This window comes from Nyctibius grandis, chromosome 2 (assembly GCF_013368605.1).
Source record: "Nyctibius grandis isolate bNycGra1 chromosome 2, bNycGra1.pri, whole genome shotgun sequence".
NCBI lineage: Eukaryota > Metazoa > Chordata > Aves > Nyctibiiformes > Nyctibiidae > Nyctibius > Nyctibius grandis.
In genome coordinates, this window is record NC_090659.1 from 30027416 (window position 1) to 30099504 (window position 72089).

Sequence of the window (72089 nt, forward strand, 5' to 3'; positions counted from 1 at the left end):
CCAGTGCACAGGAAACAGTTCCCAGTCCAATTATCTGGGACACTGAGATCTTTAAAAAATGCATAAGGAGCTCAAGGGCCCCTCCCAGGGACACACAACATGTGGCACTGCAGAGAGGCTCAAGCCAAAACTAACAGGCCTGCAAGTTTAATGTGTGAAAAAACAAGTAGAATTGAAGTGAAAATATAAAATTCTGTTTTCAGTGTTTTGATTAGGAAATTAAGAATTTGTCTAAAATGGAACTTAATTACACAAATTTAAGAAGAGTAGGAAACATTACATAAACCTCATGACATTAATTACAAGGCAGTGGTATCATTAACAATTATTTAATTCTTGTATACTGCTAATCAGTAGCTCATAACTTAGCAGTTACTCTGCTTTGCCACATTCTAGGTGCTGACCACCAGACAAGGCCCACCCATGTGCTGATAGATCCTTCCTGTAGGGGTAAAGTGTGGGTGACACATCTCTGGATGCTCACACTGCTGCTCTTCGTAACACCACCAGGATCCACAGAGTGTCCCAGTGGGGTTAACTGCTTTCATTACCACTGTGTTATATATGCCTCCATAGTCTCAAATGTTAGCAAGCAGGCTGCATGCTAGATTCCTGACAGGTTTTATAAGGAAGAGTCAAACAGAGCAATTCTGGTTTGTACATCTCAGGAGATGTTCTTTCTATATTTAGCCAAAGCACTTTTCTCAGCCATGACAATGGGACATAAAAAGAAAGATCCCAAATGGTGAGGAAGAGTCTAAGAACCCCATGTGGCAAGTCCTTAACATTGATGTTGCCTTAGCACTGTTCTACATCTTCCTCCACTTTTAAAATGTTATTAGAATAAGTGCACAGTATCACATACTGGTTTAATTTTTGGTTTAAAGGATGAATATATACCTATCAGCACATACCAAAGGCTTTTTCTGGCTAAAGAACACTATTCTTCTATTCTGGTGTCTATTGACTTCTCTTTTTTGCCCGTTTGAAGTATGTGAGTCTCTCTGAGGCTGTTAAGGTTAGGACTTCTGGACTGTTTCTTTTTCCTTTTCTTTTTCCTGCACTTCATATGTACATCTCATTGTCTTCTGACCGGAGAGACTCCGGTCCCATTCTAGCTGGTAAATCAGAGTAGAAGATTTATTTCTGTCATCATCCAAGGAAAGTTCGGTAGCCTTTCCCCCACAGCTTTTCTTTTGAACTATATGAACTTTGTGTTATAAAATATATATTGTATTTATAGCATTTTATTTCATGCCTCTAGCTTATTTCAAATGCAGTTTTGCTTTTTTTTAATCCTTTCACAGATGAGAAAATACTTTAAGTGGGTATGTTTACAGTACTTCACAGTACTGAGGTCAAAAGACCAGCAACTGTGCTCTGCCTTAGGAAGGGAAAAGAAAAAAAGAATCTATTCCAGAGCAATATTGAATGCTTCGGTTTACCATGTATGTTTTAATAATATTACTAGAAATTAGTAAATATACTGATGCCTCTGAGTAGTGAAGTTAGGAAAACGGAACCCAAACAACATTGTAGTCAACAAGAAGAATCCCATTGCCTCCCAAGGGACTTAAATTTCATCCACTATGAAATTTCATCCGCACCTGCTTTTCAGCAGTTTTAGCAAAACAGCCTAGATGGGGCTTGTGGGGGAAATGACATTTTCTTGAATCAATCTATAAGATAGTCTTTTGGACTGCCACACTTGAATAAAGTGGTGTCATGGTTTAACCCCAGCCAGTAACTGAGCACCACACAGCTGCTCACCCACTGCCCACAGTGGGATGGGGGAGAGAACTGGAAGAGTAAAAGTGATAAAACTCATGGGTTGAGATAAAGACAGTTTAATAAGTAAAACAAAAGCTGCACCAGCAAGCAAAGCAAAACAAGCAATTCGTTCACTACTTCCCATGGGCGGGCAGGCAAGTGTTCAGCCATCTCCAGGAAATCAGGGCTCCATTACACATAATGGTTACTTGGAAAGACAAACGCCATCACTCTGAACATCCCCCCGTTCCTTCTTCTCCCCCCAGCTTTATATCCTGATCATGACGTCATATGGTATGGGATATCCCTTTGGTCAGTTGGGGTCAGCTGTCCCGGCTGTGTCCCCTCCCAACTTCTTGTGCACCCCCAGCCTAATCACTGGCGGGGTGGTGTGAGAAGCAGAAAAGGTCTTGACTCTGTGTCAGCACTGCTCAGCAGTAACAAAAACATCCCTGTTTTATCAACACTGTTTTCAGCACAAATCAAAAACACAGCCCCATACTAGCTACTGTGAAGAAAATTAACTCTATGCCTGCCAAAACCAGCACAAGTGGTAACTCTTGCTATAACACAACATGTCTTTGTTTTATATGTTTGTCTACTTTTCAATTCATGTAATGGTTCGACCATGTCCATGTATTCTTGTTTAGGAATAATTCGTACAGAAAAGACTGAAATGATTTGACCTACAATTCAACAAAAGAGTTGGGCTATTGGATTTTTTTCCCAGAAAAATCTGAGAAAATATAAAAATACAAATATATGTAATATGAAAAATGTTACATAAAAATAATAATTTAAAAAATTATTCAAGATGGTTTCTGTACTATAAAGTGTAATATTTTCCTGTAACAGTGTGAGGCAGTTAGCTTATAGCTGTTACTTGGTCAATAAACCACTTTTTGGAAACAACTTTTTTTCAGTAAATTAGTGAACCATTCTAAAATATTCTGAAATCTGCTGCAAATTCGAAGCTAAGACTTCATGCATTTTAGGTCACATACAACCATGAGAAATTTTTTTCCTTGAGGGAAAAATGTAATTTTTATATGTGAGCAAGTGTTATGCACAGCCAGCAACTTTACTACGCTTCTTGTCTTTCAGACGGGATTTTCAAAGAAAGCTCAGAAATGGGCTTTAGAGTCATTCTGAGAAAAAGAATGCAGGAACTGTTCTTATTCTGCTCCTGCTCAGTGACAATTGTTTTCCATTAATACGCAGTTCAGACTAAATTTGCCGCAGCTCTTAAAGGAAGGGCTGAATTTTCACCAGTTCAGATAGTAAAGAGGAAAAAGACTCCAAGATATCTGTCTGTGATCAATTCTCCCCTTCATGTATGAAAAAAAGGTTTAAAGTCAATATGGTAGCAAAGAGCTCCAAAATGAGAAGCCTCTTCCTAATGTATCCACAATTTATCACCTGTTTGTCTTTTATTTTCTCTCCCTCTTAAGTAGGATTTAGGTAGCTGCATAGCAAACTCTGTTTAAGCCCAGCATTCAGCAGCATGCTCTGCCACATGCAAGGCCACGCAGTGACATTTTTGACATTTGCTAAGGGAAAAAAAAAGGAAAAGAATTATAGTGGGCAGGGGATATTTTTCTTTTTGCAGTCAAGAACTATATAGTAAAAACATGTCTTTCAATTATTTTGAGAGCAAGGTGTATTTAGGAACATCCACTGATGCTGATTTGTGTATCAGCTCCCAGCAGCCTTAGTGCAAATAGGACATGTCGATCAGTCATGTACAGAACATCTTTCAGAATTGTCTTTTAGAATTAAAGGTAAACAAATTATAAGGAGCTAAAGACTTCCTCCTCATGTACAGCCCTTCTCACTACTTCAGAATGTTCAAACAGTTGGAAAACCAGTCTCATTACACTGAAATCCCTCACAGCTTAGGAAATTCCACATTTCTCCTGTCCTAAACCTGACATTTCATTAAATGAAGATAAACTACATGCACATTAGCAGCTTGTATGTATATTACTTTACCAGCCTATTTCAATTAAAATAAAGATTAGACACAAGACATTTCAGAGAGTTTTTGTGTAGCACACTATGATTCTCAGATTGCAGCCAAAAATACCATACTTGATATATTTTTACAGAAAAATAAATTATCATCTGTATGCATGCAAAAATGTCAAGAATTTAGTAAAGGGGAGATATAGTCCACTCTAATGAATTAGGCTTCTAAATTTCTTACATAACCTTTCATCATGCATTTTTGCCCATTTTCTTCAGCAATGTAGAACAGGAAGGTGATTTCACTAGAACTGACTTCTTATTTGTCCTATGACATAGCCACATACAGGTAAGTGCAAATTTTTGTGGTTTAAAATAATTTATAATTACACTTCTCTGTATTTTTAGTTTATGTGTTTCAAGGGCAATTTAAGAGGAAAGAAATAATTTTTAATTTGGAAAACTGTTTTCTAATTTTTAATTTTGAAAATTGTTAATTTGGAAAATATATTTGTGTGTAAGTATGTTTATATTATTTTCTTCATACATATGCACAGACTGTAATGTGTATTTTGAGAGAGAGAGTGTGTATGTGTGCATCTGTGAGTGACAGTGTGCCCATATGTACAAGAACTGTATTTTGTACAAATTTGTACAAACAAATTTTGACTGCTCTAGTTTGTCTTTCAATTTGTCTTTTGAAACAACAACAAAAGATTTTTAATGCTTCTCTTTACTAAGTTCACACATCAGTAAGTAAATTTATGTTTTGGATTTGAATCTAGAAAATGAAATGGAAATGGAACGCATTGTGGAAAATGTCCTTACAACCTGTGTTTTATGTTGCATTACAAGCTCTCTGTTTTAGTTTGATGACTATTTGCGTAATGAAATTCTGATATTCCTTTCCCCAAATAGGGTGTTTTCTCTACTTGGGTGGTTTTAAGATTGTGGTGTCTCTCTTGATTAGAAGTTAATGTCTTGTTTGTGAAATGCATCCTTGAACACTGAATTTCTTTGCTCCGTAACATTTATTTTTAAATCCAGACTTCTTCAGGAGCACTGCAGTCGCAGTTGCACTCAATATACACCTAAGCAAGGCTGCAGATAGTATTGATTAGTTTTCCAGTTCATCAGCTAGAACAGAACACTGTGGAGAAAAAAAAAAGTCTTCAGACTAAACCATTTTTTCATTCTTTTATTTTGATGATGAAACTTTTAATGTAAAATGAAATATGTTATTTTGAGGCATGCTTGAAAAACAGTAGAAGTCAAGTACTGCCAATAATAGATATACCATGTTCCCATATCAAGTGGCTCAAGAATGAGGAGACCATCACTATGGCAGCTGACTTTCCCTCTTCACCTAACATACGGGCTACATGCTGTCCCACACTACTGTCCATCTGCCTAAAGCAGGTGATTGTAGTCATTTGGCAACCTCTTGAAAGAGTTTGAAAGAAGGGGAAGGGTAAAAAAAAAACACTTAAGAGGGGAATATATGACTTCAGTCTTCAATATGACTGCTGAGAGCTGGAAACCAAGAGATATTTAGGGCAAAAGTCATCATATTTTGTGGGTAAGAGTGTACTAAAAAATCCACAACTACTCAATTCAATGTAAAAAACAGTGTAGACACAGCTAAAACAATAGTTTTCGCAAATTTACGTATATGAAAACAATATATTATCACATAATTGTATAGCATATATATAATGCATATTATATAATATAATAATGATATATTATTGTATAATAATTGATATATATTACAATTACACAACATATTTATATAATATAATGTATAGAATATTTTATGATCGTATAATTATATATTATTTTACATACGTGAAGAAAAAACAAAGCAAATATAGTCCTTTTTTGTATGTTTGAATTGCCCTGAAACCAGCTGGAGAATAATTCAGCTTTTACAAATCCCTTCAGATGAAGGAGTATGGAAGAAGTAACAGTGCCGAATCAGTTGTATTTCTGCTTTCTGGAAGTTTTGTCTCAGTCAATCTCCACACTTAGACCTGTTATTTTAATCCTGAAGTATAATTTCTCTCAGCTTTCCTTAGTCTTCAGAATGAGGATATCCCTTTTGAGGGGCATCAAGTCTTGTAAAAATCCTAATAATTAGGGGACAAAAACTCTCTTCCCAATAGTCTGTGGCAAAAGAAAGTTGGTGAACATCCATCTAAGGAACCTGTGAGGGGCAAAGGTATCCTCTAAACCTTCTTCGTTATTTTCACCTTCTGTTGCCAGTTGCTGCCTCCCTGCACCTCTCAAAGAGCCCCTGGGAATGCAGAGAATGTATTGTACAAAACATGTTTCAAACCCAGCAGATCAAGTTATACCATTTATCTATGATACACTGAAAGTACAGCTTTCAAAAATAAGAAAACAGCTCTCTCAGTGTCATGGACTTTCCGATGCCAATTTTCTTACCAATGCTACTTGACCCTGAAAAGTTTCTTCAAACTCGCAGCAGCTTGTACTGCTCACAGCTAATTTCCTACACGTGAAACCCCTGCTAGTTCAGCAAGACTTAATGGATTCCACAGGACATAGCTGAAAGTCAGTATCTTTTTCTGGAGATGCATAGAAACCTAGGAGCCAAGTTAATTCTGTTTCAAAAGATATTTGAGAGGGCAGAGGGGAGGAGAGCACTCTCTACACACTACAGAAAGTATTCACTGCTCACTTTACGCAGGTTTCTATTTCCCTGCTTACAAGAAGTGGAAGTGAGATAAATTAAGACAGCTCATAAACTCATTCTGGCCTTAAGTCAACAGGGAAAGGATTGGCCTTTGAATGCCTGGTCTAAACTTCAGTGATTTTTTTTTTCTCAGGTGAATGCAATCTGATCTTAACACACCCTTCTTCATTATACTGTCAGGTGGTGCTTAGCAGATGAAACCAGATTACCCATGTCACCCTTCCTTTTTAGCCTGGCATGTATATATTGAACACCAGTTCTTGATAATGCTTAGCTGCTGGATTAAAGATGCCTTTGACATTTACTTTCTCTCAGGAGCCTGAAGAGCCAGCATAATCATGCCAGACAAATAACTGACAGTTGTTCACCATATCATCAGCTGAACCATTTTGTGCCATGACTCCATCTGACCTCATAAGGTAAGTGAAGCTGGTATTTGTATTACTTGAAGACAAACTTCTAGGGAACACCTTGAACACTCCCAGAGTGACACAATTTAGTATGTCACTGTTGTTATCAGCCCACTGCATAACTGTTCTTTGGAGATCAATGTTCCTGTGTTACCCAGGAGATATAAAACCAAGTTTATATGGAGCTAGTCTGCAGCTAGCCACAAGTAAGAAATAATATCTTTAGGAGTAGGTCAAATTTTTTAGAGGGTGTAGAGGTTTAAACACAGTCAGGATCCCAAGGGAATGAAAGGATCTATAAAATATCAGATTCTTAAAGAGACTTGTCCGCTGCCTTGTACAGTAAAATAGAACACATACTCTGTTGCCGCTTGTCTGCGGCAAGCTCCGTTTGGTTGCTGGCTGGCCTGAGGCTATCCGCACCCCAGGGCCATAGAGCACTGACACCAATGTGAGGATGCAACAAATGGCGTTTATTTAACTGCGCAACAGCCTTATATAGTCGTCTTGTCCCGTACGAACTCGCATGATACTTGCACATCCTGCTCCTTTCGCCACGCCTACCTTCCGTTACAGCCCGAGATTTTCCGGTCGCCGTACCCTAATCTACCTACAATACTCAACTTGCATCACTTCCTTTCCTGTTGAAAAAAAAAAAACCAACTAATTTTCAATCCTTTCTTGGAGGACCAAGGTCCCTCTTGCCCTGGTATTGCCACACTTCTCTATCTGCATCAGCAAACTGTGCAACCCCATTAGACTGGATTTATAGAGCCAAACAGCGCTGAGGCCCTAGCAGGTTTACTTTCAGAGTGAGTGGGTTTAGTTTCAGAGTGAGGGGTTTACTTCAGAGTCGCTCTGGTGTCCTCCCAGGGGCTGAAACTATATTACCAGTTGGACCACATTAAGTACACCCTCGAGACACGATTTCTGGATTAGTTTCACCCAAAAAGAGCCCCGACAGTGGGCTCTGACACCCCGACCACTGAGAACAAACCTGCCGTAGGTGGGGATCACAGAATCACAGAATCAACCAGGTTGGAAGAGATCTCAGGGATCATCGAGTCCAACCGCTGCCCCTACACCACCCTGTCAACTAGACCATGGCACTAAGTGCCATGTCCAGTCTTTTCTTAAACACATCCAGAGATGGTGACTCCACCACCTCCCTGGGCAGCATATGTGCAGGGGATGATGCACTTTAAAAGTCCTCTCCTGATCGAAAAAAGGCAACACAGATATCAACGCTGAGAAGGACCACAGCAGAGTCACCTTTTTGGTTGTGCACAGACTCAGTTATGCAGGGTTAGTGGTGGTGCTGTTCGCTCCTTGCTCTCCCTAGGGTGTGGGAGCAAACGGTCACCCCCAGGGTCTCACAGGCAGGGCAGGTGGGACAGCTTCCCTGCCACAGGCAGGGTGGTATCTTTTGCAGTCTGTCTACCCCAAGGCACACATTTGATCTCTCGTCTGATTGCTTTGAAAGGATCCCAAGGCACTTAACAATGAAAGGCTGTAAGTCGTTGATGTTTTTGTCCAGTAGAGATGAGTATACTCTGTCTGAGTAATTTTACCCTAAAGTTTTCAGTGGAGTACAGTGTTCTTGCATTCTTACCTTTGATTGCTGAATGTAAACACTTGTAAACATTTTTTACCAAGCACAAGCCAATTTTAACTAATACTGCTTTTAAACGTGGAAAGTACTTCAGAGACTTTCAGGGGAAACACAGCTGGGCCAAGCTATGATGCCTTAGTAGAGCAATGCATGACTTGAGTGATGAATCGAGATCTTTTGCTATTTCTATGTTTTCTATGGAGACTAGTTTTTGTTACACATGTTCCATGCCACGCTGTTGCATTCTGAAATAATTATTTAGTAGAAAGTTAAAAATATACCTGCAGAGTATAATGATATACATGGGGTTAAACACTGTAAATCTTCCTACGGAAGCTTCTGGGGAAACCCAAAGATTACCTTTGAGTCCATGTTTCCTTCCAGATTTCAAACCTGTCCTAGACCTGACTAGTGCTTCCGGTCCCCACCTTCAGATGTATCTGAAGTTGGGGAGCAAAGTAAGAGCAATTAAAGCAAATGTTTTCTCTCAAAACATATGCTAATGCACGATTACTCAGGAAATTGGATGATTTTAGCAGAGGAACTTTATATAAAATTGTTTTGGACAAAGCAGTGCGAAATGCCTGTGGCTGAGAAAAGCTTGAGGAAAACTGGCGTGTGGCCCTGAAAGAAGTCTGAAGAAGGGGCTTTGGGGTCACAACATTGACTAAGAGAGAGAGCTGGGTGAATCACCTAAACTGTCACAAGGTGCTTAGTTTAAAAGGGCCAATCTACTGTCACTGTAATGGCAAATTACAACGTGAGTTAATATTATCTGTTATCTGTCAGCATTATAAAATTCCTCTAAAAAGTCAAAGTCTGTTTTTTAATCTAGGAGTGATTTTTCTCTTGTAATATATTGCACTGCTTCCTACTACAGATAGCAAATCATTTTTATGAATGGCATTTTTTGGAAAAAAAAAAAAAAAATTTTTCCAATTTTCATTCCCAGATTTTTGTGGGTAAACCTGTAACCCATACCTGTTGACAAAAAATCCCTATGATTTACACATGATTCATTTCTTATTTTGACTGAGGTGAAGCTGTTTTATCATTTTCATTTGGAATTTTAATCTGACTGCATTTGAAAAAAAATATAAGCTACCACACTAAAGATTTTAATGCAAAATATACCTGCATGTATATCTGCTTATATACTAGAAATTAAGTTATGTAATTTGCAATCTATTAGGCAATCCAGTGTTATCAATATGTTCATATGTAAATATATATATCCACATATATATAGGAGTAATTACTAAAAAAAATAATATATTTTTTGAATATATTATCAGAACAAGTTTATGGAAAGTAACTTAGAGTTACATTGAAGGAACATTTAGTTGTTACCTTCCTCGACGGTTGATAACATTATAACATGAAAGGGAACCTATGATGTCTTTCAAAGTAACACTGTTAGCAATAACACTACATGACAATGCTGGTTGTATTAGCAATAAGTACGTGTGAAAACACAGGTTACAACTTTTTCCTGCCCTGTTACAGATGCCTTACCTAAGCTCTTCTCCAACAATCCCTGATAAACCAACAAATTATACCACTACTTTATCACATAAATTCTTATTCTCTACTCATCTACAGAATACTTTATATTGCATTGTACTTGCCCATAGTGCATGAAGTAATGTGTTTACAGGTTTCCCACACACTGCTCACATTTTCATCATCCTATTTCTCATGTCCCCTTGGAGTACACAAAGAATGCCTTTTTTTGTTAAGTAGGTACTTTTCAGTGTATTTGATACTCTCTATATATGTTGAGCAATATCACAAACCTTTGCTCGGTACTGCTTTGATTTTACAGTTCCCGCAGGAATTGGTTCGGCAGTTTCAGGCTCTTCTGCCTACCTTAAGATCAACTCAATTTAAAAATAAAAGGTTGAGCTGTGTTAGTATAAGGTTATTAAAGGGGTTATTCAATCTGGAACTTCAGGTGTATCCTAGCCCCCTGTATATTTAAAGACTGGCTAGTGTTAGTTAATGGGAAGATAATTAGTACAGGATTTATATATACATATTCATGCAATTTCCTAATGCACTCATGGTCAAGTTTATCATTGAAAAGTGATAACAAAATGCATGAATAAAGACAGTTGTGTTTGTTAGGTGCTTTGTAACCACACCAGCATCTGGTATTAGTGAGAATCTTATACAATTTTTCTAACTGCAGAAAAAAATGACCAAATGTGGCATGCATTTTCAAAAAAGAAATACTGAAACTGTACTATGGCTTCTTTAAAATGTTTCCCTTGAGCTAGCAATCTTTTTCCTTGTGTCCAGCCTCAGCAACCTGGTTTTCATGCATTAACTAATCATGTAAAGAAACAGGTCTTCTTGGTACCAGTGGGATGATTTTACATGGTGATGCATCAGCAGAGCTGTATAATATCCAGTAGATGTTTACTTTAATCTTTTTTTTTTCTGACTAAGCTCACACTGTGGCATCAGTTCTTTCCCTCTCCAGGGGAACTACTTTTATACTTTATAGAGTAAGGCTAGCACTGAAGGTACGGCTGGCTGTGACTGTTTTGTATGTTCCTGAAAAAATATTCTGATACATTGTGCCTGGATTTTTTTCTCTGTGTCAGATAACACTGAGCGACCCTGAAAAAGTGCTTTAAAATGCTGCAGAAATGTCCAACTGTATAAAAAATATCCACTGCTATTCATAAATAGGAAGAAATTATCTACATTATTACTTTTACTTTCCAAAGCTAAGACTGAACGCAAATTGTTTTCAGCCTAGAAGAACCAGATTAACTTAAATTTGATCTTGTGAATATGTTCATCAGTACTATTTTACCTATATGTTGTAGTTGGATATTGTTGTTGGCTAGAACTGACATAACCCAGGTAATCTGAACAAGTATTGCTGCATATGTGAAGGACTAGCGGGTAGGACTTTCTCTGTGTGAATTTGTAGTGCTCATGGGTCTTTTTCCCAATCCAGAGAACCAGACTGTGTGCTTTAATCTTTTCCTTTTGAAATGGACAGGAAGTTTTGATACCTGAGCTCTGGGAGGGCAGATGAGCTATTAATGAGTGGCTCTGGGTGAGATGTGTGCCTGCTCTTTGGTATGGACCATACCGTGGGTGTGGGGGAGTGTGTTTCACTCTTCTTCTACCTAGTTTTCGCTCTCTACCATATTGATTTCTCTTTATTTTTCCATCTCGTACTGAAAGCCAAGGAGGTTCATGTGGGTAATGAGGAGGAAGAAGCTGTTGGTAGGATAGTTGGTCAGGCTGTTCAAAGGTAGGCATCAGTAATAATGGCTCATTTTAGGAATGCTAAATGCTTTATTTCAGCCTTTTGTAAAAACACTTTACTTTTGGTTTTGAGTAGCATATTCTATTTACCTTTTAAGAGTTAACTTCAAAAGGTTTACAACTAAAAAAAAAATTTTCTTTAGTTTCTAGATTATTGAACTATTTTGATGAGTAAATATTCTTTGAAGATTTTAAGCATTCTTCTTAATTTGGAAAAAAAAAAAATTGAAAAAATGTGTTATGACTGGCCTTGAATTAGCTTTTAAACTATTTACATTGTGGTTTCATTTCCCTATTTGCTTAGCTTATTTTTTAAAAAAATCAAGTGAAATGACTGATTTTTAGTATACAAGAATTGAATCTGAAGCTAATCATTTGACCTTTTAAGTGGGAATTATAATTCAATTATTCTTTTTTTTTTTTTAAAAAATTTATCACCTGTATTTACACGGTAGGTTTTTACAGATGTTATAGCCTTGAGTTAGAATAACTAAAGCTGCCTCTCCTGACCTGCCAGCCTGGGTGAGAATAAGAATGCTCTAGTTTGCTAAATGCATTTTCATCTCATCCATTCATGCATATTCTAGAATCTATCATAAAGCTACACTCATTTAAATTCCTTACAATGCAAAAAATGTATTTCCTCCTCTTTCAGAGTTATGAAGAGAGGTGTAATCTATAAATCAACTTTGGGGTTTTTTTTATACTGAGGATTTTCTGGTCTCTCCCTCTGAGGATTAAAAATCATGTCTCAAGACAAGCCATTAAGTATCATCTATCTATCTGAGAGATTTGTAGGTGCAAGAAAAATGGTGGTTAGACTTGAATCAAGGAAAGAAATACAGAAAGAAGAAACTCAAATTCTGTATTAGTTCTGCTCTGTTGGAAGTTAGGCACTGCTGTAGGTTTCATTTAAACTTAAACACATTGCATTTCACTATAGGAATCATAACAACTAGTATATTTTTTATGATAAATTAGGAATGAGAGAAGAGCATGGCATTGTGCTTTCACAACTTGCAAATTATTTCTCTCTCTTTTTTGAGTGGCTTAAAGTAGAAGATGGGAAGTGGGGCTTCTTTAGGTTAGCAGGGTTTTGTATATCCAATATAATTTTGAATTTGTAATTCAACATAATAGAATTGAAGTTGTCAAAACTAGCATTTCTAGTTCTTAAGATGAAGTACTTGATGTTAACACTATTAGTACCTAAGCAAACACCTTCTAAACTTTAGTAGGGATGAATAGGAAATGATAAATGCAGCTGAAAATAACAAGATAGGAAGACAAATTAGGATTTGATTTTTGTCAATAAAATCTCAGTTGTCTATCAGAATTATTAAATATTTATTTCCACTCTTTGTTATATATCTGAGAATAAAAGACAACAATGGGGCTTCTATCTTCTACTGTACAATCTTTGGAAGCAGGGATGATGAAAAGCAAAAGACTGCGTCCAGAATCTATGCAGTCAAAGTGACAATTCAGAGTCACAGCTGGGTCAGAAATGCAAGTAGGTTTTTAAAATTATTTTTATTTAACATACTAAAGGCAGACACAGTACATGAAACAAGTAGTATACATAGTGAATTATTATTTTACAAACTTCTGCTTTATTAAGGTACATGTACAATTATTATGTCTCCATATTAAAATGAATTCTCACAGCATTGCTAAATATCAACAGTACTATCGAGCATTGTGTTTGTGTACCAAGTATCATTATGAACTCAATATTCACTCTCTTCCTGATACCTAAAATAGCTGATAGCTTCTGACATTTTAGTCTCGGCAGAATAACAAATATGGGGTTTTCCATATACAAGGTTCTCAGTACTGTCTCAATTGCCTTTTAGCCATATTAACATAAAAGGTATGATTTCATTGTGAGTTTGCTGTGCAGCTTTTTAGAGTCATGGGGAATGAGCTGAAAAATGAGCCTTTGGACACAAAGTGAGGCTTAGTGGTCTGTTTGACATGAGAATTTGGAGAAGCTGTCAGAATACTGCTGAGTTATTGGTACTAACCAGTCCTGCCCTACGTTTCTTCCTGAGGATGGCAGAATGAAAGTTCAGCAGGACTTGGTGAGAGTAAAGAAGATGTTATGATGCTCTCTATTTTCTGCTCAACTAGCAAGCCCTTGGGATCACAACTTTCTTCCAAGAACACCACTGACTGCATTGCAGCTGCACCCTGATGTCTGCAGTGACCATCCAAAGATCAGGACGCTGCAGAGGTGGTGGCAGTTTGACCTTTGGTCTTACCTGGCAAGCCTGTTTCTATACAGGGCACCATGCAGAGCAGGCTGTGGCTCTGAGGCCTGCAACACCTCCCCAGGCTTCAGTTGTGTGGGCATCCCCAGAACATGGGAGGAAGAGAGAAGCTAGCGTGGGGACATCTGGATATGGGGACTGGATATGTCTTAAACGTAGGCTGTGTGACTCTTTCCACTTTTATGTTAGCTTTCAGCAGCTCCAAACCTGTGCTGGCCCACAAGCAACCAGAGTGACAACAGAGTGTGCTTTGGACAATAGTGTGATAATTTACCTTTCTTGGAAGGTAGTAGATCACCAAGCACCTTTCAAGGGACATGCAATTGGTGAGCTGTCAACTGGCTGAGGACCACTGCTGCAGAAAAGGAAACATTACAAGGAAGTGTGCTTTCTAGTGTTATATTAATAAAAAAATTGAGAGCTATTTTAGTTTCAAGGAAACTGTCTCCTTAAGAAATGAAATTTGGATTTCCCTTTAGCACAGAGATAGAAAAAGAATTTGCCTATTGGATAATTACCTCTTAGTCTAGTGCCAGGTGGTCCCTCATGGCTTCTTTCAGAAACAATAGTCAGCAAGATCAGGTTTTGGGTGGAAAAGAAATACAGGTCTTCCTGGAAGACATAGTAAAAAATGATGAAGTAGGCACATGGCATATGGAACTGACTTTTTCTTTCTTTTTCTTTCTTTCACAGATGTACAGTGGAGTATGGAAAGCAAAAAAATAATTATATTGCATTGCTTCTGTGAATTTCTGCCTGTTAGTACGTCTGTTTGTTGGCCGAGTTCATTAAAATTCAAGCTTAATACCATCTAGATTAGAATCAGAAGTAGACATTACACCTCTTAAAGTTAACAAAAAGTTTCATTTCCGTTCTTGTTACATGATTCACAATCAGTGGTAGTTATCTACTAACACATACTTTGTCCTGACATATGTCAGCTTGGATGTTTTTAATTATGTTTATTTTGCTGTGATTATTTTTGAAATATATTAGATTGCAGACTTATTACATTGACTAATAACTTGTTGAATATATTCATTTAATACTGCTCCAATTCTGCTTTGCTGATCTTTCTTAATAATAGAGGAAATTCATTATAATGAAGAACTTTAATGTTTATGTCAGTCCCTGATGATCACTGATTTATTCAAACTTTTGATAGGCCATCTAAGAGTTTGATGGTTAGAATGTAGAGGAAGAAGAGGTTTCTAGTCCAGAGTCATTGGAAATAAATAAGATTGCTGAGACCACAGTTTCTTATGTTGATTAATATATGTTGACTTGTAGACTTACTCTGCCTTAATCCATCTGTTATCTTTTGCAATCTCTTGGGGAAAAAGGCTGTCTTTTTGTTCTATGACTGTATGGTGGTTTAATGCAATGAGGTCCCGATCTATGAAAAAGTCTGCTAGGTACTTAGCAACACAGACGATTAAAAGCACTGCTAGCACCTGCTCATCACTGAATACAGAGAGTAGACTTATATCTCATACTGCTTGCTTTTGTCTCCTTGGACAAAAAAAAAGGGCTCCAAGTGTGCTGTGCACATGGTACCTGCTGTGAATGGCCACTTGTTCTGCACAAAACCTTCAGTTTCCCTCTCGTCCTCGCACCAAGGAGCAACAACAGGCAGAGATACAGTTCTTCAGCCTACGAATTGCATATGAAAGACAGGGAAAGATTGCATGAGGGACCAACCATGAGAAACACTTTGTCCTCTAAGGAGTTGCTCTAGAAGTATCTAGTCAATCCTTTCTGCTTCCTTCTGCCACTGTACAATCTGCCTTTCCTTCCCTGTTTCTGAAAAGCACAATTTCAGTCTCACCTTCAGTCTTGCACTTGTGCTTAGCCTCGAATGTCCCTCTGCTGAGATGGATAGAGCATGCAAACAAGCCATTTGTGCTTGCAGACAGGCCCAGAAGCAGTGCTACCTGTGAGTCACATTTATGAGTCTGTCAGAGTCTCACTGTTAGAGAAATCTTTTTCTCAGCTTGGCCTTCATTTTATATGAATTTAAATGAAAGCAGAGAAGTTGCTAGGATGCAAACTCTTCTGTTATACTGTGCTGTAGGAGTATCATGTAATGCAAGGCATTAGTCAGATTTTCCTTTATTAAATATGACTGACCATACCCATTAATACTTAATGGGAATCAGACTGTTGGATAGTCCTATCCAGGATGTGCAATGGTTCTCCAGAGCATTATAAATTGCCTTAAATCCTGGATTCTTCCAAGTTCAGCAGTCTTTCTGCAGGACACCATAATGATTGAAATCAACAGAGGCACTCACCCTAATGGCTTCCTAATGAAATTGGAAAAGACTGTTTTCAAGGATGGAAGATCATCTCTGAAACTTGCTTCCTTCCTTTTGGACTATCACTGTCAAAAATAGTTGGCCTTCTGGTTGCTCAGCAAATTTCATTTGTTGTCCCAAATTTCTTTAATGGCAATGGACATGGTGAATTGATTGGAGTGAAAATCTTATGATTAGTGTACTCGGAAGCTTTAATATTAGAGAGAGAGAGAGAGATATATATTTATGTATGTGTGTGTGTTCATTTAGGGGATGTGTGTGTATTTTGTCCTCTGCTTAGTGGGTTTTATAAAAATGTATACCTTGATTTTACATCTTGGGTTAGATGTATCTTTACCTCACTTTTAATTAAGAAAAATCAATATCTCTTCTGGATAAACTGTAGTTCTGAAGCTGAGATTATATTGCTACTTGAAAAATGTTATTTTTCATAGAAGAAAACCTGGAGAGGTTTATTAGAACTTGAAGTCAGTTGATAAAAGACAGAAAATGTTACACTTGTCTTCCTGTTTTGATTGCTTTCTCAAACCAGTGAGTCTGCTTCTTCTCAGCATTGCAGTAATGCCCTTCAGCTAGTCCCATCACAGTCATTAGGTAGTTTCTTGACTGTCCTGTGCTTCTGTCTCTCTCTTGAACACCTGTGCTGTGGGACCAAAGGAATTATCACAGGCCTGGGGAGAAACACATATAGCACTGCTGGCGTGGCACTCTGGATAGTCTTCCTAAGCCTATTGTTGCTTTATGACAGGAAAGCAGAAGCAAAGTGATGGCATCCAGCCACTGCAGCCAGCATGGCTGGGCAGTTAGATATAATATGACCTTGTGTGCCTGACTCACCAGTGATGACCAATGAAGATCAATAAAGAGGTAAACTACTCTAGAGTCTGAGGTAGCTGAACCTGGTTGACTGTGGGACCCAGGAGATCCCCTCTTCCTGTGCCAGACCCAAGGTTGCTCATTTCATCCCAGATCGCAGCTCCAGCCATTCCTGAGCCTGATGCTCACCCTCAGTGAAGAGAAAAAATTCTTTCATAGCTCTTCGCTTTCCTTCTCACCTGCTACTCCAACCTGAAGTTTGCTAGTTCTTCACACACATGCATGTACTGTGGGTCATTGCAACAGCTGGCCTGTGCCCCCACCCCAAGCATATCCTCTCTGAGGTGGGGGCACCGCTGCTTGTGTTCCACCACTGGCCTGCCCTACTTTAAGGTCCCAAGCAGTCTGCACCTGCACCGGCTCTGAAGGGGGGGCACACTCACCAAACAGTGAGTTAGAAGTAGGATTTAATAAGAAAATAGAACAGACTGTAGCCATCAAGCATACTACTCTAAAAAATTATTTGATTGGCTGCCTGCTCACATGTGACTGCACCCTTTTATCCTCTCTCCTCTTTCCTGAGCTTGTTCCTCCCTGATCTGCCTTGATCCCTTCCTTTATCATCCTGCCTTCCCTCCCCCAAACTTCCAATAGGTCTTGTATGATCCTAAAAGTCTCATCTGCTCCATCCCAAAATTCTTTCCCCTACATCCCACCATTGATCCTATACCCCTTTAAAAGGAACCGCCTTAGTCTATCAGGCAGAGAGTTTCTTTGGTGGGTTTCACACCAGGGACAATGGCCTAATCATTCCTTATTGTGTGAAAACTTGGTGTTTTCTGTTCTTCACTGGTCTGATCATTTGTGTTCCTCCATCTGTCAATGATCCTCTGCCCACTGCTGATTAGCAATTTGACTAGCCTTTAATCAGATAAACCAACAGAGTTAGCCTCCAGCCATGGAGGATTTTCTCTATCTATGGCTATTCCCTGGAATAATTTGTTCAAGAGGCTAGGAAAACAACGGAATTGAAAGAAAAAGCCCTGGGTAAGGCACAAGGTCTAGACACACTTAAAGAAAGAATTGGCAGACTTTGTGTTTGTGTGTAAAGGAACACATGTGGATGGAGGACTACCTACTCCAAAGAAAATACTTTCACTTCAGGGAATTAGACTTGCTATTTGGTAAGGACTGTGTCTTGTCCTTACATAGTGCTGTGCAATTAGCAAGTGAAAACTCATTCTCAGACACCCATGAAAGGCTTGATATAGCTCTTTCCGTCATCCTTGACATTGAATTAAGGAAGCACAGGCATCTTACTGACCTCAAAAAAGAGCAAAACTTTAGGTCTGAGCAAAGATTGTACTTGGAGGTCGGTAAACTGCCAAAAGACTACAGTCGCAAATGTTGATCTTAAAAGAGAAAGAACCTGCACTTCAGAAAGATGGGAATGCACCCTGTTGATGTTTGGAAAGAAAAATATGTAGGTTCCCAAACCACAACCATTTGCAATATGTTCTTTTCTCAGCATTATTTATAATATCATTTTCAAATATGATTTTGGGTAGCATGAAGAGGAAAGATAGATATGAAGCTAGGAAGACAGTGGCTAGGCAAAAAGGCTGTGCATATGCAATAGTCTGGGAAGTATACATGTTTTCTTGGCTGTCCGTTTTTTAACGGATTGGTGGTTTGCTCTTGGCTTTTATTTTTTTACTGCACCATAAATCTGCTAAACTCCTATGTGTTGCAGAAGTTTAAGCACCTACGAATTTGCACAATTTGGAATGGAATTTGCAATGCATGGGGGTGTTGCTTATATAAAAGGCAGAAATTTATTTATGGAGACCCATAATAATGCACTGTAGGTTACTGAAGTATGTAGGATGAATAACCGTAACAATAATGACATCATAAATTTCTAAATTGCTGTTAGGGAGTAAGGCTTGGGGAGGCTGGTAGCAAAGGTACAAGCATTTACCTGTAATTGCTCTATAGTCATGTAAGTCAGACTCTTTTCTTCTTTTTTTCCTTTTGTTTTCTTTTGGGGTTTTTTTTGTCCTCAGTGAGTAATACCAGTACACGCAAACCGGCTATTCTTGTAGGTAACGTTGCTGTTGCTTGTGTAACAAATATGAAAAATTTTTTGTGCGCATATGTGTACACATACATATACACATATGCATAGTTTTATCTGCTATTATCTGGAAAAGCCTAAAAAGCCTTTTTTTTGAGAAAATTGAACAAGAACCTTGAAATAACGTGCAGCTTGTACTGTCGCTACATAGACTTCCCTGTTTAGAAAAGGGGATTGTCAGAGCTCAGGAAAGACTTGTGCTTCTACTTGATGCTGTGAATCAAGCAAATTGAATTGAGGAAATGCTGAATTTCAAGTCTCTTGTGAATAAAAATTACTGGGAATAAAAAGCTCAGCATTTTGTAAGCCTCTCACCCGTGCACCTACCTTCCTCGTACACCTTGAACATTCACCTCATGGCTCCTTCATTTCTCTTTCTTTTTCTCGTCTTTCCCTTGATCACTTTCTTTTGCCTCTTTTGTGTACAGTCAACATTATTCTCTCTTCCAGTCTGCACTCTGTGCCAGCTCTGTCTTCCCAGAAGGAAGGGAGACTCAGAGGGTGACTGCCTGATCTGCTAACAACAGTGTTTGTTGAGGTGGATGGTGATGTGGATGAACTTATCATTCTGCACCTGGAAAATATATGCAAGGCCACGATCAGTCCACACATCCCTTTCCACGAGTCAGCACCAGAAATGGCTGTATGAATCACATATTACTCAATAGCCTTTTAAGCATTAAAGAAGGCACAATCTCCTACCAGTTTCCAGGGAACTGTACTGAAGAACATTTCGTTGTACCCTGAAGGGTCATCTGAGAAACAGTTCATAAAATTATGTAGCATGGCAGGCCTTTAAGCTCTGTGCAGCTGACCTGTATGTTCGCATACTGGTATTCAATTTATTCTTGTCAAATGCCTGGTGCTAAGACTAATTTCCCGGATCACCATTTCTTCAAATTTAGTAACTTTTTTGGTACTAAATATTTTAAATATCCAGAGCTTAGCACAATGCCAACTTTTCCTTTCCATACTTAGTGCGTCTTGAAGCATTACCTGACTTCTGAGATGTCCAAAACCGATAGAGTTTAAATGCAAGGAAAATCCAGTAAAAACTACTGAAAATAATTTTTATGGGCACATATATAATTCAGGGGGCTTCTGGCTTCTGTAATATATTTTTTCAATCAAAACCACAGCTTTTCTATATGTGGTAAACCACTGTGTAGTGTGGATAACCTTGACAGAGTATTGGAATATTAAGTTCTAAAGAGTTTGCATTCCTGAATTATTCAGAGACTGTAAAAATGTGCAGTGAAATATTTTGTGCTTCAATAAAAATGTCACAATTCTATTGCTTTTTTTTTTTTTCAGTGGGTGTATTTTCTACTATTGCCATTTCTTGTGTCTTAAAACTGTGTTCTCAGGTGATTCTCTAGTTTTACAGAACAAAGGCTTAGTCTCATTGCCTGTCACTGCACAGTCTCCTAGGGACTGGAGGTCAGATTTGGTAGATGTCCCTGGCGTATCACTTCAGAGAAACTCTCAGGTCACATCTGGGTGTGAGGCTGGTGTGCCTGCAAGCACAGCTTGTGCTTTGGAGCACTGGGTGCTGGGGCACACAGCCAGCATGGGTGCACCTCCTTCAAGCCCTGGGCTCTGCTTCCAGGTATCCCTGCCAGCCTGTGGGGCCAGCCTAGACCATTGCCACTTCCAACATATGCCACAGTCAAGATATCTTATGTGCCCCTGAAGGAGCAGGACCAAGAGGCACTCAGCTCTATACTGGTGGCCATACAGTCAAGCCATAGGTCTATCAGCCTGGCACTGGTCATGCTGAGCGGTCTCACTGTAAGTATGCAGGATGAACCACTGTAATAGTAATGACATAATACATTTCTAAATTGCTGTTAGGGAGTAAGGCTTGTGGAGCCTGTTAGCAAAGCTGTGTGTGCATAGCCCCTGAGCAGCGCTCCTGTTCTCACTTTCAGCCTTCCACCTCCTTGCTGCTGCAGCTGATCCGTGCCCCACACATAGTGAGACCTGTGCAGATGGACTAGTAGTCCACGTCAGACAACACTGGTGCTGCTGCTGTGGGGAGATCATGGAGTGCAAACAAGCACCACTGTTAGATGAAGCTCCAACGGTGCTACTCAGGCTAGTGTCAAACCCTAGCAGAGATGTTAGGAAACAGAACAGAGGTCTAGAAACCATTTTCAATAATGTCTGAAAAGTATCTGTGATATAGTGATTGTCATGACAAATCAGTGTGTTTATGTTGTTGTCTTCATGAGAACTAGGATATGACCCACAGAAGAGATGATAAATTTTTAGAATACTAAATTTCTAGAGGCTTGTTACAAACTATGGTAAAGCAAGAACTGTGAATATCCCTGTTCCTTCTTTGAAGGCAGCTTCATTAGCAACTAGAAGGCCAGCAAGCCTGATGAGTTAAGATGAATAAAGAAAGAATGTTAATGGAACAGCAAATTGTTTTAAAGCACAAAATGGCTTCATATAGCAATACAAAGGATAAAATGTACCTTTGCTGTAGATAAATATGCAAAAACCTTAATGAAATCTGCCATTTATAGTCTCCATTATTCTACTTTTAGTTGTGCATAGGCACAAGTAATATCTAGTTAACTGAATTAGAACTTCTGAAAATTGAGTTTATCTCATTGGCATCAAAAATCTGCAGCATATGCTATTATTACTCCTGACACCATAAGCCCTGATCTCAGCCCTGTATAATACCGAGAACTAGAGGACATGATAGTTCAAGTTCCCAAAAGCTTACGCTCTAAGGATAGTAAGATCTGTAATGCGCATGCAAGGTGTTACTGTGCAACTGCCAGTTTGAATTCTATATTTTTAATTGAGATGGGAAGAAGGAAAAAATGTGATTTAGCTGTAAAGAAAAGAAACAAAGAAGGAAAGAGAGGGGATACAGGTGAAAAGAATATGAAGAGACTGGTGAAAAGAATATGAAGAGATTGATGGAGAAAATGTGTTAGGGTTGACACGAGAAAACAGAATGAATGGCTGGAGCTAGCAGCTAAGTAGAAAAACAAACAGCATTCAGAGTAAATACTACAGAAAACAGCTTTGTATCATCACAAGTGTTGAAGGTCAAAGCCTCAAATATTTCTGCAGCTGTTCTTGCCAATATGAGTCTCTGGCTGCCTCTATACAAAATAAATCCTAGATTCTATTTAAGTGATAGCTGACATATACATTTCAGAATTTGAGGAATGCTAAGCTTTCTTTGGACATCACCTGCCAAAGTGACTTATCATGGACATGAGCTTTCAGTGACTCATCTAGTGGGAATATAATCTTATTTTTCTGTACTAGTAATGGCAGAATGATTAAAACACAACTAGCTTAAAGTAATGCTTATATTTCCTTGTTACATCTTCTACGTGTATTTTTATTATTTCTATTATGTTGTGGTGCTCTCCAAACAGGTAAAATAGTTACAAATATTCCAAAGACTCATTTTTTGAAGAGAGTGGGCAGTAAGGGAGCCTCTGCCCAACAAGCCTTCAGCTGGGGGTCTGACACACATATGGCAGCAAATTGCATTTCTTAAAGTAAATCTAATTTAGCAAATGTCTACACTGTAGTCACTTCTCCTCTGCTCTCAGTGCCTGTGCTAGATAATTTAAAGTAAAATCATATGTGCATAAATGAGTTGTCATCTCCGTAATGCCTGTAAGACAGACGGTCGCTACAGACTGAGATAGTCAAATCAAATGGCTGAAGAATCCCTCGGCTGACAGGCGGGAAGAAGCACTGATCATGCCTTGACATTCAGACAATGTGCCTTGGCCAGCTTCACGGTCTGCAGTAATTCATTGTCAAGCTTTGCAATGGAATTGGTGCGTTGGAGTCATTGCACAGTACCATTGGTTTGTTGTGCCATGATCCTGTGGCTCAGTGATGATCTCCAAGACTTTCCTTTCCTCTATCCTGCCTACAGAAAAGCTCAGAAATGGAAAAGAAAGAATCTCATTTGCTTTATATTTTTCTTTCTCATACTGTGGAAATCAGGACCGTCTCTTCTGTTCCTACTGGACTCTGGAAAACCTCCATGAACGCACCTGTGTGTTCAGCCCTTTCCCTACAGCCTTAGGAAAGCCCAGCCGCACAAAATACATTACTTTGCCAGTACTTTCAGCATCTCCCGGCAGCTCTTAGATGTCACCAGAAAATCTCAACTGGGAGCCAGACTGCCCAAAGGCAGCAGGCGGGCCCTGCAGGACCACTGGGATTGGTAAAACTGCAGCAGGAGTGCCCATGATTTAGAGCTGCGACTTGAGGAAACCTATGGGTGTACCTACTGCATGCAGCTGAGAACATCTCTCAAGTCTTCTGAATGCAAGGAGGGAAGCTATCTCATGCAGAGACTATTTCAACAAAGCCATTTTTATAACGTCGTCGTGTTTGCTATCTCACTGGAATTAAAAAATTTCCGCAATACAAGAAACCTGGGAGCCCTGCTGATGGGCTTTTCTTTGCTGACTGATACATAGGAAAAACTTATTTAGTCTGCTTTACTCTGTTGTTCTCCCTTTTTTCCAAACAACTGTGAAAACTTTGCAGCTTCCAGCCTTTCAGAGGGATTTTTTGTGTGTAACTTTTGCTTCATTGATGGGCAAAAGTAAGCAGGAAAAATAAAAGTCTTTCTAACAGTCATAAACAGCTTTTCTAACAAAGCCATTCTCACAAGCCTGTGAGTTGGCAAGGTCTTATTTTTTCCTACCTTAAGACAGGAGATGCATACTGTTCAATTTAAAACAGGAGAAAAGCGTTCATCCACTCCTATAAATTCCTGTAAATAACTAAACAATTTCACAAACTTAATCTCAAAAAGTCAAATTCTTATAGCTTTGTCCTCCTTCAGTTTTGCTCCATTACTAACCTTTACAGAGCAAAGTAAACAACTGGACCCACTGACCATGGCTCACTAGTTTCAAGGAAGGTCTAGTATGGCTATGATTTATGTTCTGGACCTAGAGGTCATAGCGCTTCATGTTCACCCTCCTATGGATTTATTCTTGGCTGCTGAGGCCATGTCCTAATGACCCCTGCTGTAGAAACACTTTCTCAGCTATCTGTTGTCGTTTGGTCTGTTTTCTTTTAAAATGATGTGTAGCTTCACTTGGTCTAAAGATGAAAAAATTCAGTTTATCTCCTCCAATGCCATATGCTCTTGTTTCACATATAAGAATAAATACAAAATGGCTGCCCTAACAGAAAAGTGACATAGAGTACCTTAATTACAGCAAAACTTGCAAGAAGATGCAGAAAGCTTTTTCATTTTTTTGTTTGTAGGCAGATGCAGAATTTGCAAAACCATTCTGTTCCAGCAGGGTGAAAGACAGCCCCTTTTTTTTTTTTCTTTTTATTTTTTTTTTAAATTTCACTGAATGATAGATAAAATATTCTAGGTCTTTCTTATGAACCGTCTGCTTTGACTGTGATTTTCTCTCAAGTGCAGGACTTAGAAAAGCCCAGAGACCCCTGCAACCTTTTAAAAAGACATTGATTTTCTCTGACTACAAATATTATTCTTTTGCCTCATTGCTCTTTGCTAAAGTGTGTGTATTCATATTCAATTTACAGCAGTCACTTTGATATCATAATAATGATATTGCTACCTGTCAAAATATAAGGATTTGTAAAGTATAAATTAGAATCAGGCACATAACTTTTTGCTTATGTGTTGTATAAAATCTCTGACCATGTCATTTAAGAGGAGCAGAGAAAATTATTTCCTTAAAAGCCCTGAAAAAAAAAGCAAACTAGAAAACCTGAAGCTCTCCTTAGAAGACTCGTCTAGAAAATGAGCTATCAGTTTGCTTGCAGGTGATCCTGACAGTGGATCTGACAATATGTTTATTTGGCTGCTGTGATATATATTAAGCTTCACTGCATGCCCCTAAAGGTTTGGAACATGGATGACTTCTGAATAAGGGAGGTATGTTACTCTTTGACTACTTACCCATGCATCCTGAAGCCTGAAAAGGCAAAGATGCAGAAGAAAGACAGAACTTTGAGAAGGAACTACCTGGTGAGGAGGGAGACTTTAATCTGGAGTGGTTATTATTCAACTATGGTTTTCTAATCAATAACTATGGCACTTTTTCTTGACATAATTACGTGACTAGGTTACTGTCATTTAAAAAATAAATAAATAGATAAAATCTTTTGTATGTGAAAGGTCGTCTAAAAATACATATCTAATACTCTTAAATAATTCTTAAAAATGTGTAGTACACTTTTACAGGATATATTTCATAGGGGTTTGTAAGAATATTTTTTCAGCTCTTTCTCTGAAGTGGATGAACCTTGAAGTTGAATCATATTTTTTCCTCTCCCTATACTGAGGAAAGTAAAACATTTTTCCCTCCCACTGTATGAATCTAACTCAGGAATCTTTTTACTGTTCCTGCCAATGACTAGTATTAACTAGCACTTACATAGTGCTCAAAACAAAGAGAGGCAAAGAAATTATTTTGCCAAAGCTACTGAGTAAGATCAGGAAGAGAATTTAGGTTTCCAGACTCATAGTGTCATGCTGTTTACATTAAATCCTCCTACTTCTTGATAGCCTGTCACCTTTGCATTTGTTGTACAAAATGTTGAGAGCTGATAAAATAACTGACTACCATCTCATATTACATTTAGAAAACACTCATAAACCTTTTCTCTGTTTTTTGAGACAGAAGCCTTAAAAAGAAGTACAGACATTAATCTGACTAACCCAGATCTGATTATGCCCATGGAAAGGATGTTTCTTTATCTTTTTGCAATGCGCCTCAATTTGGCTCTAAACATCTCTCAACATACCTGTGTAGTCTCCTCACTCACATGCTTTGTAGGTTTCAGCAATTTGTAAGCCATCCCCAAAATTGCTTCCAAATTCTTAAAACTTTGAGATATATGTTTTCTGCTCAATAACAACTGAAACAGTATTGGGTATTTCTGTAATTTGTGTAATTTCTTATGACTTTGGTCCTTAGGATAATTTTTTTTTAAAGAAACAAGTCCTCTATAAAGCATAGTGGGCAGCTGACCAAAAATAACCATAAACGCTTTCTCAGCAGTGTGAAACATCTGAAATGAAAGACAGATGTGGTACAGTACCCAGGAAAGGAAAGGAGGCTTGACATGATGGCTCCTGCAGAAATACAGCAGACTGATATAAATCAATGCAGTAATGCAATGCATAGCTATAAAGTTTACAGGAAGGCAGATTAAGCCACAGAGATACAGGGCTATCTTAGAAACCTTCATGAAGACTGCTGGCTGAGGCTGAGGTGGACACATCTCAGGTGGAAAGGACTACGAAGTAAAATCTGCATCGGTACAACTTGAGCTGCAAAAGTATTTGTGGTGTTATACTGCTGGCCTGGGATCTGGAAAAGGGGCTGAGTGCAAAATGTTGATGGAGAGTAGAAGCTAACAAAAGGAAAACACGAGTTGTATTGATGTGGCCAAGATTTAGAGAATAGTTTAATTGAAAGTTTAAAGCATTACTGCTGAATCACTGGTTTCAATGAGATGGAAAAACTCTTATTTGTTAAAGAATGAAAAATTGTCAACTCTTGCTTTTGGTTAATAGCATACTCATCAACTAACCAGGGGTGCTAGATTACAGTCTATATAAATTATTTGTGAACAGAAGCAGGTAATATATTCTTACACCTAAGCTAGTCACTATTACCATCTGAGAAATTTAGTACCCCAGTTCATATAATCTCACCAAGTTAAACAAGAAGTGAAATTAGAAATAAAAAGACAGGCTTTTATCATTCAGGCATTTGTCTTTTGAAAACGTACACAATAATGCTGTTAATGGGGGTTGCAGTGCTTTAGTGTTTAAAAGCCTCGTGTACCGACACAAGAAATGTTCTGTACATAAAAGGAACACCCAGAAAAATTTAATTTACTGCCTCAAGACATCTCAATTTTTCTCTTATTTTGTATTACCAATTGGCTCATGCAGAAAAGGTTCTTGGTTCACTGTTTCATTGAAAAGTTTCTGTGCTCAGTTTTGTCATTCTCATTTAAGCTTGCAATATGGGAACAATAGCAAAATTCATATTAATACTTTCCCAAAACCACTCCCCGACCCTTTCTTTTGGTAATAAAACACTTCATTGAATTTATATTTCTGGGTCTGGATAACCTATGCTTTCTCACCTCAGTAGATCAGTGGAAAGGAAAAACAGTATTTTTTTTTACATTGACTTTACATAACTGACAAAAAAAATGAGTCAAAAAATGGATGAAAACTAATGAGGTTTATAGCTTAGAATAATCCTGGCTGAGAAAAGACTTCTTCATTAATTATATCTGGTCTCGCTTCCATGAAGTTTTAGTGGAAAAGGTGGCTAAAACTATGAAGGCTTTTGTTTAATTCTGAATTTCTGTCATTTTCATTCTATTTATGCTTCTGGCCTTAATAGGGAAGACACTGATGATCTGAAAGCAAATATATGGCTATGCCTACATTAGCAAGCAGGTTAGCTTGGTAGGAGCATAGCATTAGATCAAAGCAGTTGATGCTGGAGCCCAAATATTATAAGCAATTTGCACATTTTAATTTAGGCTCCATTTAGCCTGGTCTGCAGAATTGAATGTCCTCACCATGCATGTGGTTTGAGACTGTCCTGAGCCTGTATCATTGGTTAAAGCCCATTAAGATTTGTAGTGTGTTAGATCTGCACTTGAATTGAGGATCCCTGTTTAATTTCATCTGAAAGAAATCCAGTTCTCATATGCCAAAATTGCCCTGCAAAATGGTCCAAAGTGCTAATACAGACACAGCCTGTGCCAGCCAACAACACATATGCTTTTTTCTTATCTTTCTGCAAGTATCATGTTAAGTGGAAAACTTCACAAGCTTCTCATTTAAATTTACAAAATCAAAGATATTTCAAATTATGTTCTTTTCTGGATACACTTTGAACTAGCAGTATTATGCATAGATATTCTATGCATTAATTGTAGACCAAAATCATATTGACTCAATATCATAACTGAACAGTGGATTCATTTAGTATATAACACATAGTCAAGGGCTGGTACTAACAATCAGTGCAACAGAGCTCCAGAAATTCATTTTAAATGCACGTAGAGCAAGTTATTTATGGAGTGGCTGAGTGACTTTTGAATGCAGTGTGAGACTGCATATTGTCATTTTCCGTAGAAGTTATTTGGTTCTGATATTATAGCAATCTAAATATTTTCATTATTGTGCTGACATTTTTTGTTCAGATAGTGGATTTTCTCTTACGTCTCTAAAACATTTAGCAGACTATATTAAGTGGTGACCACTTCTATTTGTATGCGTACATCTATTAATACATTCCTAAATTCTCCAGGTCTGAAAAAATCAATATCAACCTTTTAAACCTATGTATGTCATGTATGTTTGTGCCTTTAAACATATCTTCCTTTGTTGAAGGCTGAGATACATATTTTTTCAAAACCAGTACAGATATATTCTATGTAACTAAAGAGCCATTTTCTATTTTATGTGAAAAAGACTTAGATACACTGCAAGGTCTTGCATCGCATCAGTTGTCATTTAAATAGACAGGAGTTACAGGCATTCAGCATTTTGCAGACTCAAGGCAACCCTTTTAGAATGTGCTTCCCTTAATGTTTTATGTAGTTCCTATTTTCACACTATGGTGTCTATTTTTTTTGGCATATTTAAGCCAAACACAAGTATCTGCAGGTGTTATTCTATCCCTTATTTTTTAAGACGAGCTCTTTCTGTACATCCTGAGGGATACCATGAAGCCTGCTGTTTCATCTTAGTTTTGCATTTCCTTTTTAAGTGCTTATTTAAAAAAACCCACGCTAATCTAATGACCAGATAAATAGCCCCAGTGATAAGAACTGTTTACAAAATTAAAACATAGTTCACTTCTGTTAGGATGCTCTACATTCCAAAAAATTAGTGTTCATTTAAGAAACACCAGCACAGTTTATGGTATAGGAGACATCCATGTTGCCTGTAAGACATAGCCATTGAACTAGGACACAAAGTGCATGTGCACAGCAGGGGTTATTTTTAACAGATAAAGCCTGTCTTTTCAAATCAGTAGTCACTTCTGCAGGCTTTCATTCTAGGTTATAGCTTTTTCCATATGCTGTCAACTGCAACCAATAAATCTAAACATATATTTACTCTATATGCTCTACCACTGTGTTTTCAGAAGAACTCATGAGTTCTAACAACTGTGCGAATAGGCAATAAACCAGGACCCTTTTGGAAACAAATCATTTTCCCTTTTCTTAAAAAATACTACATACTGCCAAGTTAGATGAAGAAATAGGCATTCAATATAAGGTATTAATCTCATCAGAATTACAATTATACTCAGTCCTTTAAGCACATGCCTAGAGCTAGTGAATTATTGTATTTGAAGTCAAACTGCAGATTAAAGTTGCAGAATGCAGAGGGACGCAGCCAAAGAGAGGGAGAGAAATGAATCTGTATAAGGGGGAGGGGAGTGACATTTTGATTTGACACATTAATGTCTTTATATTACTGTTCTGCCAGTAAAGAACCTCTCTGGAGGTGTATGAAAGATTTTGCACTTAAAACAACTGGCAAAATAATCTTTACTGTGTAGATTAATGTTAGTAAATTCTCCTTTTCCTGTCTAGGGCAGTTCTGATTCTCTCTGCATACATTTAAAAAATCTTTTTATTTTTCCCATCTTCCCCAGGTTTAGGTTCCTAAAACGTGCTAGTCACTATGGGAAAGAGAAAAACAGTCACAGCTTTGTACCTCATTTTTTCTCTAATTGAAGTACCTTCCACACTTGTCACAACCTCAGAACAGAAGGCACAGGGAGGTAGAGGAGCCTTCAGGTGGCAAGCAGGCACAAGAAAATGAAATAAATCAAGGTTCCAAAGACACAAGTGAGAATGAACTATTATTTAAAAGACTTGTTTTCTCATGGCTGTATTTCTATCCAACCCCAGACTCACCAGCTGCTCCCAATCTGTACATCTGCTTATCATTATCTCGGCAACATTTTCATTATACATTATTCCAGGTCTTGTGTCCTTCCCTGTCATAATTTGCTCTTTGCCCCTCAAATCCCATGCCTAAACATCCCTGCTTTCACTGGGCACTGATTCCTGCCTTAGAATATTTTATGATTATCCATTGAACTCTAGATCCAGATCCCTGTGGTGATACTCCTATTTCTTCAGTGATCGAATTTAAAATTAATCTTCCTTCCACTCCCTACTTGCTCAGTTAACCAGTTGTGGTTGCAATTGTGATGGCAAGTGCTGATTGTCCTTCAGTCACAGTGAAAAGGGCAAAAAAAGGAAGATCTATCTTAACTTTCTGAACTCTTTTGACTTTGCTACTCTCTCCTCTACAATTTGAACATATGAATCTGAGGAACCAGAAAAGAAGCTGAAAAAAAAAATCAGATTACAGAAAGTATTTCCTGGATCAAGAAACCAGTCTCTTTGCACAGCTAGTTATTGCTGTGAAGAATATGACCTAACTACAGGCAGATTTACTACTTTAAAGACAAGCACAAGACAACACAAGGTTAAATCTCTTTCATCTCTTTACTTCCCTTTTCTTAGAATTAGCCACTATAATTCTGTATAAGGGTTATTTTCTTAATTTGTTTTTGTAAAATGCAAGTTAGATCCTCTTCAATATTGATAAATTCTCAGCCTTGATGACTTGCAGCAGCAATGAGTTCCATAGTTTACTGAAAAATACTCTGAGCAGATATTTCCACTTATCAATTTATAATCTGCCATCTCTCATTTTCCTTGCATTTGCATCCTTCCTCCTCGAAGCCAGAGGAAAGTTAATTTAAAATTGTTTAAAGTATACGAGGAATTGAAATTTTTTTCCTCAGTGTATATTTTCTGTGCTTCAGCAATATTGAACCTAATGATGGCCTCTGGGGTTCAGTGTCTGGTCTCCCTGAAGTTCCTCACAGTCCTCTCTGCTCTTCTGTAACCTAGGTAACTTCTGCAACCTACTTACTTTGCTACTCCAAACCACAACTATGCCAGAAAACATTGATCTCAGGATGAGATTTTGAGGCATTCTGTCTTTTCCTACAGCTGAAACTGAGAGTTTAATTCTAGTCTTTCTCTTCTGTCTTTTAGACAGTTTTGATCCCCAGTAATGCTTTAGTTCACAGATATTTACTTTCCTTACTGATTTCCTGTGCAGGACCTTGTCAAAGGACTGAACAAACTGCCTGCTTTCTATCACTTTGGTGACACTCACTGAATTTTAGCACATCAGTGAGACTCTTCAGGATAGTCTGCAGGCCTTTTTCACATCCTGGTCTTTCAAGTGTTTATTGTTTTACTTTCCTGATAAAGATGCAATGTTTATTCATCTGTAAATTCTTGGATGACTTCTGAAGCCTTTTTAATTACAGAGACAAAATTTGCCACACTCTAAGCTACTGTTATAGTAGACATTTTTAATTAAAGCCTGTGCACTTTGTTAGCTGCTCTGTCCCCTCAAACTTAAGCTGCTTCTGAATTCTATGGTGTCTATCCTTCAGGCCTGCTGACTTGAAGCTTTTCAATTCTCAGTTTCTTTCAATATCTTTTCTTATGATAACTCAATCATTAATTGCTCCTCATTATTATTGACAGGCAAAGCAAACCTGACACAGAAAATGCCACTCATTCCCTACAGCAGAGACTGATGTAAAGAAATAACTATGTTAGAACTATCTGCACCTTCTTTAATTGCTCTTTTTACCTCCAAGGACCCATGCCCAACTGAACCAGCAACTGTGAATTTGCGGTTTCACACACATTCATATACTGAAATCAGGCCTATAATGTCCATTCACGGTGGCTCTTTTCTCTAGTGATACCCATGCAAAGTGGGCATTGGTTAGCATAGTCCCCTCTTAACCTCTTGAGTCTGTAAGATTTTAACCTCAGTACAAGGACTTCTCCCGTGGTTTTCCTTGTTCCTGGCAGCTGAACTACAAAATTAGCAGTGATGTATGAATTGCCACACTCTCTGATGCACTCTTTGAGAAAAACTATACATATTTAACTAAACTGTGATTGTTCTCATATGTTATGTTATAGACATAATAGAAAAATACAGCACAAATATAAAATTTGTTTTAAACGTATTTCAGTGAAAGAGAAAGTATATTGGTAACACTATGAATAATAAAAATTGTTAATCTTTATTGAATTAGAATTCTGCCACTCATAAATAAATACTTAAGTAATTTTTTTTCATGAAAGAAAGACAGAATTTTCTAGTCTCATTAATGTAACTTAATAGCTGGCTAAAAGGGAAATGAGCTCTCAAAAAAAAAATCAAAACCCACTGCCAGAGTTTGAAATTCCAGACCCTAAATACAGAGTCTGATTTCTAATTTTAAGACCAAGAGCTTCCACTAAACTCTTCCCAGAATAAAAGAAGGATTGGCCTACTGTTAATATTTACAGGAAAGGAAAAGACCTATTAGTACATTGTCTAGTAATGTGCAGCAGAAACTCTTGATGGAATATCACCGTCTGTGTCTAAAATGGAGCTTACTTTTGAAGATGTAATTTAAATTATTCTTTTACCAATTAAAGTACCAGAGTGCCAAAGTGATGACAAGCTTTTCCCTGTCATCTTCTTAAAATTATGACAGTCTTTTTCATTTTTTTCCTATCCTCTCTCTAGAAGTTCATAGTAAGTAAATTTTCAAAGTAGTGACATTAATGAGACTCATGCAGTTAAATCCCTGTCCATCACTTTGAAAATTTACTTGCTAGTGTACTAATGAAAATTTAGGTCCTTGAATATTTACGATTCTCTATGGGATATCATAAATGTAGCTCTTATTTAAATAAACAGGTGGAAAATCTGCCATATATACATAGTTTGCTGACATTCAGGTAATTGCAATCAAACTGTATTGTCCAATAATATCAGATGAATTTCTATTGTTCCATTCATTTGCTGTTTGACCCCCCTCCCTCCTTGATAATTGCAGATTTTCAGCTGGATTTCACTGCCAGGGTTTAATCTCCCACTTAGAAGGACTGTGAGATAAAGACTAAGAGCATGGGGAAGGAAAGCATTTTACTTGGAAAAGTGTATTTGAAATGTTGAAAGCTGTTAGTTTTCCTGGGAGCTGCATAGCTACTATCTTCTTTGATTGGCTTTGAAAATTTCCATTAGCTACTTGCTGGCAGGGGACCTCTTGGATGGGTGCTGAGGGTGGGAAGGGAGGGAAGGGAGGGGTGGTGTCAGATTCTGTGATGGAAGATTGTTTTAACTCTAAAATACAGCACAGACAGTTACAAAGCTCTGATTCTGGACCTACCTAACATTCAAAGTTCTTGATAGGCCCTAACACATACTCAGAAACAGATTCTCCAGCAGGCCTATTACAGTGTCTTCCTGCTGCTGAGTATTAATCAAACACTACTAGAAAAGAAAATTCAGATTCACTCTGACATGAATTATCCACTCTGTCCTGTGCTGCCCCTTATATATTCCACATCTTTGCAAAAAGACTCTGGCTCTTGCCTTGTGCTACTTGTCTGCTGGGACAGGGGCCCTGCCCCATCTGTACATGAGAGAGGAAGGTGCTCAAAGGGATGGTTTCCAGGATTATATCCCCAACACTCCTCCACAGGAGATTGTTAGTTTGTGTCTCAGTTGCCTGCTCTTTCTTCCGTGCACTTCTCAAAGCACAATAATAAGTTTGTCTTTTTTGCTAAACCAACTCCTGCTGTCCTAGAAATCACAAGTCAGGGTATTTCTACATCAATGTCATCATGTAGGCAGTTAAAAGTTGCTGTGTCTTCTTGTTGACCTAATTAATTATTTATTGCTTTTGTGTCTGAAAGACTTTTAGAGCAATGTAGTCCTTGGAGAATGAAATGTTTTTATAAAATGATGCCAGCTGAACAGTGACACCAAAATAAAGTAATGACAGAGCATTTGTTCATCTAAGGATTCAGTGGAGGAGGGACCATGAGCATAGCAAACTATGACAGCTTGAATTGTGATGGTAACGGAGTTTAAGTCTTCATTGTCTTTATCCTTTGAGAACATAATTAGATCTACCTATTAAAATGATATCTAATAAAATCGAGGTTTTCACACTAATTATATAAAAGAATGAAGACTTTAGCATGTGACTAAGCAACATTGATTTCTGTCTTGTTACTGAATGACACATCTCCCTGGAAAATGGCAGTTTAAACAATGCTTAAAATCATTGTTACTAATATAGAAATGACTTAAGAGGGAAAAGAGTAAGTTTAAAAAAGGAAGGAGGGGAGGAAAGAAACAGAATCTGGGGAGCACAGTTGGTAACTTCTCACTTAAAATATTAAGGTAAGAGCTGCCTATTTTAAAAATTACCAGAGTACTATTTCTCTAAAAAAAAACAAGTCAAAAGCGCAACCCTTGATCCATTCCATTGATGTTTGTCCAATTTATACAACTCTAGCGTAGAGAGTTCTTGTTCTTTTAAAGACTACATATCTCTTTCTCAAGATATGCATGTTTGCATGTATATTTGATTTTGTCAAAAGTTTGTTTTCACAGAATCACAGAATCACAGAATCACAGAATCACAGAATGTTAGGGATTGGAAGGGACCTCGAAAGATCATCTAGTCCAATCCCCCTGCCGGAGCAGGATTGCCTAGACCATATCACACAGGAACGCGTCCAGGCGAGTTTTGAATGTCTCCAGAGAAGGAGACTCCACAACCTCTCTGGGCAGCCTGTTCCAGTGTTCGGTCACCCTCACCGTAAAGAAGTTTTTCCTCATATTTAAGTGGAACCTCCTTTGTTCCAGCTTGCACCCATTGCCCCTTGTCCTGTCAAGGGATGTCACTGAGAAGAGCCTGGCTCCATCCTCATGACACTTGCCCTTTACATATTTATAAACATTAATGAGGTCACCCCTCAGTCTCCTCTTCTCTAAGCTAAAGAGACCCAGCTCCCTCAGCCTCTCCTCATAAGGGAGATGTTCCACTCCCTTAATCATCTTCGTGGCTCTGCACTGGACTCTCTCTAGCAATTCCCTGTCCTTCTTGACCTGAGGGGCCCAGAACTGGACACAATATTCCAGATGCGGCCTCACCAGGGCAGAGTAGAGGGGGAGGAGAACCTCTCTCGACCTGCTAACCACACCCCTTCTAATACACCCCAGGATGCCATTGGCCTTCTTGGCCACAAGGGCACACTGCTGGCTCATGGTCATCCTGCTGTCCACTAGGACCCTCAGGTCCCTTTCCCCTACGCTGGTCTCCAACAGGTCTGCCCCCAACTTGTACTGGTACATGGGGTTATTCTTGCCCAGATGCAGGACTCTACACTTGCCCTTGTTATATTTCATTAAATTTCTCCCCGCCCAACTCTCCAGCCTGTCCAGGTCTCTCTGAATGGCTGCGCAGCCTTCCGGTGCGTCAGCCACTCCTCCCAGTTTTGTGTCATCAGCGAACTTGCTGACAGCGCACTCTAATCCCTCATCCAAGTCATTAATGAATATATTGAATAGTACTGGTCCCAGTACCGACCCTTGAGGGACTCCGCTAGACACAGGTCTCCAACTGGACTCAGTCCCATTGACCACCACTCTCTGGCTTCTTTCCTTCAGCCTTCCTTTCTTCTCACTTTTGTTAAAAAGTGGCATAATTCAGGTATATTTTACTGCCTCAAGATTGTTGAAGAAATTTCTATTTCAAAAGTATTATAGTTCTTGTAATAATTTCTTTTTATTCCTTTAGGGACCTGAAAACAGTAATCTGGTTTCATGCTTTGCTTTAAAGATCCAACATATATCTATCATGTGTTAGCTAAAAGGGAGCAAATGTTTTGTGTACGTGTGCGTGTGAGAAAAAGATAAACAGAAAGAAAAAACTCTAGTATGTGTTGCAGTTCCTCTTTCCTTGTCACAAAAACAAACCAGCAAAAATAGGAGCATTGTTGCTATGCATCTCATGGTCCTTGCTCATGTCCCCATGGTAACTAGCAGAAGTCATTTGCATTCTGCTGAAGCATCGGGGAGATGCATGCTTGCAGCATTTCAGAGGGCTAGATGGTCCAAAGGAGGTGTTAAATATGGCCAGTTTTGAAAGGGCTCTAAAAGGTCACCCTCAGGAAGTTAACAGCAGTCCTATTAATATGTAAACCACGCTAAAAAAGACATTTCTTTTTTAAGGATAGTTTGAACCTGCAGTAAGGGGCAAAGCTCTGAAAGTTTGTGGCAGTGTAACATACAGTTCATAACACAGGTCCTCAAATGCTATCAGTAAGTAAAGCTCCTCTGAAAGCAGAGATGCTGACTTTTTCAACTTCAGATTGGGTCCTCACTTTTACTGTATAAAAACTGCATTAAAAAGTTTAATGTTTTCGTTCACTATTGCATGCCTGTTCTCTTCCTCCCAAAAATGTCCTCCTTTCTGTCTTAAAGATGTACAAGATTTATAAATATATTTATTTATAAAAGGCCTGCTTTCATAGGAAATGTCACTGGTCACTTTTATCTATATGTGCAATGGCATCTCTTAACAGTCCCGCTTAGAAAAAAATTCCTATGAAGCACAAGGAAAATGAAACAAAGTAAATAATGAAAAAGTACTAAGATGAAAATAAGTTCTGCATGTTGAGGAATTCTGACCTACATTCCACAAGTTTTATATCCAGTAGCTTAGATGAGTCCTGAGAAAAGACTAAATGTTTTGTATTTCTTTTTTTTTAATTCTACTTTCTCTTCTCTTGACTATTCTCAATGCTGAAATTCCAATTTCTTTTCTCTTCCAGGTGTTCAGCTCCAACTTTCTATTAGCCTTTAATGATGTTTCTCTCAGAAAATCCCACAGGAGTCTCTATCTTGGCTAGTTTTAAAAGGGTGTATTTTTGAATCTAACATGTTCCAGAGTACTTCAGTAAATTTTCACTGTGGAGTGTGTATTAGCATTGAATTATTGGGTTTTATAAGTGTTTGTGTATGTGTCTATACATATATAAATATATGCGTGTATATATATCTATCTCACATACTCATATGCACGGCCCCACACACAGGGGCACACATACTGGGACATACTCTATTTCTGCCAGTGATGTGAGAATGTGAGGGCACAAGGCAGTGTGAGGGTTCCTCCCGGGTGGGAAAGTGTCGTGTTGTCAGTCTCCACCCCCTGCCAGGGCCCAAGGATGATGAAGAGGGAAATGGCCATCTGATTCGCCACCTGTCCTGGGACACTGCAGCCCTTTCCAGAGCTGCTAGGTACCTCAGGAGTCTGGAGTGTACTTTGGCTATGCTTAATTCACGCTTGTACATCACATCAGGATACACATAAACATTTGTAAGGCTGCGGATGTGTTTCTAGCTCAAGACAAGTGCTGGGCACACCTTGCTGTACCCATCTGACTGATGTTGGTAGCTGTGTTTATGCACTCATCTGCCTTAACCCTGGCATTTGCAAGCTACTTGAGGGGTGCAAGGTGTGGTTTTACTGGTACATCAGTTCAGTCCTTGCTCCATCTCCAGAGAGTGGCAACAAGAGTGGTGATTATCGCTGGTGATTCATCGCAGGTGATCATGTGAATTGTCATTATAGAAAACCGTCTCCATAAAAGTAACTCAGATGAGAAAAGGACAAAGTCGATGCTGCAATGCTTTCATATGAGGAATTAACTTATATTCTCATAGCCCAGAAATACCTATATATTTGCCTAATAAAGCCTGAGGCCACATGCACATAGATCAAGATATGACTATACGACAAATATAGCAAACACAGCAGTTCTTTTCAATATAGTAATATTTGATCATCTGAAATATTCATATAATAGGGATTAAGAAAGAGAGAAATAATTTTTGTAGTCTTTCTCAGGATTAACCATGCCTTACCATACTGAGCTACATAAATTCCGCAAAGCAAACTTATTATTCAGGCCTACTTCCCTGGCTTTAAATTTGCTACAAATACCAAGTTCACTGAACTATATGTAGAAACTTTGCAGAACTGGGCTGTATCCTGAGCTGCTTTCTTGCAGAGTTTGGTACTTTGATTTAAAGCATTTGTCCACCCAGTTTCACACTTGAATTCATGCTCTATGAGATCAGCTCAACTTAGGCTAATATATTTAGCACCTGCCTGTAGTTTGTCTATGAACTATCAAGTGAAGCACATTGTTCTGTATAGTCATGCAGAATATTTGCACAACAATAGCACTATGAAAACAATGCATTTGATTTATGACCCTACATTTCTGATTTTGCATGTATTGGAGTGAAGAAAATAAATAATGCATTTTTTAATGGATCAAAACGTCTTAAATTATTGCAATTATAGTTCTAGTTTTATATAATACTTTCAATAAAAACATTTATTTTTGCTACCTGTAATTTGTTGACAGTTAAGGCATTCTTAATATATACTTGAAGTAGACTAAAAGTCACTATAGAGTAAAGGAAATGATCACGGACTAGAAAATAAGGATCCCAGTGCCATACATGTCTTGGAGTGTGTACTTGGACAGGAAAACACATCTCTATTTTTCTATCTATCTGCCATGTAAGAGAAATAGAGCTTGCCTTGCAGAGATACTACGAGATTTCATTAGCTAATGTTTACACAGTGCTTTGAACTAATGAAGCATTACAGTGTAAAGCACTACTTTCAGCCGCACTACTTCAAGAATGTAGAAAGGATCAAATATCCTTTTCAGTTGCACACATTGAAGAGGAGGCCTGATTTTGTTTTGAAGTTATAACATCCTTTTGGCTTTATATTTCACTTCAAGGTTGCTTCTTACCTTTTATTAACTACTTTAAATTCATTTTCCTGTGTCCTCTGTTACAAAAAATTGATTCAAGGTTTGCGTGCAGCTGCTTAACTGGATTCTTGGAGGAAGAAGTAATGCATCCTAAAAAAGAAGGGTCCTTATTTCAAGAATATTGCATATTGCAAGAATATCCATGTCCACAGTTCAGTTTCTATTACTAGAGTGGCATATGCTTGGTCAGCATTATCTTGCATCTACTATGTCATAGTGCAGTAAAATTGAAAGGATTTATATCTTAGGTAACATACAGTGATATGTAGGCAGTTTTTTGTCATTTACTGCTTGTAACGAGTAAATCAGTGTTTACTTTAAAAAGAAGCCCACAAATATGACTTGTATGCCACTTGTTTTCAAAGTCTGTATTTTAATAATTTGATTTTTTTTCTTTTTGAAAGTAGACAGCAAAATTTATGAGAGGTATCACGGAATCACAGAATCACAGAATGTTAGGGATTGGAAGGGACCTCGAAAGATCATCTAGTCCAATCCCCATGCCGGAGCAGGATTGCCTAGACCATATCACACAGGAACGCGTCCAGGCAGGTTTTGAATGTCTCCGGAGAAGGAGACTCCACAACCTCTCTGGGCAGCCTGTTCCAGTGTTCGGTTACCCTCACCATAAAGAAGTTTTTCCTCATATTTATGTGGAACCTCCTTTGTTCCAGCTTGCACCCATTGCCCCTTGTCCTGTCAAGGGATGTCACTGAGAAGAGCCTGGCTCCATCCTCATGACACTTGCCCTTTACATATTTATAAACATTAATGAGGTCACCCCTCAGTCTCCTCTTCTCTAAGCTAAAGAGACCCACCTCCCTCAGCCTCTCCTCATAAGGGAGATGTTCCACCCCCTTAATCATCTTCGTGGCTCTGCGCTGGACTCTCTCTAGCAGTTCCCTGTCCTTCTTGACCTGAGGGGCCCAGAACTGGACACAATATTCCAGATGCGGCCTCACCAGGGCAGAGTAGAGGGGGAGGAGAACCTCTCTCGACCTGCTAACCACACCCCTTCTAATACACCCCAGGATGCCATTGGCCTTCTTGGCCACAAGGGCACACTGCTGGCTCATGGTCATCCTGTTGTCCACTAGGACCCTCAGGTCCCTTTCCCCTACGCTGGTCTCCAACAGGTCTGTCCCCAACTTGGACTGGTACATGGGGTTATTCTTGCCCAGATGCAGGACTCTACACTTGCCCTTGTTATATTTCATTAAATTTCTCCCCGCCCAACTCTCCAGACAGTCCAGGTCTCTCTGAATGGCTACGCAGCCTTCCGTTGTGTCAGCCACTCCTCCCAGTTTGGTGTCATCAGCGAACTTGCTCACAGTGCACTCTATTCCCTCATCCAAGTCATTAATGAATATATTGAATAGTACTGGTCCCAGTACCGACCCTTGAGGGACTCCGCTAGACACAGGCCTCCAACTGGACTCAGTCCCATTGACCACCACTCTCTGGCTTCTTTCCTTCAGCCACTTCACAATCCACCTCACTACCCGATCATCCAGACCACACTTCCTCAGTTTAGCTGCGAGGAGACCGTGTCAAACACTTTACTGAAATCGAGATAGACCACATCCACAGCTTTACCATCATCTATCCACTGGGTTATGTCCTCATAAAAGGCTATCAGGTTGGTTAAGCATGACTTCCCCTTGGTGAAGCCATGTTGAGTGCCCCTAATGATCCCCCTATCCTTGATGTGCCTAGAGACAGCACCAAGAACAAGTTGTTCCATCACCTTTCCGGGGATGGAGGTGAGGCTGACCGGTCTATAGTTACCCGGGTCCTCCTTCTTGCCCTTTTTGAAGACTGGAGTGTCATTCGCTTTTCTCCAGTCCTCAGGCACCTCTCCCGTTGCCCACGACTTAGCAAAGGTGATGGAGAGTGGCCTAGCAATGACTTCTGCCAGCTCCCTCAGCACCCGTGGGTGCATCCCATCAGGGCCCATGGATTTATGGACGTCCAGATTGCTTAATTGGTCCCTGACCCAGCCCTCATCTACCAAGACAGATTCCTCCTCTATCCTGACTTCTTCTGGGGCCTCAGGGGTCCAGGGCTCCTCAGGACAGCCTCCAGCAGTATAGACAGAGGCAAAGAAGGCATTCACTAACTCCGCCTTCTTTTTATCCTCTGTCTCCAGGGCTCCCACCTCATTCATCAGTGGGCCTACATTGCCTCTAGTGTTGGCTTTACCTGCAATGTATTTGAAGAAGCCCTTTCTGTTGTCCTTGACCTCTCTTGCAAGGTTTAATTCCAAGGAGGCCTTAGCTTTCCTAGTTGCCTCCCTACATCCTCTGACAACAGACTTATATTCCTCCCAAGTGGCCAGCCCCTCCTTCCATGATCTGTACACCCTCTTCTTCCACTTGAGTTTGCCCAGCAGTTCCCTGTTCAACCATGCAGGTCTCCTGGTACCCTTTCTTGACTTCCTACCTGTTGGGATGCTCTGATCTTGAGCTCGGAAGAAGCAGTCCTTGAATGCTAACCAACTATCTTGGGCCCCCTTACCTTCTAGTACCCTGTCCCATGGGATTTCCCCTAGCAATTGCTTGAAAAGGCCAAAGTTGGCCCTCCTGAAGTCCAGGGTTGTGATTCTGCTAGCTATTCTGTTCCTGCCACATGAGATCCTGAACTCTACCATCTCATGGTCGCTACAACCAAGGCTGCCCTCAACCGTCACCTCTTCAACCAGACCCTCCTTGTTAGTAAGGATAATATCCAGCAGCGCTCCTCTCCTAGTTGGCTCATCCACCATTTGCATCAGAAAGTTATCATCAACGCACTGGAGGAACCTCCTGGACTGAGGATGGCTGGCTGAGTAGGCCTCCCAGCAAATATCAGGGTAGTTGAAATCCCCCATGACAACCAGGCCCTGTAATTGAGAGACTGCTCTCAGCTGCCTGTAGAAGGCCTCATCACCCTCCTCATCCTGATCCGGTGACCTGTAATAGACACCCACAACAGTATCACCCCTGCCAGCCTGCCCCTTAATTCGCACCCACAAACTCTCAACTCGCTCCTGATCCGCCCCTGGACAGAACTCAATACATTCTAGCTGCTCACTCACATAAAGAGCAACTCCACCACCTCTCTTTAGCGGCCTGTCTTTCCTGAAGAGGACATAGCCATCCATGACCACATTCCAGTCATGTGAGGCGTCCCACCAAGTCTCTGTGATTGCCACTAAATCATAGCCCCCCGACCGAACACGGATTTCCAGCTCCTCCTGTTTATTCCCCATGCTGTGTGCATTGGTGTACAGGCATTTCAGGGAGCGAGCTGAGCACACCGATTTCACCCCAGGGGGATGGGAGGCCTCCTGGTCTACCTCAACACTAGAGCGTTGCCCCAGTGGTGCAAGCCCAGCTACTACCCCATTCCCCTTCGAATCTAGTTTAAAGCTCTCCGAATGAGCCCTGCTAATTCCTGTCCCAGAACCCTTTTGCCCCTACGACACAAACCTTTCCCATGTATTACCGTCACGCCTGGTGTCTTATAAAACCAGCCATTATCAAAGAACCCAAAGCCCTGCCTGTAGCACCAGTCTCGTAGCCAGGCATTAATAGAGAGAATCCTACTATTCCATCCCACGTCATCACCTGAAAATGGAAGGAGGGAGGAGAAAACAACTTCTGCCCCAGACTCTTTCACCAACCGTCCTAGGGCCTTGTAGTCTTTCTTCATCCCCCTCAGACTACGGGATGCAGCTTCTTCCCCACCTGTCTGGAAGATCAGCAGGGGGTAGTAGTCTGTGGCCTTCACCAGGTTGGGGAGTTGCCTGGTGATATCCCTGATTCGGGTTCCAGGCAGGCTGCAGACCTCCCTGTGATGGGGGTCAGCTCTGCATATTGGGCCCTCAGATCCCTTTAGGAAGGAGTCTCCAACCACTAAAACTCTTCTCTTCTTCCTTGTGGAGGAGGTAGCTATATGCCTGTCAGGTTTTTCTGACTGTGGTGGGACCTCTGATATAGGTTGCCTCTCCACCACATCCCCATTGGACCGGCTGTATTCCACTAGGGCTTCATATCTATTGCTCAGAGGCACCTGTGGAGGCAAAGTAGGCAAGGAGAGCACTCGCCTTTTGCCACGGCCATAGACTTGCCTCCACTCACTCCTCTCCTCTAAGTTATTGTTTTCCACCTGAGAGGGGCAGAGTACAGGGGTCCCTCGATCCTGGGAGCTCTCCGGCAGGTGCTCCCATTTTTGTTGCAGGGAGGGCAAAGCCTGGCTCCACCAGTCTATCTCCATTTCAGCCTCCCGAATGCTCCTAAGCCTTTCTACTTCGGCTTGAAGCCTTTCAACCTGGCTTTGCAGCTGTGCCGCTCGGCCAAGCAGATCATCTACCTGCTCACAGTGCACACAGCCCCCTGACACCACAGAGACACTGTAGCATTCCCTGCAGCCGGCAACCTGCACCATCACCTCCTTCCTTGGGAGCTCTGTCTGGGTTCCCACATCCATTTTGGTCTTCTTCCGCCGGGTAGATACCATTGTTCTTTCACTGAGCTGGGAAATACCTGTTGGTGACACCCCTGGTTCACAGCTCCTTGGCACCTTCCTCGCCTTGTGCACTGGGAGGGAGTCAGCGCCCTCCCCAACGAGCTGCAAACTGCTGCGGCCTCTCCTGCCCTGGGACACACCCAGTCACTGCTGACTCACACAATCACTGCTGACTCTCTCTCTACCCCCTGGGCAGGGACTAGTCCCTGTCCTCCAGGAGGCTTTTTATCACCCAATCAATCACCACCTCCAATCAACAGGGGGTGGTGCGTTTAAATCGCCCGCGGTGCCTCTGGCTACGCCCCCTCCTCTCCTGATTTGTTGCCGGGAACCTCCTGGTCCAGGGTGGGGGGGAAGCAGCTCGGGGCTGCTGCTCCAGGGGGGTCAAGAGTACGAAAACCGCCCGGTTACAGCCCGATGCTGCCCTCGCCCCTGCACTAACCTCAAGTCGCTGTTGCTGCCGCCGCCGCCGCTGTCAGCTGTTTGTTCTGGTTTCACCACTTTTAAATCGCCCGCGGTGCCTCCGGCTGTGCCCCCTCCTCTCCTGATTCGTTGCCGGGAACCTCCGGGTCCGGGGTGGGGGGGAAGCAGCTCGGGGCTGCTGCTCCAGGGGAGTCAAGAGTATGAAAACCGCCCGGTTACAGCCCGATGCCGCCCTCTCCCCCGCACTAACCTCAAGTCACTGTCGCTGCTGCCGCCGCTGTCAGCAGCATAGAGTGTTTTTTATTTTCCAAATGACCCTCCACTCTCATCAAAGAGTGCACTCTAGCAGTATTAATTCCTGCAAGATGAAAAGATAAAGTTAGACCACATTGTACAGAATTGACACAGTGAATTTTACTTGCTGCAAGAATAAGATTTGATTTTATTGTTTTTAATTATTTCCGTTTACTCAAAGGTTGCTATTGAATGGTTAAAAAAATTGAAACCATGTGGAACAGCTTTGCTGATGGCCGAGGGATATTTTGCGCAGATATTTTCAGAGGTTTGAATCATGCCTAAAAGAAGTTTCACACATAGCATAAAATTAGTGGGTTCATGAGCATTTTTTTTCCAAATTGCTCATGAATAATTTGCTACAGCTATGAACAATTTAAGCAGATTTCCAAACATTCAGCTTAATTAATCATTCCTTCTCAGTCTTAAGACTGAATTTTCAATAATAATTTCTCCATTTTCTGTCTTATTGCCCTTGTCCCTATTTCTCACCATCTTTCCATGAAGACAATTTACTTGCTTCTACTGCTCTGGTATTGGTGTCCTGGCACTACTTCAAGAAATGCTAAGGACAGATGACACATGATGCATTTCAAATCAGCACATATACCCACTAAAAGGAAAGAGATATAAAATCCCACAGCTGAAAAGTCAGGGGAATCATGGGATTTCTGGAAGTAATTACAATGGTCTGGAAGAAAATAAAGGGCCAGAAAATGCATGGACAAGCCTTACGGATGTACAGGATACTGGAGGGCTGAAATGGAACAACAGCAAAAATCAGAATATTAATTATTTAAGTAGAAAGCAGTGCCATGACTTTGGGAATTATACAGGAGAACAACAGTGCCTACTGAGCAGAGGAATTAAGTGCTAAAGATACATTTTTAAAACATCCTCTAAGATTAGAGTCAGGCATTAATAGACTGGTTTCCTCTACTGTCTGCATTGTTTTGATAGTTCCTAAAACAACAGCTGGTTCTGCATGCTCACATGTTATTTTTATCTTGATAAACTTATTCTGCTATAGTACTTCTTACTGCAGAACATGGAGTTCACACTTGCTCCTTCTGCTGTGTGTAGCAGAACCAATTTAGCAGGGAAATAACTAAAGACGATACTTATTCTCATTTCATATGAGGTGCGACTATGAAACTCCATCCACTTGAATATTGACAATAACCTCATGGAAGATTTGCTTTGGAAACATAAAACGTAGCAGGAGGAAAAAAAAGGAAGTTTCTCATACATCTCACCAAGTTTATGTGTGATATGCTGAGAAATATCACTGGGCTTTACAACTGTTTCAAAAATATTACTGTATTATTTAGGTGTCTAACACTCTTGAAAATTTATTTCAGAAAATAAAAATGTGAGACATGGCAGTCTCAGACTTCTTGAAAAGATGGTAAATGGGAGTTTTGGAATTTTTTTCTTTGTCCTGTTTGACTGGGCCTTTGGCTTGCCTGGATGTGAAGACAATGAAGTCCTTTCCCTAAGATAACAGCAGGAAGTAATCCTTAGTCTACCCAGAGAAGTGAGTCTTCAGGTAAGAAAAGCACAAAAAAAACCTTTTGTACCATCTGAAGATTCATGGTTTTTAAAGCCATGTGTGGGAGGACAGGAGTTTTCCCATTCATAATCAGAGACTTCTGGTGTCAGTTGCAGAACAGTTTTATCAGCACACTTTCTTTCCATACCTAAAATGGAATATAAAAATATAAATATCAAGGCCAGTAAGAGATGTCTTGAAGGCCCTATTTAATGGAATTCTGCCTTTAAGAGATGTCTTACAGAGCCAGGATGTATTCCTGCAATGCCACATACCTTCTCTTCTCTTCGTCTCATCTTTTTCCTTTTCTCCTTGGTTAGGGCACATCTTTGTCTGTGGATTTTGGGACAGGAAACCATGCTGACCAGTGGTTTACATCTACACAGCTGCCTGCTTTCATTAGCTATTCAAAGTTATATTCTTATGACTATAACTTATGGGGTATTTCAAAATAAGTGATTTTTTTTGTTTACAGAAAAATGTTACTAAATCAACACTTGGCTAAGTCATCTTACCATAATCCTGTCAATAATACAAATGTATAAACATAGAAACCCAGTGACTAATAACCTGTAAAATTTCAATGCATTCTTACCAATGTTAAACTTATTTTCTTTAGGTACATTTGATTAAATTTATTATTGCTGAAACCTTGGAAGAAAGTGTGGGGTAACTGTTAAGTTACCACTGTGAAATTCACTCTTCCGTATAACACTTTTCCATTGGTATATTAACTATATTCAGTGCCTTACTGATCCTTGTACGCTTTTCTTCTGTTCACACAATGCAATAAACATATTGTTAATGAAAACTTTTCGGAATCCTTAATAGCAGTGATTTACTATGGTACTTTTCATTGCCATTATCTACATGACTGACTGCTTTTGTAAAGGAACAAATAAATGTTACCAACTTATGCTGGGAAATAATAGTAAGTGTCAGGTTCAGGCACAATGCAAAGGGAAAGGTCTTCTAAAAGAAGCAATTTTTCATTTCAAGAAATGACAATCTTTTGAAAATGTATTTTAAGCACATTAGGTATGCAAGAGGTAATTTCTTGAAAATTTAAAACAAGTTCATATATATCGCAGCTATTAATGAGGCAAAATTCAACAAGTAAAATCAAGGAAATCTATAACCCAATTTTCAAATACTTCTGTCAATTAAGTAAGTAAAGTGTTAAGATCTGTTAATTATAGTTTAGGTTACCATATGTTGGACCACAGGTTTTCTTCCCTTAAAAAATAAAATAAAATTTTTGGATCCCTAACAAGTTTCTAATGGTATATTTAAAATTACAAAAAAAAAATAGATTTTATTTTCTCCTTAGTTACCTTTCAAAGCCTTTAAAATTAGTCCACAGATCCCCAATGTTCTCTGTCAGCAGGCTGAAAGCCAATAGGTAATCTTTCTAAATTCAATTTTGGATGTTCAGCCACCAGAGGCTCCTACTACAAGTGTGTGACTTATATGTTTGACAAATATATCATCAACGAAAAAAAGAAAACTGCTACAGGCGAGCAACCAAACAATTCTAACAGCAAAGAATAAACATGCTGAATTTAAAGAACTAATGAATTGCTTGTCCTATGTATTCATCAAATTCTCATGAATAACAAATATTGATTCATGGGTGATCTGCTACCCAAAAAAGGGAGATACATAATGCATGTTTTTAATAATGAAAATCTTAGACTCCTAAGTCTCAGTACTGCGCAGCACTCTTCATTTTTGGAATTTGTCTTCCAGCAAATTTAATTCTATCTGTTCTGAAGCATCTCAGTATTCCTGCTGTCATGACTTCCAGAATTCAGTGGGCCAAATCTGCCTTTTAAATTGACAATAAGTATGATTTTATCCAAAGTAAAAAGTGATTTACATACTTATATTTTGGGCAACAAGTGAAGTTTTGTGAGTCTCTTGAAACAAAGTTATTTCATTCTGTATTTTAATCTTTATATACAGTTATGGAAGATCTAAACAAATCCCAGGGGCAACTTACTTTTGGCTTCATATATTTATCCGAGGCAATATTAGAGCTACTGTTTATCTCTTTTAGGAAAGCAAAGTAATTTAATTAAATCTTTGCCATCTAGCAACTATACGCATAATATATTGATGTGAGAGAGGAAAGACAAATCTATTTGACACAGAAATAAAATGAAGCTGTAAGCAGTTCAGGTGGTGTTTGACCCTATTTATTTTTCTATGCAACTAGTTGGCCTCAGTGAAGAGGTAATACAGGGAAGAACTGAAGTTTTCTTTTTTTTTTTTCCTCAAATTACATTTTTAATTCAGTTTTGCATAATATGTGGCAAGCTTATTACATGGAGAATACATTGTCCAAGCTGACACAAGGAAGTGTTCTGAGTCATGATGATATTTGAAATAGTGTGTGTTCTGCCTCCTATAGCATTCTTAAAGCAGTTAACCAGAAACAGAATAGCTGTGTACAAAAATAGTTGTCTAGTACATAGCTACGCTATATACTGAAGCCTAAAATGAAATTTAATTCTATGTTTCTAAGCACATTTTCCTTATGTCTATTAATGTAGCAGACCTGCTTGTTAATGGTCAGTGCAAGAGGCAGAATAAGGGAATGGGGAACAGTTTCTGTCTCCTGAAGCAAACAGGAGGCTGCACACATAGCAATGTCATGGGGTGTGTGGGCTGAACCCCTCCGTGAGCCTCCCTTTCCAGGGCAGCCCCAGCTGAGTTCCTGGAGCTGGAGTTGGCCTCTCACCTTCCAGTGTGGCCTCCACTGCAGCTGGTATTGGAGAACAGTGCCCTTGCTAAAAAATACAACTTATACCAAAAAGATATAGATGTTCAAAGAGAGGGGTCACCTCTAGACACAATACCACCTCTCAGTCCTCCAATTCCAATCCTATATTAATTTTTTTCCCCTATAATAAGCATATTGCATAGTCTGCCCAGGAATCAGGTACAAGCCATGAATAAATAAGAACTGCGAACACTGAATGCTACTAGACAATAAATTATACATTTGGCATCACCGAAAGCAAGATACAGGACAGCTAGACCTGAGGTGGTGAACCTCCATGCAGATATACCCACACTTTCCAGGTGTAACTTTGTGTATCGTATGCAGAGTGACTGGTCCACCAGCTCTGCCAGATGGCACAAACTGTATCCAAATGAGATGCGCTGCTTCAACTAGGAAAGATGTCATGTTTGAGAAGGAAGAAACCCTTCAGAAACACTGAGAAGGAAGGCTACAAATTAATGTAAGATAAAGCTGTGGAGTCCCTCAGAACTAATTTAGAGACAGAGAGGAGCCTAGGAAAAAAAATAAAATGACATAGTTAATTAGTTTTCCTTAAACAAGAAAAGCTATCTACACCCTCAGTAGATGGAAAGGCAACTATTCCTTTATTCACCTGGATTTCATATCAATTATACTTGACCTTAATAATAACATATTTATGTCACTGTTGGTCTGTGCTCATTTGGTTTCAAATATCTTATACCAAATTGCCATGATAGATTAGTTTGCCCTTTGAGCTTCTAATTTTCATTTTAACCGCTATGTAACATATCATGAAAAACAAATATGGCATTGCAGGTTGCTGGGAAAGATTTCCAAAGGAATTTGTCAGCATAATTTCAAGTTTGTTATATACATGATCCTGAGTTCCGAGGAAAATAAAGCAGTTGACATTTAGGATTTTGTAATCGGCTTTCATAGCTTAATTTTATGTATCTTTTGTTTCTGATGTGTACGGTAATTGACACTGATTCTAACAAGACCATTGCTACTTATTAAAATCTGAGGAAATTTTCCAAATATTCAGAGTGCAAATAACGTCTTCATTACAGTGCCTTCCCTCCTTTCTAGGTCTGTATTTCTGTGTTCCTGTTAGGAAGCACCATATTTTACCTTTAGTAATCACTCTCCGAGGAACACTCTGCTATCTGTGTGTTCTGGCCTGTTCAGGAGCAAGAGAAAAAGAAGGTGACTTATAAAATGCGCATGAAATCAACTATGAAAGAAATGAACGACGTAAAAAAATGTCATTGAATTCTATTGTGTAGTTTCCTTATTTCCCAATATGATAGCTTTTTACTAGCACAAGGATTCACAATAACAGCTTCCCAGATACTTCTGTGGGAGTGTAAGTTTATCTAGATCACATCTGCTATGTTGCTGGGATTTTTCCCTACGAGTTAAGAATGGCACAGATTTTTGTGTTAGATGAAAGTTGATGCATAAATAAAAAGCTTGCATGACTTGGTTTAAAATAACTGTTTTCATTTATACTGCATTTTATTCACAATTTACTCAATTTATTTTGTCTTTCCAATGGAATAATTTCTCACTAAAAGGAGGGGAAAAAAAGTGAAGTGAATTTCGTTATTGTACCAAAGAAGCATTTCATGAATATATTCAATCTGTGCTAATGGATTTTAACACATTTTTACTATTCTGCAATGAACTGCTCATAAAGGTTTTAATTACCAAAGCAGTACCCAAAAATATACTGCAGAGAAGTGCAGTGTTGTAACAAAGATTATTCCTTTATGCATTTAATCTTGGCTCACTAATGCATCTACAGGTGTCTGTGTTTAAATAGTATAATACCTAATTCTATAAATATATGTAATTTAGCTAAATTGCTGTTCCCAAAACAAGTTGCTTACATTATTTTTCAGTTAAAGAAATTAAGAAATGGAATGTAGCTCATATAACCCTGATATTCATCACCCAGTGCTGTGGTGTATGCCATATAGTTAGAGATCTGCACAGTGTAACTGCTTGAGGTCAAATAATCTCTGGAGAATCCAAGAATAAATTCCTTTGCCCTTACCTCAGCGGTGTGCTGTTTGTCCCATAGTGCACTGTGTATTGCACTGTATGACATAGTACATTTACTGACGTTTATGAGTTATGTGGCATTTATTGAAAAACATTTTCTGTTTATGTCATGCAGGCTTCTAGCCATGCCTCTTCCAAAGGAAGCAGTAATATTCCCATCCCCTTTATCCCGTAATAGCCAAGTTAAAATACTCATCGAATGATGGGAGGAATCCAGGTCTCGTTTTCTCTTGGTCATCCAAGAAGAATTAAAACAGCATCCTCTACCGTCTATGATAAACTAACAATCTGGATTCTGCCATGACCCAGGGAGCTCTCCCATATGTCCTGTTTGTACCTTTAGAGCATCATGCAGACTCAGGCTCTGATCAGACAGTGCTGGATCAGTTCTGTGGTCTCCTTTTCCAGTCCTCGTTCAGAAAGGCCCCACATAGCTGTTTCTCCTTGTGTGGGACCATATTTCTGTAATGGGATTACACTTGGACCGTTCCCTGACTGTGGCCAATGTGCTTGTTTGTGTTGGGGCTGTCTGGATGTGTAATTGTACCTTCCAGGTAAGCTAACACACATTACCCCTGAATAGAGGTTGCTTGCAGTTTGGCTTAAGGCATGGAGTTCACATGAGACGATGTGGACTGATTTCCACTATATCACAGACTGTTACAGTTCATCCACTTTCTTATTCATTAAACCTAATTATTTATGTTTGATAAAGCATTTCATACAAAAAAAAAAAAAAGAGGCATTATATATTAATCTAAACACATCAAGAGACCTAGAATTACTCTTTTAAGTAAAACTTTCATAAGCCTCTAGAAAGATAATGCTGGCTAATCGTCCCAAAGATAACCCAGACAGAATCAAGTTAATGTTATTTTAGCTCTTTAGTTAGCTAATGTGTCCTCCACATCTTTGACAAGTTGCTTGTTCTGTCTGGAATAATATTTCATAATCTGAGAATGAAAATCAGGGATCCAGCTTCTGGGGAAATGTGGATCTTGGTTTAATACTTATAAATGTAATATCATATGTGTTTGCATCTACAACACAGAGCTCCCCACCACAGTGTAAATCAGCAAACCTAGGACATCTCTTCCACAGCCAGGAACAGAGCAGTTGCTGAAGAAGTAAGGAGACTCCTTGGAAAAAGCAACAGCATTTTGAGAGAAAAGACAGATGAGCTTCTTGCTCCCTTGGGGGGAGGATGGAATTTTCTCATTGTATAAGCCTCATTTTTTAACAGATTCTCCAAAGCAGATGCCTATATCTGAGGAAACTGAGATACAGCACTAATGTTTTCCTTTTCTCCAGCATCTGCAATGAGTCACATGCAGTTTGGTGTTCTCAGCTTGAAGGAGAGATGCACCAACTTGAAGGCTATCCTCAGGCAGTACACTCAATATTTCAGTTTGCTATGAGGGAAAATGCCTTCACATTCTTCTGTTCCAACAAAATACAAACTGTTTTCTTGAGATGATGACAGAAGTCTGCAATACGCAAAACCTGAAAATGCAGCTAGTTGCACTTTTTGTATTTAAGAACATAACAGCCTAGAGATTATTTAGGAATGTGTTTTATGTGTGTGTACGTATGTGAATAAAACATCAACAGCAAATTTTGTTGTGTGGTATAACTCCTTTTTTAATTGTTATTGCTGATCTCACCTTTAGAAGTTCATGATTACTTGTGCAAGTCAACGTGCAGAACCAGGCTCTGTATCCTCTGATGAGACTGTGCCAGTAACTGCCAGCTGCATTCTGTGCCCAGGAAAGTGTAGGGTTTTATCTGTGTTCAGCTGATACACAGTACCAGAGCAGGGCTTATTTGGCTGGGTGTCTGGGATGTTTTCTTCATATCTTTAAAATGTAACTGACACTGCTAAACACACCCTGTGCTTGGTCGATTCAGTGCTGGAGCAGTGGCAGGCATGCAGCACATACAGCTTGCTGGCAGAGAGGTGCCACGTGACCATATGGAGATGGCACATACCCAGCAAGTGAGGGGTGCTGCCGAAGTCAGATGCTATACATGTACCTGATATCAGATGGCAGCTCTTCTGAGTCACTCTATCCTCTGCTGAGGATACAGGGAACCACTGCGTTAGATGCTGAGGAGCAGACGGAGGCTACCTCCCCCCTCATCAGCTGCACACAGGGACAGAAGACGGCTTCATTGCTGTGCTGAAGGAACGTGAAGTACTTGTGCAGGGTTTAGGGACCGTGAGACAGTGGCCAGGTTGTCAATGTTAAATTCTGACCTTTTCAGATGAGAATCCCCAAGGAAGTCTGGAAACAGGAATTCCAAAACGTAAAGACTTTAAAAATGCTGACCCAACCTTTCCTGCTAAAAGATGCACCAATGCTCTTTGCAAGATTTATGTATGCAGCACCTGACCAGTGACTGGATCACAACAGTAATGATCCTGCTAGTCTTTAGGAGGTTAAATGAGAAATATGACAGCCAGCTGAAACGGCAAAAGGTCAAAACTGAGCTAACAATAATCATCTAAATGGGAATTTGAATAGAGCTCTGATGTTAATGCTGCTACACTTTCAATAAGTGCCATAGGATTTGTAATTACCACAGAATCCAGGAACTCCACTTGTTCTCTTACAACGTTAATGACTAGAGCAGAACAGTTCCTATTAGCACTATGCCAAGGCAGATGCTCAAAAGTTAATCACGGGGGTAAAGTGCCTCAACACCTAAGTCCTCTATGGCAAAGTTCAATTTTGTTAGTTTCTTTAATCACAGCTTAAAGGTAAAACTCATCTAGTGTGTATTCATTTTGTATTAAAAAAATATACCCAACTTGTATTGATTTCAAATTTTGTTGGGTTACATCACATTAAGAAACTTCATGATTTCTTTTGGTTTGATGTGACCTTGTACTACAGGGTTGATCTGAAACATGTAAGGGTCACTTTGACCTAAACAGCAAATTAGAAGAAGGTACTTTTGCTTAAGGTTTTGTTGTTGTCAGTGTTGTTGCTTGAGTTCCCTTAAGCCTGTCATTGCTGAAGTCTGATTTAGCAAAGAATTGTACTGTTCTGGGTTTCCATGGGAAATGGGAAGCTCCACAGAGCAACATTTTGGTACAACAAGAATGAGCAGCACTAGTACAATGCAAGTAACAATAATCCATGGTTTTAAAGAAGATGGCTTGTTCCCAAAAGGTTTGATTTTTGGGGCAACATTACCATTAAGAGAGAGATTGTTTCTGTTGCTAATTACAGAATTGTCTGCAGTCTAACATTTTGCCTGTATGTAAAGTTGTCTAAATGCAGTTTTTGTTTACCTTTACTGAATCTTTGTCATGCTAGCTGTTTTCAATATTCTGTAATTTCATGCTGTTAATGTTTTTATGCAAGCTTGCTATTTTGGGAATATGAAAGCAGTGCAGTTCCGGCTCTGTACTTAAGGGGCTTCAGTGACCTCTTTTCTCTCAGCTGCTGCTCATGAGACTGAGAAAGGAAGAACACAAGCCACACACAATACAGAATAAAGCTTCTATTTATCAAAAACACCAGTCCTCAGGGTTATTTGAATGATAAAGCTACAGTCTAGCTACAAAGCATGGCACATCTGCAGGAGAATCTGTGAGCTTTCCATGGTCCAAGTCTCCCTCTAGATAGCTGTGGTAAGAGTTGCGAATATAATTTGTCAGCTCAACTTCGTTGGCACTTCTGAGTGAATAGGGTACTCAGTACAGAAGAATGTGAGAAACAATGCAAAATGTGGTGCTGATACTGTTGACATAATGTGGTGTGTACTGTCTGTGAGTCAGCACTTCTGCTGAAATGGATTTATTTACATACATTTGCCAACACTGAGCTGCTTTGCCGTGTAGCCCAGGTAAATCTGAATTCCGCTGTAACAATGTTCATGAGTGCATGCTAACTCCTTATTGATCTGTTTCATATGACTAATCAATATCTCTCTGTTACTGCAGGTGTACATCTCTGCTCCTCATTGTTTTGCTATTTTATTTTCCAGAATATTTAGAGTAGTCTGAAAGATGAAAGTGGCTAAGTTTGTGGACATTTTCAATTAAGAAAGGGGAAACATGAAAGTAGTCAGTACCTCTGATGTATAGTTTTTGCCTAAAATTCAAAATGTCATTTCCTAAAGTATATATGTTGTTATACATTACAAATTAGACTATGCTATATTTTATACATGCAGTAAGCCAAATTCAGAGCTCTGTGTGGTTTACAGCAAATCTACATTTGGCCTTCATTCATTTCTCAGTATTCGAAAGACATCTAAGATTATTGGGAAAGCCCTGAGGAACAAAATAAAAATATCATTAAGCTGCTGCAAAAATCTGTGATGTGCCTACATCTGGTATACAAGAAAATACAGACAATAGAGTCAGAAAGTATATAGAGAAGGGCTAAAGAGCAATGGGCAACTTACTGCTTAAGAACTCTACAATTTGGTGAAATTATGTTTGTGGGGGATATGAGGGAAAGTCATAAAAACATGGCTGACTAGGAGAAAGCAGCTATGCAGTTATTGCGTATTTAATACAAACTGGGTTTATAATACTGAAACTGGAGAAGTAAAATGAATTACATTGGAGAGCCACTGAAGACCAAAGACATTTTTCACACTGTCTATAAATAAACTGTGGAACAACTTGCCCAGGATGTCTTGCATGTCAGGAATATTTGCATGCTAAAAGCACCTTTGAAAAAAATTCTCAGGAGAGAGATCCTCATCAACACAAAGAATGACAGCTGGCTCAGCTACAAGCTGCAAGTTGGGAAAGTACGCTACGAAAGTGTGACTGTATGTCTGGCCTGTTCTGTACCCAGTGGCCTGTTCCTGGTGTGTAGGAAGACAAGCCATCAGGGAAAAAGACCAGCCTGGTTAAAAAGAAAACTTAGGCTAGAACTTAAGGAAAAAAAGAGAACCTATTTGCTCTGGAGGAAAGATCAGGTAACTTGGGAGGTCTATAGGGATCTTGCCAGGTTGTGTAGGGAGAAGATTAGAAGGGCCAAAGCTCAATTAGAGCTTGATTTGGCTGCTACAGTCAAAGATAACAAAAAAAGTTTCTACAAATACATCAACAGCAAAAGGAGGGTCAAGGAGAGCCTCCACTACTTGCTGAATGAGGAGGGTAGTGTAGTGTCAGGGGATGAGGAAAAGGCAGAAGTGCTCAATGCCTTCTTTGCCTTGGTCTTTAATGTCAGGACCGGTTGTCCTCAGGAGACTCAGTCCCCAGAGCCTGAAGTTAGGGACAGGGGGCTGTGTGAACCCCCCGTAATCCAGGAGGAGATGGTTAGTGATCTGCTGTGCCAGTTGGACACCCACAAGGCTATGGGCCCGGATGGGATTCACCCCAGAGTAATGAAGGAACTGGCAAATGAACTTGCCAAACCACTCTCGATTATCTACCGGCAGTCCTGGTTAACTGGAGAAGCTCCAGCTGACTGGAAATTAGCAAATGTAACACCCATCTACAAGAAGGGTCAGAAGGATGATCCAGTGAACTATAGGCCTGTCAGCCTGACCTCGGTGCCAGGCAAGGTGATGGAACAGATCATCCTGAGTGCCATTACACGGCACATGCAGGACAATCGGGGCATCGGGGCCAGCCAACATGGATTCATGAAAGGCAGGTCCTGCTTGACCAACCTGGTCTCCTTCTATGACAAAGTGACCCACTTAGTAGATGAGGGTAGGGCTGTGGATGTAGTCTATCTAGACTTCAGTAAGGCATTTGACACTGTCTCCCACAGCATCCTCCTAGACAAACTGGCTGCCCGGGGCTTGGATGGGTGGACTCTTCAATGGGTTAAAAACTGGCTGGATGGCCGAGCCCAGAGAGTGGTGGTGAATGGGGCAAAGTCCAACTAGCGGCTGGTCACTAGCAGTGTTCCCCAGGGCTCAGGTCTGGGGCCGGTGCTGTTCAATGTCTTTATAGATGATCTAGACGTAGGGATTGAGTGCACCCTCAGCAAATTTGCAGATGACACCAAGCTGGGTGGGAGTGTCGATCTGCTGGAGGGTAGGAAGGCCCTACAGAGGGATCTGGACAGGTTAGTTAGATGGGCCGAGACCAATGGCATGAGGTTCAACAAGAACAAGTGCTGGGTCTTACATTTCAGCCACAACAACCCCATGCAGCTCTACCGGCTGGGGGAAGAGTGGTTAGAAAGCGGCCCGGCGGAAAGAGACCTGGGGGTGTTGATCGACAGCCGGCTAAACATGAGCCAGCAGTGTGCCCAGGTGGCCAAGAAGGCCAATGGCATCCTGGCCTCTATTAGGAATGGTGTAGCCAGCCGGTCTAGGGAAGTGATCGTCCCTCTCTACTCGGCACTGGTGAGGTCACATCTTGAATACTGTGTCCAGTTTTGGGCCCTGCAATTCAGGAAAGATATTGAGGTGTTGGAGCGAGTCCAGAGGAGGGCGACCAAGCTGGTGAAGGGTCTGGAGGGTATGACTTATGAGGAACGGCTGAGGGAGTTGGGGTTGTTTAGCCTGGAGAAGAGGCTCAGAGGTGACCTTATTGCAGTCTACAACTACCTGAAGGGAGTTTGTAGTGGAGTGGGAGTCGGCCTCTTCTCCCAGGCAACTAGAGTTAGGACAAGAGGATATAGCCTCAAGCTCTGCCAGGGGAGGTTCAGGTTGGACATTAGGAAGAATTTCTTCTCAGAGAGGGTCATTAGACACTGGAAAAAGCTGTCCAGGGGGGTGGTGGAGTCACCATCTCTGGATGTGTTTAAGAAAAGACTGGACATGGCACTTAGTGCCATGGTCTGGTTGACAGGGTGGTGTCAGGGCAATGGCTGGAATCGATGATCCCAGAGGTCTCTTCCAACCTGATTGATTCTGTGTGATTCTGTGTGATTCTGTGTGTACTCCTCCTAGACCAGCTGCTCTTACTAGCCATTACTGGGGACATGGTACTGGACTAAACGGACCACGCATCCTTGTGTTTAGAGACTGTCTTACAGGTAAATATTATTATACAAAAACTGGAGAAGGAATGGAATAGGTAAACTGATTCTAATTCAAAACGAATTGTGCACCATTAGGTTTCTGCAACCAGTTAGCTTATGCCCAGGACTGAATTTCAGTGTTTTTACAGTGTGGTAAAGTATAAGTTCACGGGAAAGTAGATGCTACAACTGATAGCAAGGATTAAAAGAGAAATCAGGCCCTATTACCTGTGCCTTTTGAACTTTTCTCATTTTTATAAGAAAACCTCTATAAAGCCTTTATAAATTGTAAAGGACCACAAAAATCAGATAGCAGATACCTAAATCGGACAGCATATGATAAGAACACATAAAGAGAGAGTGGGCAAGATCTGATTAAAAACGCCCACCTTATTCAGTTTGAGGAGGGCGGGAAAGCTAAAATTCAGAAGGGGAAGACAAAAATTGAATTGGTGTCAAAGTATTTGTCAGTATTTAGTGTAGAAATAGAAAGACTATAATTGAATTCAAACCTAATTAATGCTTTCCAATTAATAGCTTATCAATTTGCAGGAGATAAAACTGAGGAATAGATAGAAGAAGAAAGCTGATTAAGATACAGGCATGCATGTGCACACAGACACACACACAAACCAGGGAGAGAATGAGGCAGTAAGTTTAGCAAAATGTCACATGGGTTAAAAACGTGCCTGCTACCTAGAAAAATACAGACTTAGGAAAAGATTATTATAATGAGGATTTCAAATACATCTGCCTTCAGTTAATTTCCAGTTTATATTTAAATACAAATATTACTTTCTGTTGGTACTATGCACTTAAGAAAACCTGTCCCTAGTATGCTAAGCGCAAGTTGAAATCCTGGTTTCAGGACCTTTGGTCATTGTTATTATGGGATGTTATTTTACTTTGTGTCCAGCTGCTAGCTTCTTTTATAAAGGTAAAATATAGTTATATTTTTATTACTTCAGGTTGTCTTTTTAGGTCTATCACTTAATATTATCTGCAATATTTATTAACATGGCAATTATCGATCTCCTAAATGATTAATAAAAAGATTTTGTACCCTTATTGTTAACTTGGACCACAAGTCTCTTTTGTAGCTATTAGCATCTGTGAAATCAGTGAGTCAACAGACATTTTCAGGAAGGGAACCTTGCAACAGCAAACTTGACTTGTCAGTGAAGAGTAATTTGAGATGATCAAGTACAGATCACATCTAATAACTCTGTAATAACATACTTACACAATGGCTGTAATGACTCTAGAGGGGGCATTAGGAACCATTGAGGAAATTACATGTGTTTAAAAAGTTTGTAATTTTAATTACCTTGTTCTGTAATAGACTGTAATGTCTGCAAACCAGCCATCATGTACTTTCCATGATTAGAAAGTATATGGAATATTTTGGTAACTGCAAATCCAGGTTTATTTATTTTAGTATTGAAAAATAAAAAAAAAAAAAAACAAAAAGATGAAAAAGAGAATAAATGGAGTGATAATGTTTAGACTAACACTATTTTCTTAACTAACAAACACCCTTGTGAATGAACATAGTAAATTTGAACAGTACGTGTTTTCACCATCTGTGCTCCAATAATGATAGCAGACACCAAGGGAGAATAGGGTACTTAAGTACAGCAGGAAACATCAGTCTGCTCTTTTTAGCATGAGCTGAATTTTCAGCTTTTAGATCCATTGGTCTTAATTTATTTTGCATTCCTAATGAAATTGTCTTGCTGACATGACTCTGAAACCTAGCTTCCTGTGCCTCAGCCTTCATTTCTTCACGCTTGATTGATAATGTGCTTTACCATCATATATTGTTTGAGTCTTGTGAAAGACAAACTGCATTACTATGGACTGCTACAGTCTGATTGGACAGGTGAGCTATATTGACTATAAAGAAATTTGAAGTTAAAACATTGCCAACTATTATGTCATGCTAGACTTTTATTCCTTTCTAAAGAAGATTTTCATTAACTCTCCTTTTAACCAACCACCTAAAATTAGAGGTAGCTAACTGGGTAATGAAAAAATCATCTATAATCATTCAACAGTGGAGAAAAAAGGCAGCAAACAGCATGAAATTATACTTCCAAAATGAGAAATATAATTTGACTTAATTTTGTGTGCAAGTAATTACTTTTCATTTCTTGCCACTATTGAGGTAAGTTTCATTTTTGTCACTGCTGATTTCAAAGAACAAGAAAACAGCAGGCTGATCTAGATCCCATTCCAGCATTTTGGAAAAGGTAAGGATGAAACAACAGAGGTGCAGGGAGAGCTAAATGCTATCCTTTTGTCAACACGGGGAGAAGTGATGCATGAGGGAAAAATATGAGAAGGTAGATTTAAATTCAACTACAGCATGTATCCTGCAAGACAGGTAGGTTTATTACTTAAAAAATATTTGTTCAGCACATGGCAGCTCAGGAATTACAGATTTTAGACATGTTGTAGAGCTTCTAATGAGTGGATACAAGGATCTGGTCAACGAATATACCTAAACAGCAACATTTACCCTTATTATATTTGCTTATTAATGTCAGAATATGCTGACATTATTGACATTGCCATATCCAAAATATGCTGTAACAGCAAAGTGTTTTGTAATTTTCTCCAGCTGTCATGGCTTAGTCCAAAAATGTTATGCAGTTAAAGCCAATCTTTAATATGTTCATAAGTCCAAAATACAAAAAAAAAAAAAAAAAAAAACAAACTGAAAAGAACTTTAAAAATTGTGCAGTTGGCAAATAAAAAATTCAAAGTATTTTTTCAATATAATTTGTATCTTTCAAGCAGTTTTATCAAAAGAACTTGATGCTGCAGTTGCTTTACTAATGCATGCTATATTACTGAACAGAAATGTAAATTATGAGGACTGTAATGGCAAAGTATTCTCTGTGTGTATATGTCTGAAAGAAAACTGCTTATGAAACTTTAATTCTGCTCCCTTATGATTACCTCAACATTATGATATAACCTTTAGTTTTATGATTGCACACTGTTTATTGTTGTACATAATGTTTACACGTAGAGAGTGTGAATGAAATTTCTACAATAACATTCATTCCAGCATTTCCTCATTTTTTAATTTATGCCCTTGCAATAACAATAATTTTCTTTGAACTCATTTGAGAGTATGTGTGTGTACATCTGTATTTACATGCATTATTTACTAAGTCTGGTAAAAGGAAGCAAACAAAAACTCCACTGTGACATTTTCTTGTCATTCACACAGGTCATCTGCAAATGTGAAGCCCATACCATTCAAGTTAACCAGATAATAACTTTCAGAATTTTTCATTCCCTACGTGGAACAGAACTGGAGAAGCAACAGTTATTTGTTATCAGGAGAGATGAGATTGGAGGGTTTGGAGGTTGGCTTTGGGCAAGGACGGATGCATGTCCTAGGCACTGCTGATTTCTGCCTTGCATTTGCTCAGCTCAGTGTATTCTCATTTGTCTTCTACTTTTGGATTCCTAATCCAGGCCCATTTTCTTTGCCCATCCATGTCTAAACTCTACTTCTCTAGCATCTCAGCACAATTATATGGACTTCCTTCACCTCATTCACTTAAGGCAATCCACCTTAAAACAGCATGATCTTAGGGTATTTGAGCATTTAGCTCAGCTCCTATATCCTTAGTTGGAAATGCAGATCCTGATGCTGGTAGCGTTCATCTACACAGTTTTATTTCACACAAGTATAAGAAGCAGGTATTGCTGAAGGACAGTAAGTCCGAATGTGGTGTTACTCCGTGGGACACACATAAAAGGCAACACATAGAAGTCTCAAGATGTGGGTGATGCTGCTACCACTGCTACCAGGTCTCCATTTGTCCTACCTTCAAGGGTACTATGAATGTTCAAAATACTGTGGTTGGGAAACCTCTGACTTAGATTAACCCTATGGCTGAAGATGGATCTGCTTATGTTTATTGAAGATGTGCTAGAATAGAAACTGTTTTCTTCTTAACAGTGAATTGCCTAGGACATTGTATGGTGGTGTCCTGCATTTGTTGCCGCTTGTCTGCGGCAAGCTCCGTTCGGTTGCTGGCTGGCCTGAGGCTATCCGCACCCCAGGGCCATTGAGCACTGTCACCAATGTGAGGATACAACAAATGGCGTTTATTTAACTGCGCAACAGCCTTATATAGTCGTCTTGTCCCGTACGATCTCGCACGATAATGACACATAGTGCTCCTTTCACCACGCCTACCTTCCGTTACAGCCCGAGATTTTCCGGTCGCCGTACCCTAATCTACCCACCTTTCCCCCTCCCCATGTTTCAAGTCATGCGAAGTAAAGCGTATCGCTGATTCTGGAGCCTTGCATCAAAGCGTAAGCGTAGCTGGCGGATACAACATCCCAAGCCCAGGTTCTCCAGTAAGATTCCCCTGCAACTCCTGAGATGCAAAGCAAAAGCAAGCTAATCATGAGTGCATTGTTCAAAGCTTTTGTTTCACTCAGCAACGGCCGCCGTTCCTCATCTTTCTTGGCGCCCCGCCGCTTTACCAGACTCTCTGTACTGTCATGACTCCTCACATCTGAAGGTCGAGGCTGGTGCTGTTTTGGCTTCCCCCACAGGTACTCCTGCAAAACATAAAGCTCGGACAGCGTACATATTACTTCGGGTTAGGATTTTGTTTTAAATCAGGGCGCAAACAGTGTGTAGGGACCCACTGTATAACATCATCCCGTTTGATGGTGGCATACCCCCTCCCGTGATGTAGCAGCTCCCAACCTGTTTCCCACTCCTCTGTCCCAGGGAACCGAACCTTGACTGGGGGACCCACTTCTGTAACCCCTGGACCCCAATGTCGCTCAATTGGGGCACGCTCTTGGTCTCCCTGGGCAAAAAGATTTAAAGAATAAAGAGGGCGATGTAAAATGTAAGATTGGTAGTTGACAGGAATTACGTCTGGGAATCCTTCCCCCTCCCCAAGAATCTTAATTCTGTGTTTTTGTTTCTTACTCAAACCTGGTTCCCTGTGTCTCGCAGAGCCCAGTCAGAGAATCCCAGCCTTGGTTACCCATAAATCCTGCTCTCTGTTGTTGTGCCACAAAGGTTGTATTGACCATTCATTGCACAGTTTTCTGCAAACATGCAAACAAACAGGGTAACACAAGTAGGATAATGCCTATTATAAACATTCCCATAAGCAGACTCTATCTACAAAACATGCAGTTTACTTCAGAACATACTGTTATTCTCTATTATTCTAGCTGAAAGGAAAATTACTGACAGGAAAGCTGATTCTGTTTAAAGGTAACACAGATCAGGCCTTTTAGAGCCTACTCTGAGGCCTACTCTTGCTAAACCGTTGCTAAACCATCCGGTATCAATTTCCCCCTTTGGAAGTAGTTAGATTTATTATCTCACTACTTCCGTATACTATTCTCAATGATTGTCTTAACACAACCCATGCAGATCCCTATGATAACTATAATCACAACTACATAAACTATTCCCTCTAATAATGTGGCTAACCATCCTTTTAGAGACAATCCACCTAATTCTTGCAGGATTTTGTTGAGCCAATTATTTCCTGCTGCATCCCTGATTGCCCTGCTGTCTTCTGCTACTCTCTGTCGGATCTCCGGATCTAAATCCCACCTCCACATATGGTTTAATACACTTGATCGGAAACCTCCGTACTCCTGTGCCTGTAAAGACAGAAGCATAACCTTGACCCATTAGTAATAGTTCCCCTGGTCCCAACCACTCGTTAGTACCTGGTTCCCTATACCACACTTTGTCTTTGTTTTTCACATAGCTTGTTCCCTGTCAAACTGCCTCACAATGTATTACAATTGGGGGTCGCTCCTTATCTCCTGCTAAAGTTAAATGGTTAAGTACATAAACAGCTTTTGCAAGTCTCTCAGAAGGTTCAGTCACCTCTCCCCCCTTTTGTTTTTGCAGAAGCTGTTTCAATGTACTATGAACACGTTCCACAATCGCCTGACCCGTAGGCGAATGAGGAATCCCAGTGACATGTGTAATACCCCATAGTTGACAAAATTGACGAAAAATCTATGAACAGTATGCTGGTCCATTATCAGTCTTAAGTTGTTGTGGAACCCCAAGACTTGTAAAGCAAGCAAGTAAATGTCATTTGACATGACGACCTGTTTCCCCAGTTTGTGCTGTTGCCCATATTACATGTGAAAACGTATCAACAGATACATGAACATATTTGAGCCTTCCAAATTCTGCAATGTGAGTAACGTCCATTTGCCACAGTTGCAACGCACTCGATCCTCGAGGATTTACCTCTATTCCAATTCCCATGCCAATTTTCTTACAACTAGGACAAACACTAACTAATTCACGTGCTTGTGCCATGGTGAGGTGAAATTGTTTCGCTAACATTTTCGCTGATTGATGGAAGAATTGATGGGATAGGTGTACTTGTTCAAATAAATTTGGTGATATTTGCGTATAGGACACAAGTGTGTCTGCTTTATTATTTCCAATGCTCAAAACTTGATCAAATTGATGACTACGAATGTGGGTGACAAAATAAGGTACCTCTCTGAGGTTTATTGCTTGATGCAACTGTAGCAAAATGGTGTAAAGTCGCATATTTCTTATTGGTCGTATAAAAGCTCTTTCAATTCGATTTACAATGCCTGCTGCATAAAGAGAGTCTGTTACAGTATTTACAGGTAAATCCTTCCATTTTACAAAAACCTGATATATCGCAAAAAATTCAAGTGTCTGCAATGAGTCCTCAGTAAATTCCTGAGAATTTACAATGTTTCCATTGTCCATCCTCTTGCCAGGTAATAACTGCTGAATGTGATCGCTTTCCTGCATCAGTAAAAACAGTTAGTCCAGTCACAGGTATCTCTGATCTGATAGGTTTTTCTTCCCAATCCTGTTTGCAAATAAACTGTAGCTTTTTATCTCTTGGCAAATGTGTTAACAATTGTCCAGTAAAGTCCTGTAAGGCCATTTGAAAAAGAGTTGACTGATTTGTTAACCACTGTAGATATTCCTTTCTGATAGGTAAATAGATAGCATCTGAGTCTAGTCCAGTAATGTCTGTAATTCTTTTATGCACTTTGACAAGCAATTGTCCTATTGCTTCCACTCTGGTACAAATTGTTGTTTTAGGATGAAAAACCAAAGAGTCCACTCGAGCATTGCCTTCTGCAATAAACCCAGGCAAATTAGTGTGATTTCTTACATGTAAAACATAAAACAATGCAGTTCGGATTTGAATTTCTTGCCACAGAGCTTGCAGCAATTCAAAAACACACTGATTACATATATGCTCTGTAACAGATCTATCCAATTGCTTTATAATGCCAGCTACATATGCTGAATCAGTAATCAAATTAAAGGGAATGGGAAAATTCTGAAATATTTTTAATACAGCTCATAATTCTACCACCTGAGGTGAACCCTTTTGTTGTACTACCATAGATTCCCACTTGCCATCAGAATACCAGACAAAGCCCGTCTTGCCTGTGTTCCCAGATCCATCCGTAAAAATGGTAATTCCATCCACAGGAGTGTCTGCGCACCACACTCCTGTGGCAATTGGAAGTTCCACACTCAATTTTATAACAGGGTGGGAGGGCAAGTGGTAAACAACCTGTCCCGAGAAATTCTCCATAGCTGTTTGCAAAGCAAAGCTATTAGCCATACACCACTCAAAATATTGAGCTGCAATAGGAACGGTTAGTGATGCAGGGATCTCTGACCACAAGCTCCCGACATCGCATCCGTCCTTTGATGAATAATCTGTGCCAATAGCTCTGTAACGAATCTGATCATTCTGAATTCCATTGACCAATTATTGCATACAGAATTTGCCTATCAAACAAAGTGATAATTTGTATTTCCTGATTCAAATCAATACGATGTACAAATTTGGAATGTAGCCTGCTTTCTATTTCTGTAATCAGTTGCTGTACCTCTGAAGTAGTGTGTCATGGCGCTGTTAAAGTTGTGTTCCCTGCTAACAATTGGAATATAGGCTGCAATTGTGATGACGTAAGCCCCAAGTACGGCCGCAGCCATAACTTGAGCCTTATGTTCCACAGTACCCACTTTTGCACATGCCTTTATCATAGCATTCAAATCTGTTTTTCCAGGTAAAGCTTCAATGATCTTTTGACAATCAGCATTAGCATTATCCCTGTTTGCCACAGGTCCAAGGCTTGGCAGCCGCGCAGGTTAACCCTGGGTGGAAACACCAGTCCTGCGCTCCCTGCGGTTCGGGCTGCGAGTTAACTGCTTAGGCCTGGAACTGGTTGGGAAGATTCATTTGTGTCAGCACACAGTTCCCCCCCCATTTTTCTCCAGTTTCCCTGTACTCTGCAGCTGGTTGTTATGAGCTGACCTTGAGCATTATACTGAGACCTGCACAGCTTCACAAAATGCCCTAGCTTCCCACAGCAATGACACATCAAAACAGAGTTATCTCTCCCACTCAGCTTCAACTTCTTAAGGCAGTTTTTCTTAAAGTGACCTTCCTGTTCGCATGTATAACAACGATGAACTACCTTAACTGCCGCCGCAAAAGTTTTTGCTAAATGCTCCATCTGAAATGTGGTGGTCCCTACTTTCTCACAACCATCCATTAGCTCAGTTAAGATGGGGTTACGATTTGCCATCCCTGCAAATTTCCTGCAGTTCTCACCTGTGTTGTCCTTCGCTAACTGTAGTGGCAATGCTTCTTTTACAATTTTCCAATCTAACAGTTGCCAAATATTTCTTCCCTCAGGACCCGCACCCACAATCACCGGATATCCTTGTGGAATTATAACTCCTTCTAATAACGCACCCCTTTCCATTTCACTCCTCCCTCACCTCCCCCCCCTTCCCCTGTATACGCAGGCGGACGCTGACCCTCTCCCTCACCTCCCACATTACCAGATGGACGCAAACCTCCCCCCCCGCCCTGATCTAAAGGTGGAGTAGGGAGTTGTAAAGGAGGTTGAGGTGGCCCTAATACTTGTCCCGAACACAGAGGGGGGTTTTTGGGGGAGACATAGTCACGTGTCCCGAGGCGTTGGCTGAACGATGCTGCTGCAATTCCGTCTTTAATTCTTCCAGTCGTCTACCAAGCTCTGTCATGTCAAGTTCGTGTCCATTTCGTGATGGTAACAGTCCTTTAAGTCCTTGTGACTCTGGTACTGCTGACTCCGTAAATGGTGAATCCGGTAAAGGTGGGTACAAAACATGTTTACCCTCCTTCTTGTCCTCCTGCTCAGCCTCATCCGTAGAGAGATCAATGAGAGGGAGGGGGTTTCGGAGGGGGTTTCTGCCAAGTCTCCTGCTCAGCGTCTGAATCAATTAGTTCAAATCGAGTTCGTGTTTTAGGGCGCACTACCGGTTCTGATGGATCTGTATCTATTTTACTCGCTCCCCGCTCCTTGGCTTTTTTCGGAGCCGTCTGTACCCACGGTGATAAAGGAGCTGCCACTGGTACAGCCACCGGGGCCGTGGGAGGTGTTGGTCCCGCAAACAGTGAGGGAGTAGTAGGCGCCTGTGGTCCTAAAGCCATAAAAGCTGTATGTATGACTTCTCTCTCTGCTTTTATTCCTTTTAACGCTTCACTAACCAGCCTCCATGTAGCAGACAATTTAAAGGCTTCCTTATCACCACTTGACACCGCATTCCAGAGACAGTCACCAATCTTCTCCCATAAAGGCACTTCAAAGACATCATTAAAGGTTGTAAAATGTCCTTTATCTTTTGCCCAAAACAGTAACTGCTTTAACACAGCTTCGTCATATTTAATTCCTCTCTCAGAGAGTATATGTTGGAGGAGTTTCACCACTGCCACTTCTGTCTTGGTCAGGGTAGACCCCATGTAAACACGTCCGAGCCGCATCCCATGTCGCCCAGTCCTCCCGCGCAGCCCGTAGCAGCCACAAGATAACTCCCCATGTTTTTAATTCTTTGGCAGAACCCGCTGCCGTAGCTCGCTCAGCGAGCTGCATCGAGCACCGCTCCCAGGTATTTGGCTGTAAACAATCAGCCGGTCCTGCCACCGCCCCCCCCTTTAACGAGACGGTCCACACACTGGGCTACGTCTTTTGATTTCACAGAAATCTTAAATTCCCCGCCCAGTAACGAAATCACCTTTATCAAGGTTTCCATGTTTCGCGAACCCACTCCGACCGCCTGCGGTCCACCAGTCCAGCAATCACGTCGGGGTCACCACTTGTTGCTGCTTGTCTGCGGCAAGCTCCGTTTGGTTGCTGGCTGGCCTGAGGCTATCCGCACCCCAGGGCCATTGAGCACTGACACCAATGTGAGGATGCAACAAACGGCGTTTATTTAACTGCGCAACAGCCTTATATAGTCGTCTTGTCCCGTACGAATAATCGCACGATAATGACACATCGTGCTCCTTTCGCCACGCCTACCTTCCGTTACAGCCCGAGATTTTCCGGTCGCCGTACCCTAATCTACCCACAGCATTGAAACATGGCCTCTGATGTTTCTTCATTTCATCCATTTTAAAGCAAGGAAGAATAGAGTCAGTGCAGTTGAGACTGCATCTCACAGCCCAACTTGTGCTATAACTCACCAGATTAGCAAATGACAATATTTCTCTAACAAAAATGTTGGTGATGGCATAGGTGTCTAGCTGAGCAAGAAAGCGAAAAAAACCCAAAACCAAAAACACTGTGCTTAAACAAAATTGTGATACATTATGCCTAGGAAGAGTAAGGCAGCTGTAAAGCAGTTGGAGAAGAGAGGCTCTGCTCAGTGCCCTGGCCTGCTCTGTGAACTTGGCAAAATTGTCATCTTTGTTGCTTTTGTTATCTATTTAAAGGAGAAAGTATTTAAGCTGTTCTGTGCATCTTGCTGTTTGGACAAAACCTGTCACAATAAAAGAATGAACTTAAAAGGGGCCTGCTAGAAATTATGAGGTAGAATAAATGTCATCAGAGTTCTGCTTTATAGCAGCAAACTTTTTCACAGCTTTCAGACATCGCTTCCTTTGTCCCCTACAGTCATAACTAGTTTTCTTCTTTTGCAGCCTCCTAGCTGCTCAGGAAATTCTTAGAGTCACAGACCACCCCCTGAATGCCAGTGATAAATAGGAACCACAGTTTTCTTAAAAATTCTCACATTTCTTTTCCAAATAAGTTACTGGAATTGCTCAGGCATGCTCCAGTACCATATCCAGTTTGAAATAGCTAATGCTTCAGGAAACACATTTAAAACCAGAGAAACATATCCTATGTTTTAGTATAATTAGGATTTGCAGTCATGCAAGCTTTGAGAGTTGTCCTTTTTTAAAAAATAGTAGAATTTGCCTACTGATGAGTATCATCCTTCTTTTTTTTAAAAGCTTTAAACACTTCTTTCAGTTCAGACTGCACTATAACTTAAGCCTGTGGACTACAACATAAGCTTCTGCTTACTGCTTTCAGTTTTGTTTTTATTGTAAATCTTGGATAAAATAGCCAAGAGCACCTTTATTTTGCACACTCAGATGCTGAGCAAGCCAAGATTAAACTGTTTAAGAGGAGTAAGTATTTCAAGCTGTTATCAAAATAATGAAAGAGGATTGAGAAAAAAATTGTTCCTGCTGCTAAGTTAAGAAAAAAAATGGCCTCCATATAGTTTCTAAATGATCTTGTAGCTGTTGCTAATTTCCCTCTTGGCTGTAAAATCCATCATTGCTGAAGAGGGGAAGAAAACTGTAAGACTGTTTAGTCAGAACAAATGAAAGCACAAATTGAATAGTAGTTATGCATGTATAACAAGGAGACAGGGAATTGTCAGAGAACGATGGTATAAAATATATTTCTGAATCTTCTGAAAGTATAAGTCATACGAATAACTACACATTCTCTGTGTGGAGCAGATTTTAAAATAACTCAGTTTTGCCTATAAAATTTGAGATGTTGCCTCTAACTGAAAGTATTCTCTTTGCCTACAGGTTATGCCCCCAGTATCAATATGGGACAAGCTTTCCTATGTGCCTTAGGAATTCAAAGAACTAACAGTACCAACAAGTGACAAATGTGCTGACATTACAGCTCAAGAGACACTAGCAGCCCAGTCAGCACCTTAACTATGACTACTGCCCTTCCGTCAACAAGCTTTCAGCATGATACCCCTGTCTTATTTTTTATCACTGGCCTTTTCCAAGGTGAAAGGGCTCTTCACAGGATTTCCAAATAGAGATGAATGATTCTGAATGGAGGCTCCTAGCTTGTGAGAATGGGAACAATCCTCTTCAAAGCAAAAAGTTTCTCCAAAAGTAAGCTTGGAAGCAACCATGGACCTTTTGAACATGGGTATGACACTGTTTATAAAATTAGGAAAGCAGAGCTACCTTTCTTCACAAGATGGGGTAAGAAATCTTGTATAAAAGCCTATCAGTGAATATCAGGGAGGAAGTCATGAGCAATTATTGCTATCATTGTTCAAGGATAATTTTTTTAAAGGTTGTAAGGTCTGCTTCTGTTTTTTAATTATTTCTTTAAAGAGAACTATAAAGAATAAAAACAATTTGGCAAGATCAAAGAAACCCAGATGCTACTGTTGTAAAAAGCACAGCAGCTCTTCAAAGAGTACCCCAATGAATTCAAATACAGATTAGAGGCAAAATGAGAACAAGAAAGAAACACTCTCCTATTTTATTGTTAGCTTTTAGTGTAGTTTAGATAGAGAAATTACAGAAACTGATACAAGAACATCACAAAAGCTGCTACATTCTGTCCATAAAAACTAATTGAACTCAGTAAAATTTCATTGTGTTTAACTGCAACAGCAGAGGTGTGAATTCTGTAATGAAGCATTTGCTAACATTTTCCATTTGACATAAAATTCTGTAATACAAGCAATAATGTCGCCTAACATGAAGAGGTTTTAATTACTGAATATGACTATTCCTGAACTTAACTGTAATCTAAAAAAAAAAAAAAGTACACAGAAAAAAAATTATATAGGAGCATAAAGTTTAATTGAAATTCATAAAAATATAACTTAATTTAAATTGTAATGTAAGGCTGTTATTTTCTTATCTAAAAAATGAACAGTTTTATTCTTTGAAGAATTAAAGTTTGTCTTGTCATCATAGTCAGAGATATGAATAAAGGTTTGCTTCGAGTTTTCCTTTAGTAATATCTTGTCATAGAAAATCCCATTGCTGACAACTAAAAAAATATGTTGGAAAATTCACTTTTACTGATCAAGAGAAACTGTATTAGGAAAATAAGAAAAAGTTTACACCTCATTAACTGAATTTCAGTTGAAATATTTTGCATTATTCCATGAGGAAAAAATAAATAGATATCTTGCATTGTTTTAAAAAATACATTAATCACCTTTCTTAGGACTTTGCCTCTGATGAGTTTCAATATGGGTCTTTTGGACAGGCATCTCTGTGGAAATATGTACGTCACAATATGCTGAATATTGTAACACACCACCAGCCCCCCACCCCAGATAAGTGACCAAGTCTATTTACTTGGAAATAAAGTATTTCAGGGATTCCACCCACAGAAGAACAGAAAATCCACAATTACAAGATCTGTTAGGCAAGAAAAAGGCTGATTTGACCTGAAGTAGAGCATTTATTTGAAATGTCTTTCAGTGCTCATTCATAATCTAAATTTTTTAATTCCTTAATGTATTTTTACAATGCCATCATCTTTAGCAGTATGAATTGTGTCTGGATTTATTTTTATTAGTTTGTACATGACAAAATCGATTCACAAAACAAAAAAATAGTTTTGATCCCATTGTTTTCACAGTCTAGATGGGACGGGCTATATGGAAATGAAGCAAGGACACTGCTAATCACGATGTGTAATGACACATCTGTTATTATTGAAGGTACTAGCCAACAGCTTCCTTTCTGAGATGTTTGTCATTGAGGTGGGTTGACCCCAGACAGCAGCTAAGGTGCCAGCCAGTCACTCTTTCACTGCCCCCCTGTCAGTGGGATGGGGGACAGTATCAGAAGGGTAAAAGCAAGAAAAACTCATGGGTTGAGATAAAGACAGTTTAGTAAGTCAAGGGAAAACGAAAACCAAACAAACAAAAAAAACCCAAGTGATGCAAAGGCAATCACCTACCACCTCCCACCAGCAGATCGATGCCTAACCAGTCTCTGAGCAACAGCTACCTTGGAAAAACTCCCCCCACCAGACAAGGCGTTGATGCTGTGCAAGAACTGTTCAGCAATAGTTAAAACATTGGTGTGTCATCAACACTGTTTTGGTCATAGATCTAAAAAACACCACCACATGGGCTGCTATGAAGAAAATTAACTCCATCTCAACCAGACCTAGTACAATCTCCACCCCTTCTTATTCCATACCATTTGCATCATGCTCACCGCCTACAATATTCAATGAATTCTCATCAACTACCACCACCCCCTTCCCTGTCCTTTAACATACACACAGATAACTTTTTCTCAGT